General features: G+C 41.9%; 12 protein-coding genes across 12 annotated transcripts in view; 9 read left to right on the top strand and 3 right to left on the bottom strand.

Moving 5' to 3' along the window:
• K441DRAFT_602344 (uncharacterized protein) overlaps positions 1–767 on the top strand; it is an 805-nt gene extending 38 nt beyond the window's left edge. Inside the window, exons 1-3 of the mRNA XM_067645264.1 lie at positions 1–153; positions 213–284; positions 357–767. The exon at positions 1–153 is cut by the window's left edge and continues 38 nt beyond it. Coding sequence (XP_067508731.1) covers positions 103–153; positions 213–284; positions 357–569 — 336 coding nt within the window. The 5' untranslated portion in view covers positions 1–102 and the 3' untranslated portion in view covers positions 570–767. The remainder of the gene's footprint in view (positions 154–212; positions 285–356) is intronic.
• Positions 768–996: 229 nt separating this feature from the next.
• On the top strand, positions 997–2,561 carry K441DRAFT_729493 (uncharacterized protein; the record flags this gene model as incomplete). Its single annotated transcript, XM_067654195.1, has 6 exons — positions 997–1,204; positions 1,264–1,353; positions 1,403–1,687; positions 1,738–1,967; positions 2,021–2,053; positions 2,131–2,561. 6 exons carry the CDS (start codon positions 997–999, stop codon positions 2,464–2,466), a joined length of 1,182 nt encoding a protein of 393 aa, XP_067508730.1. The 3' UTR covers positions 2,467–2,561.
• A 95-nt stretch (positions 2,562–2,656) lies between these two features.
• K441DRAFT_673583 (nitroreductase) lies at positions 2,657–3,373 on the bottom strand (the record flags this gene model as incomplete). Its single annotated transcript, XM_067650663.1, has 1 exon — positions 2,657–3,373. The coding sequence occupies one exon, from the start codon at positions 3,371–3,373 to the stop codon at positions 2,657–2,659; it is 717 nt and encodes a 238-aa protein (XP_067508729.1).
• A 2,087-nt stretch (positions 3,374–5,460) lies between these two features.
• Positions 5,461–7,888, top strand: K441DRAFT_673582 (uncharacterized protein; the record flags this gene model as incomplete). Its single annotated transcript, XM_067650662.1, has 8 exons — positions 5,461–5,512; positions 5,542–5,730; positions 5,848–6,141; positions 6,205–6,239; positions 6,292–6,325; positions 6,373–6,507; positions 6,592–7,193; positions 7,283–7,888. 8 exons carry the CDS (start codon positions 5,461–5,463, stop codon positions 7,886–7,888), a joined length of 1,947 nt encoding a protein of 648 aa, XP_067508728.1.
• Positions 7,889–8,025: 137 nt separating this feature from the next.
• K441DRAFT_537981 (uncharacterized protein) lies at positions 8,026–8,569 on the top strand (the record flags this gene model as incomplete). The annotated part of the gene is made up of 2 exons (XM_067642509.1): positions 8,026–8,208; positions 8,321–8,569. Coding segments are annotated over 2 exons (432 nt in total), but the record flags the coding sequence as incomplete, so codon positions are not given.
• A 1,238-nt stretch (positions 8,570–9,807) lies between these two features.
• On the top strand, positions 9,808–10,059 carry K441DRAFT_539119 (uncharacterized protein; the record flags this gene model as incomplete). The annotated part of the gene is made up of 1 exon (XM_067642546.1): positions 9,808–10,059. A coding segment is annotated over one exon (252 nt), but the record flags the coding sequence as incomplete, so codon positions are not given.
• A 180-nt stretch (positions 10,060–10,239) lies between these two features.
• K441DRAFT_538719 (uncharacterized protein) lies at positions 10,240–10,431 on the top strand (the record flags this gene model as incomplete). The annotated part of the gene is made up of 1 exon (XM_067642534.1): positions 10,240–10,431. A coding segment is annotated over one exon (192 nt), but the record flags the coding sequence as incomplete, so codon positions are not given.
• Positions 10,432–31,419: 20,988 nt separating this feature from the next.
• K441DRAFT_692835 (MFS general substrate transporter) lies at positions 31,420–33,382 on the top strand. Its single transcript, XM_067652596.1, has 5 exons — positions 31,420–31,498; positions 31,548–31,694; positions 31,760–31,829; positions 31,886–32,201; positions 32,248–33,382. The coding sequence occupies exons 1-5, from the start codon at positions 31,481–31,483 to the stop codon at positions 33,212–33,214; spliced, it is 1,518 nt and encodes a 505-aa protein (XP_067508724.1). The 5' UTR covers positions 31,420–31,480; the 3' UTR covers positions 33,215–33,382.
• A 7,194-nt stretch (positions 33,383–40,576) lies between these two features.
• Positions 40,577–42,781, bottom strand: K441DRAFT_652575 (uncharacterized protein). Its single transcript, XM_067647391.1, has 4 exons — positions 42,390–42,781; positions 41,386–42,338; positions 41,181–41,332; positions 40,577–41,129 (listed from the first exon to the last, which is right to left on the bottom strand). Exons 1-4 carry the CDS (start codon positions 42,545–42,547, stop codon positions 40,827–40,829), a joined length of 1,566 nt encoding a protein of 521 aa, XP_067508723.1. The 5' UTR covers positions 42,548–42,781; the 3' UTR covers positions 40,577–40,826.
• Positions 42,782–43,061: 280 nt separating this feature from the next.
• On the bottom strand, positions 43,062–49,458 carry K441DRAFT_209736 (uncharacterized protein). The gene is made up of 3 exons (XM_067640535.1): positions 45,736–49,458; positions 43,788–45,660; positions 43,062–43,685 (listed from the first exon to the last, which is right to left on the bottom strand). The coding sequence occupies exons 1-3, from the start codon at positions 49,157–49,159 to the stop codon at positions 43,577–43,579; spliced, it is 5,406 nt and encodes a 1,801-aa protein (XP_067509072.1). The 5' UTR covers positions 49,160–49,458; the 3' UTR covers positions 43,062–43,576.
• A 1,336-nt stretch (positions 49,459–50,794) lies between these two features.
• On the top strand, positions 50,795–52,750 carry K441DRAFT_539536 (pyruvate decarboxylase; the record flags this gene model as incomplete). Its single annotated transcript, XM_067642561.1, has 4 exons — positions 50,795–50,848; positions 50,917–51,052; positions 51,157–51,671; positions 51,737–52,750. 4 exons carry the CDS (start codon positions 50,795–50,797, stop codon positions 52,748–52,750), a joined length of 1,719 nt encoding a protein of 572 aa, XP_067508722.1.
• A 1,505-nt stretch (positions 52,751–54,255) lies between these two features.
• Positions 54,256–55,927, top strand: K441DRAFT_209727 (uncharacterized protein). The gene has a single exon (XM_067640534.1). It carries the CDS (start codon positions 54,555–54,557, stop codon positions 55,638–55,640), a length of 1,086 nt encoding a protein of 361 aa, XP_067508721.1. The 5' UTR covers positions 54,256–54,554; the 3' UTR covers positions 55,641–55,927.
• Positions 55,928–69,083: the final 13,156 nt, after the last annotated feature.

Genomic DNA, 69,083 nt, shown 5'->3' with positions numbered 1-69,083 from the left:
TGCGAAGAACCTCCACAAGGCTGTCCAAAGAAAACACGATCCAAAGCCTCAGTAGCTTAGCGCCCCTTACCAACCTCAGGAGATATATCACAGGCACGCATAATGTCGACTCTGGAACAGGACGCCCAAGCCCACGCCGGTGAAACGCTTTCTGTAAGTAGTGAGGCGTCACCAGGCGCCACAGGTGGCTGACGAATGACTTTTGCCCATAGGCTCTCGCAGTCCCCGAGGCAGCTATCCCAGACGAGAAGTCGGACGTTGAACTTGACCCTGACGCCCCCGATGTGAGTCGTGGGCCTGTGGGCCCATTATTATTATTGAGTAACACATTTTGGAACCAGGCTGACTCTTTAAAGCAAAATCGCAGGTTCTCCAAGGGGGACACTGTCCATATGACCGTCATTGCGAATGGTGCAAAGACAAAAGGCACCTTCATCATCTCAAGCTGCCAAGTAAACCCTTCGAAGCAGTACTGGGAATACCAACTGAAAGACTCGCAAGAGTGTTTGTATAGTGATGGTGCATATGTGCGTGAGAAATACTTGAAATTGGAGAGGCGGCGTGGCTGAGCACTTGTGCCCCACACCTAGGCAGCCATATTTCATTGATTCGGGCGTTTTTCGAGCGGTCAGATATTGCATGCAGTACAGGGTATCCGACCTTCGGTGTCACATACAGCAATTTCGCTTCGTATGCACTAGAGAATTTCAAGTTTAACTCTTACAATTAAGCTTAAAAAATTGAAGGCTTTGCCGCTCTTTCGGGTGCACTGCTCTTTTTGGCAAATAGTATCTACGCTGGATGGTGTGATTACCGAAATTGTTGCGCGCGGCACACAGAGGGGACACCGACACCCTGTGCATGCATTAGACTAGAAACCATGACAGCTGAACCTTGCACGACGGGGCATTTTGCCAAAGGTATTAATGTATTAATGCGAACTTCGCTCGTCTTCTAAGCCTTTTACTTGCCATCCCTCAAGCGCTGGACGCGATTATGGCCCCTTCTCGCGCTATGACCGGCGAGACCTTCATTGAAGAGAAGCCCTGCCCTAACCCACAATCGCCAACATCCCCAACGAACACCGATATTTCTGGCGAGACTGTATTAGGCGATGCGATCATAGAGATCCCAGACGATGGCAGCTCTTCCAATACCACATCTGATGCTAATTCTTCAGCGATTGAAGCTCCTCCAGAGCCTCGTAAGCGCTTTCGCCTGCTCCCGCGATTATTCGAGCAATTTGACCTAATATCCTTATAGAAAAAGGCTCGAAGTTACTGAGACGTATAACTGGTTCCTTTAAATCAGAGCCCGAGCCCGAAAATGTTACGGAAACGAATACGCGCATATGTAAGGTGGACTCCGAACTCTGTCGGAGAAGTCAACTCAGCCCATATAGTAGAAAACTGCCCGAATGGATTTCCACGCCTTGCAGCCTTTCAATCTAGTGAAGCGAATTTTTCGCTTTACCGGAGCTTTAGCTACCTGCATAGTAGGCTACTACTGGACCTGCAGGACGAGATCACGTGCTTAGAGAAAGAACTGGATGACGTCGATTGGGATGATGAAGGAGACAACCGCTTACGATCTAGAGAGATTGACGTCCAAAAAGCTGAGGGAGAAGGTGATAGCCGAAATAGAAGGCAAATATTGGCGGAGATCAAAGCCAAATTAATGGAATATGGTACACAGCTAGCCTCAGCTAACCTGTTCGCAATACTGATGGTGGGATAGACGAGATCCTAATCAAAGCCCGGGAGCTTGAGTCATTTCAGCGTCCCTCTGACCGTAATTACCGCAGCTTAAGGAGATACCACCACAATACCAAACCTCTCATGGATGCCGAAATGGACTCCATCCGCAGCAAAGAAGACACCGTGAGCCTACGGAACGGTAGGGAGTGGGCCAGCTTTGATGGATTTGTTGAGTCAATGCTTCAGCATTTTGACAGTCGCTTTCTTCAGGTATGATGCTGGTCACACGAGCTTTGTCGACGGTGATTTCTCACATTGTCTAGTGGATCTTCCGCACCAATGAACCACCCCTCCAGGTAAATGATTAGCTCAATTCCTCTAAAAGCTACACACTACATTACCACTAGAAGCCTTGCTTACAAACTGGGTACAGAAATATTTCCGTACACCGGAACTCCGCAAAAAGACCACAAACAAGTACATCAACTTCTACTCTTCCTCACGCATTGATACTCTCGTCGGTGTGCTCATCACAGTCATTATCTTTGTCCTTCTAGTGCTCCCGGTCACCACAATGTATCGCCTAGCCAGCTTCGATACCCCCAGGTCCACCTTCGATGCCATAGGAGTTCTAATCATCTTTACCCTGCTGTTCTCCGCCGCAATGTCTTTACTTACAAGAGCAGCTCGGCATGAGCTATTCGCAGCTTCTGCAGCGTACTGCGCGATTCTAGTTGTTTTTATAGGAAATTTCGGTGGTCAAGGATGACTTTTTGTAGTTTTCTTCATTATTAATACATTATTTCCATCATTACTGTTAAGGCGAAAGCCTAAACACATCTATTCATCCAGTCGCCCACCCGCTATGGAATAACCACGCCAAACTCCGCTTTCCCTACCCGCTTAGATCTTGCTCAATGGACTAATGAGAATAATGTCTTTGGTGCCAGCCTCCAATCTCAGTCTTCAAGAAACACGACACTCTCCTCCACCGGCTGTCGCCCAATATGCAGCGTATTCGCCCTAAATTCCGGATCCTGGTACCCAATCGCCAGCCCGCACAGCACCGTCAACTCGTCCGGAATGCCCACCTCTTTCCTCAGCACCTCCGGATACCCCGCCACACTAACTTCCACACAAGTCCCCAGCCCCCGTTCCGTCAGCGACAGCAACAGAGTCTCCAGCCACAGACCCACGCCCAACGAGTCTACTATCCCGAGATCCCGATGCATGCACACTACCCCCACGAGCGGCGCGCCGAAGAACTCGAAGTTTCGTAGCACGGCCGCCGCGCGCCCTTCCTTGTCGTCCTTTGCGATACCCATGCCGTGCCCGTAGACTTCCCTGCCGAGCTCCGAGCGAAAGTGGCTGAAGGATTCAGGCAGCGGTGGGATGTTTGGCGCGCCGCTGGTGGCGGCAGCGCGGAGGGCTGCTGCGATGCGGTTGCGCGCAGCGCCGGAGGCGAGGAATAAGCGCCAGGGCTGGATGTTGGAATTCGAAGGAGCGAGTTGGGCCAGGGCGAGGGAGGAGTCTAGCAGAGAACGTGGGACTGGGGTTGGTAGGAACATGNGGGTCGAGTGGCGGGCGTGTACGATTTGGGAGAGCGTAGGGATTGGGTCATGAGTGTTGGAATCCAAATCGGAGTGAGGTACAGAGCTGAGTGTGGGTTTACTCATTTTGGAAAGAATAATAGGAGTTTGGTTCAAGAGATGATTGTGTGGGAAGTAATCACTGTCTGGATTCGATGTGATCCGAAGGATATGATGCGAATGGTCTGAGCAGTTTAATACCATTATTGCTTGATGCAACACTTCTAATTTTTATAGACCACTACTAGTTACACACCCCTAATTACTGCCCGCACCCCCACCCCACTAAACAGGCTTAGATTCTTCCTCTCCAGGTTAGAAAATCACGTGTGTTTAACTTATATGAATCTGCGCAACTGTCACGCGCCCATACCTAAATTAATATCTCATATTTGCATCCTTTTCCCTACATCTACCTAGCTCTCAACTCACCTCCGTTAAAGCTATATAATTGCGCAAACCTTACCCTTAATAATATTAACTAGTTCGCTAAAGGGCAGGGCTCATCGCGAGCCCTCAGCATTTAAGCGAAATACACTAACCGCGGGTGTGGCCGTGGCCGCGGGAGTAGCCGCAGAGGCAGTGCGCAGACCTTAAGCAGAGGCGATAGCAGCAAAATTAGTTTAAGTACTACCCCATAGATTACTACACGATCCGCTTAATTAACTTAGGAGTAGGTAGGTGGTATTATAGGTGGTATTACAGGTAGTAAGAATAGTAGTGGAAGTAAAGAATTCTGGATGTATGATGCGCATGGTTCTAATTTGCTAAGCAGCCACCGCGGCCTGCACTCGGCGGTTGATATATTAACCTTTGCCTTACTCAGCACCTCCGCGAAAATGCACGCACACTTCTAGTTTTCGCCCCACCTAAGCATCGACACCCTTGCCCCTCGCTTTACCGGATATAGTTAAGCGCGATCAAGATCCTCATAGGACGGGTTGGAGTTTATTCTATTATATACTCCGTACATCCTGTGCGAGCTCTGGCGTCCCCCCCCGTGTGCGCGCGCGCAGTACACACCTAATTCCGCTACGTCTGCAGCTAAATTAGTATGTAGAGCCAGCATGAAGGGGTGTGGTACGTGGTCAGGGCTCGAGCCACGGTCCACCTCGAGTTCGGAGCTCTGAGCTCGATTTTGAAGCTTTTCTGAACTCCTCTCCCATACCAAATTGTAACATCACCTCCAGATCTTAGTGTTCTACCCCGTTGTCTTTCTTAATATGGCTCCAAATATAGGTGACTGGCAGTACGCCTTTATTAAAATCCTTCTTATAGCCGGCGCCAGTAAACGAGCATACACCCGCGTTCGGAGCTTATATTGATAAGAGAAAGAAGCCTTACAACACCACGATCTAGAACAGATATCACCACTTTTGGTGAAGGAGAGGAGTTCAGAATAGCTTCAAAATCGAGCTCAGAGCTCCGAATTCGAGGTGGGCTGTGGCTCAAGCCCTGGCCATGTACTACACCCCCCTGCTAGCTCTACATACTAATTTAGCTGTAGACGTAGCGGACTTAGGTGTGTCGTACAGGCTGTAGTTACTTATAAATGGCACATTATGCAGCGCTAAGTACAGAGCCTACTGCAATCCACCACTCTTGCAACCTCAGTTATCAGCCACCATGGACCCAGCCTTCTACTCCTCCAACGCTCGCTCACCCCTTCTACCACTCCCAAAGGAACCATCTCCACCTAGACGGCGGCCACAACGATGGAACAAACGCTGGCGCAGAAGCAGGGCGGGGAGCCAAACCCCGTCGATAAGACTGGGCTCTGCTTGCTGTCCCTCGATGGCGGCAGTGCCCGAGGGCTTTCGACGCTCTATATCTTGAAAGGCCTTATGACGCGGCTGAATTACGAACGTCGAGCAGTCAACCATCTTCCCGTGAAGCCATGCGAGATCTTTGACCCCATCGGCGGGACCAGCACAGGAGGGTACGGATGGCACGCTTCTCCGCTAGCTTAACTGACATGAATAGGCTTATAGCTATCATGCTAGGCCGGCTAGTGATGGACGTGGATGAATGCATTTCGGCATATAGCGAGTTCATGAAGGCCATCTTCAAAGCGAAATCGAGTCGGTTCCCGATTAGCTTGAAGGGCAGAACCAAGGCACGGTTCGATTCAAATCTGCTAAGGAATGCGATCGAGCAGGCGATAGCTCACCACGATGCCTCTAAGACAGACCTCTTCAATGACGGGGGCCCGCGCGGGTGCAGAGTGTAAGTGCTTCTCTAATCGCACTATACAGACCGCTCACGCACATTTAGCTTCGTATGCACGACTGCCAAAGAAACCGCCGGTATTACGCGCCTCCGAAGTTGTGGATTGCCTGACGAGCTCAATATCCCTGCCACCATCCGTGACGCTGTCCTTGCGACTTCGGCGGCTACTGGATTCTTCGACCCTGTCTCTATCGGGGCACGCCAGTTCGTGGACGGTGCGCTAGGCGCAAATAATCCCGTAGACTAGGTCGAAGGAGAGGCGTCAAATATCTGGTGCTCAGAAACAGGAGATCTAAAACCCTTGGTGAAATGCTTTATTTCTATTGGGACAGGAAAGCCTGGGATAAAGGCGATTGAGGATAACATGCTAAAGTTCCTCTCGAGGACGCTGGTCGATTTCGCAACTGATACGGAGAGCACAGAAGGAAAGTTCATTGCCAAGTGGCGTCAACACTACGATGAGAAGCGTTACTTCCGCTTTAACGTTGAACAAGGACTTCAGGGACTTGGTTTGGCTGAGTATAAGGAGCAGGGCACTATTGAGTCAGCAACGGAGAGTTATCTCAGCCACCAAACGCAGAGATTCCAGGTGCGAGATTGTGTTTTAAATCTAAGACAGAAGCAAAGTGTGTATATCGAAAACTTCGCGTAGCAATATTAGCCGCTGTTCCCAAGCTAACGTCAAGTAGATGGAACTGACACTAGCTTTGCCGCTGTTGTGCACGTAAGAACCATGTTACTCGAGGTATCGTTTGCTCGAAGCTTACCTTATATAGGAATATAATATCCGCGCTATACGGCTTCAGTCAAGTACGGAGCTCTACCCTATAACCTTGCCCTTGCTAATGCGCATCCAGACCATAAGGCTTGCTGGACGGTTCCTTTTGCAAGAAATCAGCGATTCGTTGGCCGCAGCGCTCAGCTCCATACACTCGAAAAGATATGTTCCGCTGAAGACCTCCCCGCAAAGGTCGCAATTACCGGCCTTGGAGGTGTGGGCAAAACATAGGTTGTGCTTGAATTGGCCTACCGAATAAGAGAAAAATACCCAAAATGCTCGATCTTCTGGATACCAGCCACAAACTCCGGAAGTCTACTGCAAGCGTACCTGGAGGTTGGGCAGCAACTGGGGATATCTGGCCTAGATGAAGAACAAGCTGACATAAAGAAGCTGGTGCAATGTCACCTAAGTCAGGAGAGTGCAGGCCGGTGGTTATTGATATTCGATAATGCTGATGACATGGACATGTGGATCCAAAACGCTAGATACGGAAGCCAATCACCCGGTTTAATCGATTACCTTCCAAGGAGCAGCCAAGGACGTGTTGTGTTCACGACCCGCAGCAGGAAGGTCGCCGTCAGGCTCGCACAGCAAAATGTGATCAAAGTCTTAGAGATGGATGAAGAGGTAGCCATGCAGGTGCTGAGCAAATCCTTGATCGACCAAGGGCTGCTGCAGAATCACGAGGATATTATCAAGCTACTCCAAAAGCTTACTTTTCTACCGCTAGCAATCGTACAGGCAGCTGCGTATATTAATGAAAACGGAACAACGCTCGCAAATTATCTGTTGCTCCTAGAGGATCAAGAGCAGAATGTTATTGAACTCCCTAGTGAAGAATTTGAAGACGAAGGGAGATATCGGGATACTAAGAATCCGGTGGCGACGACGTGGCTGGTCTCATTTGAGCAAATCCGGCGGCGTGATCCCCTGGCGGCCGACTTTTTGCCGTTCACATCATGTATAGACCACGAGATATTCCGCAGTCGCTTCTTCCGCCGGCTGCGTCTCGGAAGAAGGAGATAGATGCGATTGGGACGCTAAGCGCGTATTCGTTCGTCAGCCAGCGGTCGGTGGATCAATCTCTCGATCTCCATCGACTGGTACATCTCGCCACACGGAACTGGTTGAGAATGGAGGGAAGGCTAGCAGAGTGGGCTACCAAGGCGGTTGGAAGATTAAATGAGGTGTTCCCAAATAACGACTACAAAAATAGGAGCATATGGAGAGCGTACTTGCCTCACGCGCGCTACGTCCTCGAATCCTGTCTTATTGAAGACGAAATTAGAGATAAAGGAGGATTGCTTTGGAAGTTTGGCATGTGCCTCCACAGCGACGGGAGGTATGGCGAAGCAGAAAAACCAATTTCCCAAGTGGTAGAGACGCAAAAGAGGGTACTAGACGCGGAGCACCCAGACATGCTGGCCAGCATAGTCAACCTAGCGTCGACGTACAGGAATCAGGGCCGGTGGAAGGAGGCCGAGGAGCTGGACGTGCAAGTAGTGGAGACTTGTAAGAGGGTACTTAGCGCGGAGCATCCAGACACGTTGGTCAGCATGACTAACCTAGCGTGGAGCATCCTTCCACGCTAACCAGCATAAACGACCTGGCGTTAACGTTTTGGAATCAAGGCCGGTCGGAGGGGGCGGGGGAGCTGGATGTGCAAGTGGTAGAGACGAATAAGAGGGTGCTTGGCGCGGAGCATCCTTCTACGTTCACTAGCATTGCTAACCTAGCGTCAACATTTTGGAATCAAGGCCGGCGGAAGGAGGCCGAGGAGCTAGAGGTGCAAGTAATGGAGACTCGTAAAAGGGTACTTGGCGCGGAGCATCCAGATACGCTAACCAGCATAAACAACCTGGCGTCGACGTACAGGAATCAGGGCCGGTGGAAGGAGGCCGAGGAGCTGGAGGTACAAGTGATAGAGACTCGTAAGGGAGTGCTTGATGCGGAGCATCCAGACACGCTGGCCAGCATGCTTAACCTAGCGTCAAAGCCGGTGGAAAGAGGCCGAGGAGCTGGAGGTGCAAGTGGTGGAGACGAATAAGAGGGTACTTGGCGCGGAGCATCCTTCTACGCTGACTTGCATGAACAACCTTGCGTTTACATGGAAACGTCAGGATTGGGATAAGGAGGTCATCGCGTTAATGAAAGAATGTGTGCGGCTGAGGGAACGGGTCTTAGGTCTAGATCATCCCTTTACGTCTCCTTCGCGCGTAGCTTTAGATCAGTGGGAAAGAGGGAATTTAGGGTTGGTATCCTCGGACGTCTAGTGTTTACATTAATGCCGGCTCTGGGCCAGCGCTTCGATATTCAATTAACACAGCCTTTTCTTTGTGCATCGGAAGCTTCTTACAGGCAAACGATAATTGTTTCTTTGACTTAAATGATTGATGTAATAAGAAGTCTAAAATATTAAGGCGATCACGTATCGGGGCTATCCCTTGCAACGTTGATTCGTGTCCTATGCTTATCGATAAGCTCCAGCCAATTAGATCGTTAGGATCTTAGAGCCGTGATGAGGAATATGAAGCCCTGACAAAGGGCTCGAATTTGGGCAGCTGCCAAGGCTCCGGAGGGAGTTCTTTTGCTACACGAGTTGGAGGAACGACGTATTTGGTAGGTTGGACGATATTAGGATTAAGAAAGGCACGATTAGAAGGCATAGTGGCTGATTTAATTGATGATCAAATTAATCTATATTATCTGCAAAGCTCTGAATTTGGTGTTGCGCACGGACCACCTACAGTAGAAGTAAGCCCTGTACTTGGCTCTGTACTTGGCGCTGCAGCAATACCATCCCTTCGTGTGGCAGAAGTGACTTTTCGTATTGGGCGCTTTGGGCGCTCTTGCCTGGGTTAGCATGCTGCAGGCACCCTAGCTAGCGTGATTTTATTAGCAAGCCTCACCAAAACGCGTCAATATTGCGATGCCGATGAAATACTGCAGAAGGCCATTACCTATATAATTTTTTTTGAGGAAGTTGGGCAAAAAGTCGTGATATATGACGTCATGACTGTAGGTTTCTGCCTTTCCTCCATCAACCAGCTGCAATTATATAGGAAAATTCTCCATTAGAGTCCCCCCGAATTACTGCCACCTATCCGCTTTGTACACGTTCTTAACATTAATAAAAATAAGCCGGTAAAGGACCAGCTTAAGGTTATACTCGGGCCCCGTCGGGTTCTTCGAATGCTGCGCAGCCCCCACCTAGTGGGGGCCTACACCCTCAACACAAAAACACCCTCAATACAAAATTAATCCTATATATACAATCCTACACGTATTTTTACAGCCACAACCTTCCTGCGCACCCAAAATGACGAAACGGAAGGTTAATGCATATACCATTGAAGCTCAGAGGATCGTAGAAATTGTGAAGGAGCTTAAGGCCCTGCCGCACAAGCCCAATTTAAAGCAAGTTTTAGACGATTGGAAATGCAACTACAATAAGCTCTGGAGGGCCTATTGAGGCTATAACAGCAAGTCTACGCGTCGTGCACCTAATAGGCGCTTAGATAATGTAGAGGAGCTTGCCTTAAAGCAATTTCTTAACCATATGGATAGTATTGGATTTGGAATTCGAAAGGAAATGGTGCGTAATGCGGCCAATTTAATTTTGGCCCAAAATTATACTACCCTATATAATAACGACGAACTTCCTCCACAGGTTGGAATACACTGGCCACAACGTTATCTGGATAAGTCCTTATATAAGCGTACGAAGGCTAAGCCTATAGAGACTGCCTGGAAAAAGGTATAGGAGCCTGCCTATATTAAAGGATGGTTTAATAACTTCTTAGTCTATTGCTAAGAATATGGAATTATACCAGCTAATTTCTGGAACTTTAATAAGTGCGGCGTATGTCTTAGTATTGTAAAGAATTAATTAGTTTGGACGAAGAAAGGACGAGAGGTATTTATTCCTTATTTAAATAGTTAAGAGCTTGTAACTCTAGTGGAAACTATACGCTTAATTAGTGATTATATTACTCTAATAATAATTATTTCTAGCCAGAATTTAATAGAGGAATGGTTTACGGACTTGCTAGCTGGCTATTTAGTAGCTAGATTGGAAACTGGTTATAGTAATAATAAATTGGCCCTTAATTATATACGCCATTTTTATTACTAAACTAAGGGCTTAATCTAAGGCAGAAATCGGCTTCTCTTAATAGACGGTTATGGCTCTTATAATACGTATAAAGTTGTAATATACGCTTAAGGCCATGGAATATACCTATATGGGTTACCCCCTTATATAACGCATTTTCTGCAGCTATTAGATGTAGGTTGTTTTTAGCCGCTTAAATATTATTATAGCTAGGCTCTTGATACGGCAGCTTAGTATACCGGAAGGGAATTTATAAAAACCGAGTTCCTAGCAGCTATAGGCTAGATCCGTTATAAGACCTTTACCTAGCGTACTATTATAGGCGCCTGGTAGAAGACTGGAATAGTTCTATTTAAACCTAAGGTAGTTCTTATATGGCTATGGCGCTAAGAAGTGCAAGTATATAAGGAAGCTGAGCACCTGTACGTTAACCCTTCTATCCTAGATGGACCCCTAGAGAGGGCCTTAGAGACCCTTAGAGGCCCTTCTACGGGGCAATTTAGCCTTAGAACGGATAATATATATTAGGTCCCCTAAGATATATAGGATTTTAACCGACGTATGGCTGTAGTAGGTAGAGGGCCTATACCTCCATTACCTGGCGGTCAAGATTGGCATACTCTGTTAACTGTTTATACGTTAAAGCGCCAATCTAATGCTCTTTTGGATGACTTTATGGATAACGAGGCTTGGCCTAAGTTGCCTTATTATTCGTTTAAAGCAATTAAGACGACTCTTAAGGGCGCCCGTGTATAAGCCTATGCTGGCGCCTTATTTAAAGGAGAGCTATTGAAGACGCAGGCTGCGCAGGCTGCGTATAATAGCCGTAAATTGGGCAGCCGGAAGATCCTCCTAGCTGGAGGGCCTGTATACGCTAAGGACGCTCGGCGTATAAAGAAACAACGCCAAGATAACGCTTAACAGGAAGAAGCTTTAGCTCTCGTAGCTAAGCTAAAACTCTAGAGAAAAAGGGCTGAGTAAAAGTTCTATACAGAGGTTCTTCCTGCGCTTATAAAGTTCACCCAGAAGAAACTCCAACCCGTATATATCTTTAAGGGCAATCACCGCCCTCTATCGCGCGTGTTTTAGGTGCATAACTATAGGCCTAAGGCCCTTCCTGTATGTACGAGGGGCTTTATACGTAAAGCTATGGGCCTAATAACCCAAGTAGGAAAGAAACGCGTGGCTAAGATGAAAGCGTACGCCGTGGCAAAACGGCCCCGAAGTGCAACACCAGAAGAAGATCAGATAGAAGGGGCCCTTCCAATAGATTCGCCACGCGAATAGCTTCAATTCTAGCCTGGTTTGGTGGCAATTGGCCTAATATATATAAAGTTACGAATTATTTTGTATTGAGGGTGTTTTTGTGTTGAGGGCGTAGGCCCCCACTAGGTGGGGGCTGCGCAGCATTCGAAGAACCCGACGGGGCCCGAGTAAGGGAGGACATGCTGTATATGTTAAATGAGGTGTACTAAGTGCTATAAGTGGTTGAACGGTTTGAGCTTCCTGGCCATGTCGCTGCTGTTCACCACAATATCCAAGCGTTAATGAGGCGCCAGCACCCTTGCTGTCAAGCAACCGTACTGACTCGAGGCTCCAACACCAAGCTCTATACGGTATAGAGCCTCTAGATTGGCTTATGAGGCGTGCATATACGAAAAGTCCTAGAAATCTTGCCACACAAAGGGATAATATACTGTATCATTCGCAAATAACTAAAGTGGAATAAGCTCAAAGCCTTCCGATAAGGACCTTAATCGCGCTTAACTATATCTGGTATAGCGAGGGGCAAGGGTGTTGATGCTTGGGTGGGGTGTGCTGGAGGGTGAAGCCGGTTTTACAAGCGACTGTAGCGTATTCTGCCGAAAGCGGACCCCCGGGGAGAAATCCCGCCACGGCCTGACGCCAAGGATCTAGTGCCACACTTGTGGACTCCTGAACCAATTAAATTACTATACCTTGGTCCTGTTAAGTCCTAAACCAATTATATTACACCAAGAGGCATTTCTCCCTAACAATCTAAGAGGTTATAGGCCCAGCTTTAGTAGTAACAGAGCGTTAAAATAAACCAAAATTACCTTTTTTACTACCGTATCTCGCCCTCTTATAAGTCCGGTTATTATAAAAATACCATAAGGTAGGAGCTTTTTAGCTTCTCTATCTATTATATTAAAAAAACGACCTTATAGCTATATTATATAAATATTTAATATAGGCAGTCGGTCGCATTTAGTTAAACTTGTTAGTATTATCGCAATTTTGCCGTAATCTTGTCTCACTACTATACCTTATGTACTTCTCTACGCTAATTATTACTAAAATACTACGAGCTATAAGCTCTTTATCTTCTCTACTGCCTCTACATTATAGCGATATTATAGCTGTATTTTACGAGAAGTTAGATATAGGTAGTCGGTGTCATAGAGTAAGTATAAGTGGTAATAATATATAACGAAGTAGATATTATTAAGCTATGTATATAAACTATATAATGAGGTTAAGGCGTTACGTAAGGAAAGAAGGTGTCACGGCACTGACCTGACGCGTTGTTATGGCTCGTGTACGCGTATGCATGAGCACGGACCTGACCCCTGAGCGACGTGTATATATACCACCTCACCTCCTACATAGATCCTCACACGACATCGTTTGTCAATTATATACAGTCACCTCGTACATCGTACCTTGACAGTCCGCACGTACTGTGACAGAAGGTAGGAAAATGGGAAGAAAGGGCATATATTATTAACTTAGTTACTTAATTAATACGTATATAGGGCAGAATAGGGTTCAGGTCGTGGTCCTAGCAGAACTTAGTAGAATTTAGTAGAACTTGGCAGAATATAGCAGAATGCCGTAGATTGCCGTTAGATTGCTATTAGATTGCCGTTAAATTGCCATTTTATGGTTAGTCTCTAATTGCTAAGTTAGTAGAAATAGGTAGATGTATATAAGGTGTTACGAGGGTGTCCTATAACAGTACCCCCCCTTTAAACTCGAGCTTCTGCGAGATAGGGCTATAGTAGTTTTAGGTAGAGTTTATAAAAGTCTTCTACGGCTTATATAAGTCCTATAGAGTTAACGGGTTCCTATAAGGACTTAGTAAAGCCTCTCTATTTTATAAAATATATATATTGGCGTTTCCGTTTATTATACTTAATATTATTAATTCTTTTAATAAAGTACTCGTTCTTACCATCCACTTTAACTAGTGGGGGAGGGTCCTATATCTATTTAGGCAGGGCGTCTAATATAGGGGTAGTAGGATGGAGAACTGACGTATAGAATACGGGTGGATTTTAACCGTATTAGGGAGCTTTAATTAGTAGGAGTAAGAGAAGACGACCTTCTCAACCTTATAAGGGCCAGTGTTCTTCTAATTAAGTTTCTTAGCAGGTTGTTTCGTATTTAGATTTCTTATATCTAGCTAGATAAAGTTACTAATTTAGTAGGCCGGTGCTAGGGTTTGTTTCTTATTCGCTGCAGCTTTATAAACAGATTGGGCCCATATTATTTCATTAGTAAGAAACTATTATAGTTCCTCTATCTTTTTTATAAATTTATTTGCTTCTATAACTTATAAGGCTTAATAAGCGGGGTAAGGAATATTGCTAAAGGGTTTAAAACCCATTTATAGATGCTAGCCGTAGTTAGCTAGGAACGGGGAGACCTTTATAGTTTCTAAAACGGAATTATTTACTATAAACTCGGCGAATGCAAGCTAGTTAATTTAGTTATTTTATAAGTACGACGTATATATCTAAATATACTACTCTATTATAGCATTTACACATTCCGTTTAACCATCCGTTTTTAAGTGATATACTATAGACAACAGTGCTTTAATGTGGAGTTGGGTAGTTAGTTCTTCCCAAAATATAGAGATAACCTGGCTGCCTCTATTAGAGATAATCGTTTTAGGGAGTTTATAGAGTTTCTATACGTAATCCAGGAACAGCCAGGCAACGGTAGGTGTTGATATATCGGGGCAGGCGATTAAGTGTCTTATTTTGGATAGTCGGTCTATAACTACTATAATATTTATGCAGCCTTTATTTACGGGGAGATTAATAACAAAGTTAATTAAGATATCCTTCTATCTTCGGTCCGGAGCAGGCAGTGGCTTTAGAAGGCCGTTATATGTCTTATATAAAGCTTTGGCTTATTAGCAGATATAGCAGCTAAAGACGTACCTTTGTATTATATTGTGCATATTCGGCTAATAGTATTCTTATTAGAGTAGTTTTAGGGTTTTTCCTTAGCCTAGGTAGCCGGCTACTAGTAGATCGTATACGTGTTTAAGGAGCTTAAGCTTAAGCTTATTATAATTAGGGATAACTAGACGGTTCTAGTAATACAGGCGGTTTCTATAGGCTTTATATTTACTTAAAGAAATCTTTTTAGAGCGTCTAATGCTATTTTGCATTAGTTTAAGCGTCTCTTAAATAAACTCGTCATTTGGGTATTTATTAACTATAATCTATTTAATTAATTAATCGGTTATTTTAAGGACGTGTACCGTAAGATCTTTAGTAGGAGGGTTGAATAGTTTAGGGCGAAGTAGGGTCTAATTTTGGTAAGAGCGCGCTTCTTCTAGGGCTAGCGCGTCTTGCGAGTATTGGGTTAGGGCATTAGGCTTCTAACCTTAGACGCCTAGGCGGTATATAATTAAGAATTGGAAGCGTAATAGATATTCTAACTAGCGAGCCTAGTAATAACTTAACTATTTTATAGTCGTGAAGTACTATAAGTTCTTATAGTCGCTAAGGACCTTAATTAGAAATCCGGCGCCTTCTAGTTCGGGTCACCATTGCTTAAAGCATCTAATAATGGCTAGCAATTCTTTATCGTAGATCTCGTAATTATATTTAGTAGGGCTTAGTCGCTTTAAGAAGTATGCTATGGGGTGTAATACTCCTTCTTCGTTATATTGAGACAGAATGCCTTTAGTAATATAATCGGATAAGTTGGCTTTTATAACACTTATTCGCTCTAGGTTAAAGTATTAGAGTATAGGTGCAGTAGTGAATATAACCTTTAGATAAGTAAAGGCCTTTTTATATTCTTTATTAAAGATAAAGGTTTTATCCTTTTAAGTTAGAGTAATAAGGGGTAAAACTAGGGCGGAGAAGTTATTAATAAACTGTTGGTAGAAATTGGTAAATTTTATAAAGGCTCTTACATCCTTAACGTTTTTAGGTTCCTACTAGTTTATAATTGCTTTAACTTTTTTTGGGTCTATTTGTATACCGTTTATAGAAATAAGGAGTTTAAGGTATAGGACTTCCGTTTTATAGAACTTATATTTATCTATATTTAATTATAGACTAGCTCTATATAGGGCTTATAGGATAAGGTTAACGTGTTTCCAATATTTGGTTAGGTTATTACTGTATATTAGGATGTCGTCGATATAAGCAATATAGAAGATGTCCAGGTAGGGATGTAGGGTATTATTTATGTAATGTTAGAACAAGCTCGGGGCATTTACGAGGCCGAATAGTATTACTAAATATTTAAATAATCTATACCGAGTACGGAATGTAGTAAGCTATTTATCTCCCTTTACTATATAGAGGCGGTTAAATGCAGAGATAATATTAAGCTTCGTATAGTAGTGAGCCTTACTTAGTTAGTTTAGTGTTTCTTATATTAACGGGATCGGATATCGGTTCTTAACGGTAACGGCGTTAAAAGCTTGGTAGTCTACGCAGAAGCGTAGACCGCCGCCGGGTTTCTTAATAAAGATCACTAGTGCGGCTATAGGCAACGAGCTTGCTCTAATAAATCCTTTGCTTAGGTTCTTATCTAGATACTTCCGTAGCACTTAGAGTTTGTTTTAGGACATCCTATATAGGGGTCCAAATCCAGGCTGCTTTCCGTCTTTAAGTACAATCTTATAATTATACGGTTGGTGTTTCGGTAGCTTATTGACTTCCTTCTATAAGAATGCCTCTAGGCGGTTATAGTACTCTACTAGTACCTTTATAGTAGGGTTGGTGTGCTTCTTTAGTGCTAAGGCCTTCTTAATATTAGCTATAGTAATAGTGAAGATCGTATATTTAGGTTTCTTAGCAAGTTATACTAACAGAGTAGCTCCAATTATACGGATATTTAGGGTGCTAAGCTCGCTTAGATTGTCTATAGTTTCTTATTTAGGTTTAGGTTTGGTATTAGGTACAGAGTTAGTATTAAATTTAGGTTCGGGTTCTTTAAGAATCCTTTTTATAGTAGAATACTAGTCCTTCTAGTATTTTCGCGTATTAAGCTTAAGCTTCTGCTTAGCTTGGGGCGGTATAGTGCTTAGTAATAGCTTATAGAATTTAGTGGAGTTTTCAGATCCTTAGTGGATATTAGTAAAATTCGGTGAAATTCTTATACTAGGGGAATCTGGTAGATTCCTTAGGTATAGAGTAAATATTAGTGGAAATCTTACGTTAGTGGAATTTAGTAGAATTCCTAAATTTTAGTTTAGGGTTAGGATGGTGCGTTATAAGGCACTTCTACTTATAATGGGAGGCGGTAAATAAAAGCTTAAGGTTGTCCTAATTAATGGTCACCTTATATAGCTTTATCTAGGGTTATCTAAGGATTACTGGGTGACCTAATATAGTAACAAAGAGCTTAATTAGTTCTTTGTGGTTCAGGTATTAAAGTCTTAGGTATACTACGTAAGTAATTCGGCCTAAGACCGTGCGTTTGCCATTAAATCCAAATATATTAATATGCTGGTTAAGGGGGGTTAAGGTAAAACCATTATCTTACGCGAAGATCTTATTAATAAATCCTATGCCACTAGCTCCTATATTAATTAGGACTTAAGCATTAGCCTATTAACCGTTCTGCTAAAGATAATAGTTAACGGTTATGCTATGATCCTAAGAGTTAGAGTTCGTGATATCTAAAGTATTTAATAAGATCCTAAGGCAGAGCCGTTTTAGAGAGCGACTTAACTCTAAGACGTGCCTTTTAGTAGCGAGCGGGAAGGGGTTCCTATAGAACGTTGGTTATAACTTCGCCCTCTTAAGTAGTGCTTACTAGATGCGGAGTTAGAGCTAGATAAAGATCAGGGTTAGTAGCTAGAAGATTAGTACGGTAAACGGCTGCTAGCGTTAACTGTTTATAGATCTTTTCGGAAGGGGGCGGAGTAGTTATTAGAGAGGTGGGAGCTACTTCTATATTTAAAGCAGAGGCCTAGCTTAGTGCGTTATTCTTATTTAGAGGACCCTAGTAGGGCGTATCCTAGGGTCCTAGTATTAATATCTATAGCGTTAGGGTGCTTAGGCTGGGATAATAACTTAGTGGACATTTATAGGGTTATTATATTATATTAAGGAGTGGGTTTCGGTGTTAGGTATAGTATATTATTATATCGTTTATTAATAACGTTTACGCAGGCGTTAAGGGCTCCTGGTAGGTCTATACCAATTAGGGAGGTTTTTAGTTTAGGGCTTAGAGATTTAATAAGGCTATTAATTAGTGCGGAGTTATTCCAGCCTGTTTCCTTTACGTAACGATTAAATTTAGAAAAGTATACTAGGAAACTTTTCTTTTCTTAAGTTATATAGTTTATCTTTCTTTAAGCGGTAGCTTAGCGGTTTGGGTTACCGTATATAGCTTTAAGAAGTATAACTAGGCTTTATACTAAGTTTAGCTAAAGAGGTTTAATAAGGTTAGCTGCGTCTCCTCCTAGGCGACTTAGGGCGTAGTAAAGTTGGTTAGCTTTAGTTAGGTAACGGTTAGCATTACTAGTTAGCTTATTCTTAAGTCGGCTTAAGAATAACTAAAGCTCTCGTCATTTGCTAGTAAATACTAGAGGGTCTAGTAGTTTTTTAGATCGTTATAATATAGTAGTCGGTTCTATCGGTGGGATAACTATTACTAGTTTAGGGCTTGCATTCCGCGTATTAGCTTCTAGTAATGGCAATTAGTCTTAGGGGCTTAGCATAGGCGTCTTAAGGGTGCGGATTTCTTCTTAGAGGGCCTTAATTGTTTTCTAGTATCGTGCTTCTTATTTAGCTTGCTGTTAAGCTATAGCAGCTTAGTTTTATATAAGGGCGTCTATAAAGGACTTTTGTATATCTACTAATTGTTTCTAAAGTGCGGATATAATATTAGCGGCCGTTATAGGGGCTTTAAGGTTGTTCTATATTTTAAATAGAGCGAGGCAGAGTATAGGTTTTAACGTAATGTAGTATTACGGAGTAAGTATAAGTGGTAATAATATATAACGAAGTAGATATTATTAAGCTATGTATATAAACTGTGTAATAAAGTTAAGACGTTACGTAAGGAAAGAAGGTAAGAAAACGGGAAGAAAGGGCATATATTATTAACTTGGTTACTTAGTTAATATATATATAGGGCAGAATAGGGTTTAGGTTGTGGTCCTAGTAGAACTTAGCAGAATTTAGTAGAACTTGGCAGAATATAGCAAAATGCCGTAGATTGCCGTTAGATTGCTATTAGATTGCCGTTAGATTGCCATTTCGCGGTTAGTCTTTAATTGCTAAGTCGGTGGAAACAGGTGGACGTGTGCAAGGTGTTACGAGGGTGTCCCGTGACAGTCGGTCGGTTTTAGTTTAAAATCTAACTTATATTCTACGATAGTATATCTCGCCCCTTAGTATTCTTAGTAGGGGGTTATAATCTATAAATACAACACTTACACGTACCATTTAAAGATGGTCTAACTTTTGGAAATGGGCTTGGTAAATCTTTACTAATTACTTTTGGTATTACACCATATAAGCCATAATAGATAGTGATACAGCACCTAAGGCAAGAAAAGGGAAAAAGGATCATCGTAGTCAAGGCGTTAAAACTCTAGTACTTTACTTGATATGACGATAACTCTGTTATAAAAATGCACAATTTAAACTGGCCGCTAAGGATTCTGTAGGAAGACGGGTAGGTAGAATATAGCAGAATGCGACAGGGTGGCAGAATACGGCAGAATGCGGCAGGGTGGCGGTGTAGAATTCTGCCGGCCCTATCGTTAAACGGACTAATTAGGATTTTCCATGCTGGGCATAGAAAATCGCTATTGGCTTAACTGAGGGCGGTAAGCGGAACTAATATCTTTGCAATAAAAATAGGGAGGCGTGTAAATAGAACCTAAAGAATCCAACTATATACCGCACTGCACGTATATTACATCTATTGCACTATGTTAAAGTATACTAATACTAATTAGTAAGCGCGCACAGATTAGGAAACACGTAGATAGCTTAGAAAACAGTTATACTATCCACCTTATAGTAGACTAGAAGATAGTTATACTTATCTACCTTTTATATTAGCCTATTTTAGTTAAAGAAAAGAAAAGAAACTACCTAGAAGTACTTATCTGGTATCTACGACAACTACTAGATATCTCGTTCTATCTATTCTAGAGGACCACTGCGTAAAACACCTTATCCTACTTAACCGCCTCCTCAACCGTTCCACTACCTTTACCCTATAAACACCCTCACCCTTACCCTTACCTACCTAAATAATATATAAAATACAAGATGTTAGGAATAGAGAAAGACTAGAAGGAAAAAGCAGCTAAATAGGAAGATAGAATTAACCTAATAAAAGTTACTAAGGATAAGCTAACCGACTATATATAATATAAGATATATATATACACGGAGATATATAACTAGCTAGACTTAACACTCTAGGAATCGTTCTAGGGAGATTTTAAGGACTTTATAGTCAATATCTTTACGCAAATCCCCTTATACTAGCTTTAGCAACTATATAACTGCCTAAATATTAGAGGAGTATAGGTTAATATTAACTATAAATAAGGCAAAATACTCCCTTAGTCTTTATATAAAATAGTATAAGAAGAAGACTAAACTAAATAGAGTAGAGAAATAATTAAATTAGCTAATAATAAGTACAGACCGACGCTATCTAGATTAATTAAGGTATATATAATAAAGGGCACTTTAGAGGAGTAATAATAAGCTAACGCTACCGCAACCTAACTAACTAGTATACTAACTACCTTAACTTACGACTACCTCCACCCTTATACTATTTATTACGCCTTAATCTATAATAATAATATAGTAACCCTACGTATAACCTATAGACGAGGAAAACCGCCCTATTACTGCGACCGGCTATAAAAAGGAGATTGCGAATGCAGCTAAAATATATATAGAGGAGTAGAAATACAGTAGTATAAACAAAAGCCTTAACTATAAATTAATAATATTTTATAATATCTATAATTAAGCGGACGTACCCTAAGAAGCCTACCTTAAGGCATTCCCTACTATATTAAAAGGACTAGCTTTAGACTACTTCTATATAAACTAACTATCCTATCTATTATTTACCAAAGCTTATAAGCACCTTTGGAATTTCTTTAAGAGACTAGGATTTTAATATAAGAACCTAGATAAGTAGAATACTATTATACTTATAATAGTAATAGTAGGAAATATAGATAAGTCTATAAGCAAATGCCTCTAATTGCTAATTTATAGACTTTGTTAACTATAGCACGGCCTTAAACCCACCTTATAAACTATAGACTTCCTTTATAATAAAATTGTTACTTCTTACTAGGGAATACTAGTATATAGATATATAGTCTCTAACCCACCAGATAACTTTAGAGCCCTTATTAATAAACTTTAATCATCTATTATAGTATACGAGAAAGAGTATATAGAGAAGATATAAACTTTTTTTACGGACCGATAATTCTATAGAAGAGATAATAACTATAACTATAACAACCGCAGCAACCGTAGTAACCCCCTATATAACCATAACTAACAAAAACTATATTGCTTTATATATAACAAAGAAGGATATCGCTTATAGAAATATACTAAAAAGGAGTAAGAAGAGTCTAAGACTAAGTTTAAAAATAAGTTTAAGGACCGCTTCTAGGAGCGAATAAAGTAATATATTATAGACTATAAAGGCAATAATAATAAGGACAATAATAAGGACAATAAGATCACCAACGTATTTAACGCTTTAGTAGTCGATATAGACCCTAGCACTTTATTAGACGAGGACAATTAGGCTATAGTATACTATACTTTATACGGTGAGATCGAACTAGATAATACAACCGCTATAGCATTAGAACTAGCCAATAGAGTATATAGCCACGTAGTTATAACTATTAATACTATAATAGATGCATTCCCTACTAACATAAACCCGTTTGCGTATAATACAACCTTATACTATACCTTTATAAAGTTTATAGGTATAATAATCAATATTAGAGCCTCTAAACGTTCTATAGCAGAATATAGTTGGTTTCTTACACTTTAAAAGATTAATAAAGTATAGTTAAATAAGTTTATAAGAGGTATAGTTAGCATACAGTTTAGAATAGGCTCTATATCTTCTATTAGTTCTATTAAGGTAGCTACACTAATAGGTATAGTAAAGTTTTACGTTGTTAAAGTTAATACCCCCTTTCTGCTTTGCCTAGCAGATATAAATAACTTATAAGTATACTTTAACAACCTAAAGAATGTCCTAGTAGCCCCCTTAAAGACTATACTAGTTATACGCCGATTTAGACACCTATTTCTACTATAGAATACTTTATTACACATGTTTATTATAGAGTCTTTTAACTAAAACCCATGCTACTTAACTAATGTAGAATTGCGACGCCTATACCAACGCTTTGGATATCTGTTAGTAGAGTGACTTAAAAGAATATTAGACCGCGCTGGCTATAAAAACAATGCCAATTGCAAGACTCTTAAGCATATTACCCGCTACTGCTTATACTGTTAAAAGTATAGAAAGTTACTAGGCAGATTTAGATTTACCTTAAAAAAAATAACGTTAATTTTAACTACTATATCATTGTTGATATTATATACATTAACGGCAAGCCTATACTTTATATTGTTAATAAAGACACCCGATTTTAAGTAGGTAGATAGCTATAGAATATTAGTGCTAAGTATATATAGGACATGTTATAAGCGTGCTAGATTAATATATACCTAGGCCCCCCGGATATAATTATACATAACGCTGGTAAGAACTTTATTAGTAGAGAGTTTAAGTAATACGCGACTAATATAGGTACTACTATAAAGAGCGTACCGGTCAAAGCTTATAACTTAATTAGTATAGTAGAGCGTTACTACGGCCCCTTACAACGTATATACTATATTATTACTTCTAAATTACTAGGAATTAATAAGAATATAGTACTATAAATAACCTTTAAAGTAATTAACAACTCTATAGGACTAGACGGCCTAATACCTACGCTATTAGTATTTAGAGCGTACCCCTAAATAATAAAGTTTAACGTACCTTCACCTATAGTAATATAGCGTGCGATTGTATTTAAGAAAGCTATAGAGGAAGTAAAGAAGATATAAACGGAGCGCTAGGTTATAGATGCACTTAATATATATAATAGCCCCAGCACTACCGCAATTTATAATCTACCCCTTAACTCTTTAGTACTAGTTTAGAGAGAAGGTAATATAGGACAACCTAAATACTGGGCAGGACTATATAACCTACTAAATATTAAAGGAGAAATGTGTACTATTAACCTACCTAACGGCCCTACGAAGTTCCGTAGTATTATTATTAAACTGTACTTAACAGACCTTAGATATATTTAAGTTAAAGACATTTAAGTTAACAATACCTAAGTTAATAATATCTAAGTTAACAAAACTGTCCTAAAAACTGCCTAAATATACAAACCGTCTATAGAAACCGTCTCTATATAGGAACCGTCCCTTACCAAAACTAGAAAAGCATAACCACCTCGCTAAGGAAGAGGAAGACCCCGTAAGTATCCCCCTTACGTTAATACTGCTAACATCACTGTATTCTTACAAGAGGATAGCAATTATAAGCAGTTTAAGACGTTTTGTTAAAAGGAAATTATAGGGCTAATTAAAAAGGGCGTATTTAAGATAATTAACCCTTAGAATATACCTGTAGGAGTTAGAATCTTTAACTTATAATTTATAGATAAGATTAAGAACCCTAGTACTAATAAAGCCTTTAAGAAATTAAGACTCGTTATCTAAGCGTATAATAATCTTAAAAAGGGTATTATACTAACCTAGTTACCTACTATTTAATAAGTTAGCTAACGCCTTATTCTATATATCGCAGCAATACTATAAGGCAACGGCATATAGTTATACCTATAAGATATCTCCTAGGCGTATGTCTAGTTTCTTATAAAGCTAAATCAAGACTTTTATATCCGACTACCTTATAAGTTAGGAAGCTAACTAGGTATTAGAAAGAACTTAATCCTAAAAGTAATTAAGCCTTTATACGGTGTTCCAGAAGTAGGCAATTACTAGTTTATAACCTACTATAATTATTATATTAAGGAGCTAAATATAAACTCATTAATATATAACCCTTGCCTCCTATAGGGCAATACTCCCAACTACTTTAGCATTGTTGGCCTTTAAACTAATGACACCCTATTCCTAGCTAATACCACCTTTATAAACGCGGAGTAATAACATCTAGAAAAGGCTTACTTTCTTATAAAAGAACGCGAGCAACTTACGGTTAAGCAATTACTTAAATTTAACGGATGTATTATTTAACTCTCTTGGGAAGGCAATATTATAATAACTTAGGAATACTAGTGTAAGAACCTAAATACGGTCCGCCTTAGTAAGATAGCTATAACTACAAGCTTAAGAGGCATTATTTATAATATACTAACTACGAAGGAATAATACGTTGCGTAACGCGTAAGAAGCGTATATATTGCCTCTATATATTAACTAGAAGCTTCCTTTAACCTCTCCTTCGCCGCCTAGGTAATTAACCCTAAGAAGGAAGATATTATAGCATTTAATAAACGACTATAATCGCAGATTAATAATCTAATAAGAGGCCTTATGTTTGTTAAATTAGACATTAATATATTACGCCTACTTGCCTTTATTAACGCCTTATTCGCTAATAATAAAGACCTCTTGTCACAAATAGGATATATACTAGTATTAGAGGACGCGTTATATAAGGCTAACATTATCTACTAGTTATTAATTAAGTGTAAGAGAGTTACTAGAAGCGTACTAGCCTTAGAACTCTACGTAATAGCCTATAGATTTAATATTAGCGCTATAGTTAAGTTAACCGTTAAATAACTCCTATAGATTGAACTCCTACTTATACTTTATACCGACTTAAAATTACTCTATAAATATCTCGTTAAGCTAGGCACTATATAAAAGAAACGCCTTATAATAGACGTTATATATCTTTATTAGTTATATAAACGTAAAGAGATTATAGAAGTTAAATAGATTGATGGTAATAGTAACCCTACTAACTTAATAACTAAGAGTAAGGTATCTATAGCCCTTAAGAAGTTAATTAATACTAATTACTTAGAACTATAGGCTATAGAGTAGGTAGAATAGAAGGACATTTAATATAAAAGGAGATTCGATATAAAGAAGTTAAAAGTAGTAATCTATCTATCGCAGTCACGTAAGGGGATATTAATTTTAACCGTATAATTGGGAGACGTAGGGCTATAAGGTCACTCTAGGGCTAGCTCTTAGCAGTTTTACTAGTACCTAGCACTTAAATCTACTAAGGATTTGCCCTAAAGTAACCAGATGTCCCTAACCGCAAGCCTATAGCTGCAAGACTATCTAACTATAGTAGTTGCACTAAGGCGGGTTCTTATCGGTTTTGCTAGTTCCTAGCACCTGCTAAAGAATTGCCTTAAAGCGCTATCTATATATAATGCATACTAAGTATAAGGGATAGCGGGTAGGAAAAGCGAATTAGCCACATAGTAACTGCGTTCAATATTCGCGAGTATTGCAGGAGGTCTTAGTATTATACGTTACTAAGATGGACACTGCTAAGCAACATATAGACGCTAGTATCTATCTATCGCAGTCATATAAGGGGATATTAATTTTAACCATATAATTAGGAGACGTAGGGCTATAAGGTCACTCTAGGGCTAGTTCTTAATAGTTTTGCTAGTACCTAGCACTTAAATCTGCTAAGGATTTGCCCTAAAGTAACCAGATATCCCTAAGCGAAGCTCCTGCGCCCAATAAGATATTACCGCATTCTGCTGTATTCTGCCATATTCTGCCACATTGCCGCATTCTACTATATTCTGCCACATTACCGCATTCTGCCATATTCTGCTATATTGTCGCATTCTACCATATTCTGTTAACCCTAACTTATAAGCTAACCAATTAGGATTTTCTATACCCGGTATAGAAAATCGCTATTAGCTTACTTACTACTAGCGCCTTAGCGGTAATCTTAATATCTAGCTAGCAATCCTTACGCTAAGAGCGGTATACTACGCTAGAAGTAAGAGTTAAGGCAACGGAGGTTAGTGGTTTTAGTCCTAATATATAGGCGAAAGGCTTCTAATAACCACTAACCTAGTTACTAAATTTACTAATATAAATACCCTAAATCTTTAGCAAACTAGGTAGCGCCCTAGCGGAAGGAGTAGTTTAAGTAGCTACTTAGGTTAATTCTAGCGGTTACTAGGTAGGAGAAAAGGATCTTATAAACCCCTAAAGAGGTAAAGGGTTTTCTATTAAGACTAAATAAGGGGGAGTTAAGGGGTTAGGGGTCCCTATTAAACAGCTTTATTATAGTAGCGACTAGGCATAATAGGCCGCCTACCACCGCAATAGCGATATTAACGCCCTAGTGTTACTTATCGGCTTTGCTCTATTTAAGGCGGAATATTATTCTACTAGGCGTAAAGGTAATATTACGTCGGGTAGCCTTTTTTGCTAGAAAAGTTGTTTAGTTTTTAAGTTCCGCCATAATATACGTAATCTCGCCTATCTATAGAAATCTAGTAAATGCAAGGGTAAATACGGCATTAGTGTTAATATCTAGTAGTAATAGGCCGTGTGTTATTACCTGGGCTAGAATATCCCTAGTAATAGGCTACTTATCCTTTTTTACTAAGGGAGAAATAGCGGCTGCTTTAGCGAGTAATCGGTATACTATAGGATCCTTAAATGCCGTAATTAAGATGCTATAATCCACGTAACGTAAGCAAATTACGGAGATATAGGCTTATAAGGTTTCGGCCTTAAGCCTACCTATCTATAGCTAGGAGGTACTAAACGTGTAGTAGGTAATCCATTCGCCTAGTTCACGTGGCTTAGCTAGGTAGGGAGAGACTCCTTTAAGTGCATAGTATAACTCCCAGCTATTAACTACTAAGGAATAGTTCCTATGGGTTACTAGCGTAAGGCCGTGCTAAAGAAGGAGCGCGTAGAGGTCGGATAGCGCGTTAACGTTATCTTTAAAGTTTATAGGCGGTTATAAGTAGTCTATTAGGTTTCCGGCACCTAGTTAAAAACTTATTAGCTTTAGTAGTAGTAAATTAAGGGCCTAGTATAGGCAGAACTAATAGATAGCCGCGGCCTAGAATTAAGATAGTGTATTAGCTAAGCTATTCAAACCACCTAGGATCTACTTTATAGATAGTGTAATATTATAAGCTATAGTAGCTAGCAAGATCTTATAGAGCGATTTGTTTACTACGCCGCGGACAACAGTCTTTTTAATACTATAGTAAACTACTATGCTATTAGTGTAAATAAATAGCGCGCTATACTGCCAGTTAGTAGACTATAGATTAAATACGTAAGTAATAGCATGCATCTCCTTCAGATTAATATAGTCTACTTATTAACTGGGCTTAGGTAATATGCTAAACGCCTAAGATTAAGGGAGGTTGGCGGTATACTACTACTAATTATCCTTATATTTAAGTTCCTTAAAGAAGTAAAAGCCGCTATACCTAAACCGGGTAGAGGCGTTAGTAAAGAGATAAATATAGGCATACTTAACGTTATTAAAGAACAATACCCTATTACTTATAGTAAGTAGGTTAAGCCAGATATATAAGTTACTTTATAACTTAGTGCTAAATCGCCTAGGTTTATACTTATTTATTAAAGTCTCTAGCTAAGTAGTAATAAAGATTTAAAGGGATTTAGAGTAAGATTAACTAAGCCTAATTATATAGGCATACTATATAAGGTAGCCTATAAGCTACTAGGCTTAAAGGAATAACAGTAAGCCGTATTAGAGTGCGGTAGTAACCTCCTTAATAGCGCGTAATTATTTCTATGGTAATAATTAAGTTTGCATTTATATAGTGTTAATAGTGTATCCTAGAACCTTAATAATAGTTCCTGCTATATCCTTAAAGTCATTTTAAGGGATACCCAGGGAGTTAGTAATAGAGATGTAGGTTTAGGTAATAGCCGCTAAGTCGTTTAGGTTAGTAAGGATAAAGATAAAGTTATCTAGGTAGTATTTTACCTTATAAGGTAATTATAAATAGAGTATCCAGTATAGGCCTTCCGCGAAGAGGTTAAATATAAGTGGCGTAGTTTAAAGACTAAAGGATAGGCAGCATTTTTAGTAGGTAACACCTTCCTAGGAGAAGCCTATTAATGTTCTTGCCCTATAGGATAAGGGGACCATACAGAACGCATCTTTAATATCTTTCTTAAGTAGCAGATATCTACGGCCTATAGAAATAACGTAGGCCTAAATAGCGGTAACTATAGTATATACTAGTGCTCCATATTCTTCTAGAATTGCGTTATTAACTAAAGATGCTAATAGAAAGGAGAGATTATAAATTCAGCAGTATCCTCCGTCCGATTTTGGCACTAGGCTAAGAGGTAAGACTATAATAGGTTCTATCGCGATTCTAATATATCCTTTTACAAGGTTTAATGCTATTTTCTTAGAGATAAGGTCGGCGTTATCCTAAGAGGAGTTGTAGTTCCTATAAGATCTTATAGTAGAAATAGATTCGGCTCCTATCTTATAGCCATAGGTTAGGATACCTACTAAGATAGCTAGTAGATTACCCGGGTAGTTAGATAAAAGGGAGTGCTACGCTAAGATCCTTAGGGGTAATAGAGAGTAGTGGAGAGCCTTTACCTTTATAAAGGTAGGGAATAATAGTAACGTATTAGGCCTAGGTCCTAGGCGTGTAATTAAAGTTAATATTATAGTTAGGCTAGACCCTACTTTATAAGGTTCGCCTTACTATTCCTAGGCGTAAGATTTAGATAATATAGCGTAATCTTTACTACACTTTAAGTACTTATACAGGTATCTATAAGGTATATTATCGCAGCCTTTAGTGTTAAACCTATAGTAGGTATTAGAGGTATAGAAGGTATCTAACCTAGGTCTCTTTAAGGCGGCGAAGCCGATAGTACTAGACATTATAAGGTATAGCGCTATATACTAGGCTAGCATTTACTAATTAGCGGGCTCTAATTGGCTATTAGTTATTATAAAGGTATAATAGTTAAGTGCTAGATTAAGTATACAACTTACCCAGATATACTAGGTTAATAAAGTACGAATTATATTTATCTAAAGAAGTATACTAGCGATAAGGTCTAGCGGGCATGTATAAAGGGTGCTAGCGATAACTATATAGTTTATAAAGCCTTTAAACTAGACGCCTTTCTCTATAAATAGCTTCCTATCTACCTTTGCCTTCCTTATAACTAGAGTGCCGTTCTTAATCCGTATCTTATTAGCGATCTTAATCTAAGTAGTATAGACTTAAAGACGGGCGAGGTTTACTAGATTAAAGGTGCCCTTAAAAATATCTAGGTAATCCCTTTTTATAACGCTAAGAAGGCGGAGTTTAAGCAACTTTACGCCAGGAGGGAGAGGCTTACTAAGGTTATTAGCTATAGCAGCTGTTGCGGTAGCTTATAAGGCTAAAGCGGCTAAGCCTAACTATAATTAAGCCATTTAAGCCTAGTGGTATTTATACTGGTAAGCCTTCTCCACTTAGCGGGCTTTACGCTCTTCCTTATACTTCTAAATCTCCCTTTTATCTCGGGCTTATTCCCTTTGCTCTTTAGCAATTTTACGCTCTTTTGCGGCAGTGGCGTGTATATTAGCTTCGGACGGCATTATAGGACTAATAGAGGAGGGTGTAACGGTTGTAGACAATAGTGTAGTTGAGGTAGGTCGTCCGGATAGGTTTACTCGTTAGGATTATACACGCGTATAGATATCTCAGTTAGTCATAAGCGGTTATAAAATAATTCTTAAACGAATAAATAATAAATATTAATAAGTTTAATGATATTGAAAAGCGAATTAGCCACGTAGTGACTGCGTTTGATATTCGCGAATATTGCAGGAGGTCTTAGCATTGTGCGTTGCTGAGATGGACACTGCCAAGCAATATATAGACGCTAGTATATATTAAAATATACTTACTATTATAAGAGAGGTTCTATTAGTTTTCTAGCATTTAAAAGAGTTGCTAGTGTAGGAAGACGGGTAGGCAGAATATGGCAGAATGCGATAGGGTGGCAGAATACGGCAGAATGCGGTAGGGTGGCGGTGTAGAATTCTGCCGGCCCTATCGTTGAACGGACCAATCAGGATTTTCCATGCCGGGCATGGAAAATTGCTATTGGCTCGACTAAGGGCGGTGAGCGGAACTAACATCTTTGCAATAAAAATAGGGAGGCGTGTAAATAGAACCTAAAGAATCCAACTACACACCGCACTGCACGTATATTACGTCTATTGCACTGTGTTAAAGCATACCAACAGATTCCAAAGGCTTCAAAAGAGCTTATATGCTTAGGCATGCCATATTCTAGCTCGTGCCGTCATGAAAACAACTTTCGCCAAGGGAAAAAGCCCGGTGTTGTCGCCGGCAATCCAATCGGTTAGTAGAATGAGCATTCATTCTCTCTTCCCACAAAGACTCCAGGGATTTATGATCTGCTTAAACACCTATGGCAGTGCGTTTTTGGATTCCGTTCAACGTACAATAAGATCACAGGCGTTCGCATCAGATTCTGCTGGCGATTCTTCAGTCGGCAACGCGCGGTTACTTACACGTACCTTTAGGCGAATAGCTCACACTCACGAGCGCTCTGGTCATTCGAGATTGTGATTCATGGTTACAGCGGCATGTTCCGATAAATCACGAGTACTGATAAACGACAGCGGGACGTCCCGCAGAAAGTTGTAGATTCGACAGGCCAGCCCACAGGCCAACGCATTGGGGTGTCAGCGTCCGAGCTTCAAGATCTACATTATTGACAGAAAAAAATTGAGGGCTGTAGCCAATAAACGGCCCGCGCTATAGTTGTGGAGGTGCGGAATGATCAGAGGCCCGGCCATCACCGAATTGTTTCACAAGGACTCTCGAGATTTTCGTAGTAGGGTGATACATCGGGTGGCCTATTTAGGTGGGTTTCGCAAATTTCCTTACAACTGGTTAGGGCTAATTTAGGCTGCAGGGAGTTCGGATATGACTTAATAGAGGATGCTGATTTGGGCGAGAGACTCTGCAAGGGAGCCATGCTTAGCTTCCTGCACGAGCTGGCGCCGAGCCTTGTGTTTTTTGAGGTTTCAAAATCGTATAATAAGCGTATCTTACGTCGAACTTCTTGTGGTAACAAAACGACGATCGTGACGTCGTGAGGAAAATGAGGGCACAAGGGCAGTGAGGAGCGTCCACAGCTACATCAATTGCAACGATCACTAAGTAACTTTACCTGATATGGGTATGTAAGCGAGGTAACGCAGGCTTAGGGTACTGCCTTATTTTACGAAGTATTCTAAGCCTGCGTTATGCATGTGTAGGGGTCCCCTGTAGAAAGGCTTTTTATGACCGATTTTATGCGGATCTATAAGCCAGGGTGTATGCGACGGCGCCAAGCCACTTGGTGTTGATCAGGGCTCAATCGACGGCTTCATCTAGATTGAGCGATTTTACGAAGTTACGGGGATTGCGAAATCCATGTATTGGTAGACAATATATCATGCTTTCACACTCCATCTTGCAGTATTTGCCAAGATCTGCAGCAATGAGTTGACCTGCTGGCTTATATGTGCGACGATCTTTGATCGATTTGGCGGTCGGTGCAGTCATTTGTACGCATCTGGCCAATCCACCTGTTTAAATGGATTCTCAAGCCCCCGAAAAACCGACTTGAAAGAAGTTTTCCAAGTTGAGTAGAACCTTCGTCAGCGTTCTCATTTTCTTTAGCCCATCATGGCTTTCACTCGAGAGGTTCGTAACGGGTATCCTGATCTGTCCTGCGAAATCTTACAAGGAGTAGATCGATATGAAAACTGTGCAGCCAGGCACTGACGCAACTTATGAGCGAAAGGTCGCCGTAATTAACCAAGCAATACTAGATATAGGAATGGGCCGATACCAGTGGTCGGTTTTTGTTCTAGCGGCATTTGGATGGTTTAGTGATGTGGTACGCTTTCATTCCACTGATTAGTTTTGAAGTGTTGTCAGACTTGTCTAACAAAGGCTTTGTAGTTCTGGAAACAAGCAGTCAACATGATCGGACCCTTTGTCAAACCGGAATTTCACGTCCACCAAATTGCCTGTGAGGCCTGACATCCCAGCTGGGACTTCCAGAATATGCTAGGCTAACTCGTGAAGTTCTCAACGTTGCGAAACAGACTGGATCCGTGCTAGGTGGACTTCTTTGGCCATTAACGGCTGACTACATTGGCAGAAGACCAGCATTCAACATCACACTTGGTCTAGCCGCCATTGCAGGCTTGATAGGCGCTGGTTCTCCGAATTTCGCCGCTCTCGCCATCATGAGTGGAGTCATCGGCTTTGCTATCGGTGGCAACCAATACATTGATAGCACAATATTCATCGAGTTCGTCCCGGCATCGCATCAATATCTTCTTGCTATTGCAACATTGTTTCCGAATATTGGGACCGCCTCAGCTGTCCTAATTGCTTGGTAAGATGACTTCGGCGAACACTAGGAAACTACTCACAACATATAGGCCGTTTGTTACAAAATATTCTTGCTCTCGAAGCGATGTTCTCGCAGGAAGCTGCGTCTATCAGAACAATCTTGGTTGGCGTTACAGCCTTTGGACATACGGAGCTTTCAACCTACCAATGGTCGTGGCCCGGTTCCTATTCCACCTTAAGGAGACACCCAAGTATTTACTTGGTCGAGAGAGGGATGAAGATGCGGTAGAAGTGATACAAAAGGTAGCCTCAAGAAACGGAAAGGAAACCTGGTTGAAAGTCGAAGACCTCCAAAGAATCGACACCGAACTAACACAATCGACACCACCGGTTCTCAACAGCCCGGCCAAGACCATTCTCAAACGGAAGCTTGCAAAGTTTGAGCCTAGCAAGGTAAAAGCGCTGTTTTGCACACCTAAAATGGCTATCTCAACAACCTTGATACTTATCGTCTGGTCAATGGTTGGCATGTCCTACGTACTATTCAACTCCTTTCTCCCATTCTACTTGCAAATGAAGGGCTCTCAAACAGGGTCATCGTCAACCGATACCCTCTTCCGGACTTTGGTTATCCAATCCGTCTGCGGCATACCAGGGGCGATTCTATCTGGCGTAGCATCTGAGATTAAGATCCTAGGTCGTAAGGGAACTGGCGCCATCGCAAGCTTAGCAACAGGCGTCTTCGTATTCCTCTTCACGCAAGCCGACACGAACGAAGCCGTCCTGGGCTTCGCCTGCGCCATTTCATTCTCATTCGCCGTCGTTCACGGGATCCTGTACGGCTATACTCCAGAACTCTTTCCAGCGCCGATCCGAGGAACCGGGCAGGGGTTAGTTGGGTTCTTGCACGAACTTTCGAGCATGGCGGCGACGCTGATCGCCGTCTATGTTGGCCTGGACAATAAGTCGATTTGGATATCGGCGGGGTTGATAGCCGGTGCCGGGTTCATCTTTCCGTTTATGCCGTATGAGACCAGGGGGCGTGCTGCGTCATGAATTTCTGGTTTGGATATTTTTCCTCACGGATGGAGAGCTCTTTAATTAATAGAGAGGTATGAATGAACTCTAGTCTATCACCCGCCCCAAGTCTACCACCCCCTCAAAACTGCAAACCCGCTCCCAACAACCCCCCTCACCCCCCAACCACAAACCACTCCACTCGCCTCCACTCGCGGCCACCCCCCCCCTCCCCAGAAATCCACCCCCAATACTCCCGCCCAATCCCCAGATCCTGCGCCGCATACCCTCGTATTTCCGCCCCATTCCCATCTCCGTCCCCATCCCTAGCGCCAAGCCCGGCACCGCCTCGCGCACCCACCCCCGCCTTAGTAGCCCATTGCGGTAGAAAGCGCGGCGCGGTGGGTGGAGTAGGGTCCGGATGGTGGGGAGGAGGGAGAGGGTCGTGATGGTGGCGGTGGTTAGAAGGGGAATGGTTGGGGGGATGGGAGCGAAGGGTAGGGGATGGAAGGGTACGGGGGCGGGGATGGCGGCTGGAGCGGGTTGCTTAGGGACGGTGGCGCGGGTGTAGGGTTTTTCCATCGGCTGAGGGGGGGGGAAGGAGGAAGATGGGGGCCTTCGTCGGGCTCGAGGCGCTGCTTGTCGCACGCGTGTTTCTCGTGGATGGCAGGTGGGAGGATGACGAAGGAGTGGACTTTCGGGGGGATGAAAGCGGAGGCATGTGTAGGGCCTGTTCTGGAGAACCCGATTGGCTGTGCTGAGCATCCTGTCCACGGCGGCGTGGTTCGCTGGTGGTTGGGGCTGGGGTTGGGCGGTATCTGGGAGGGTCTCTGGCTCGGTTGCTGCGTCCATTTCGTTTGGGTGGGGAATCAGGGGTAAGCTTGAGAAAACTATGATTCTGGTGGAAGACCGGGTATTTATGTTCCTTTTATGGCCTCCTTGATTTGATCTGAGATGGTTCTCACTTAGAGGATGTGAAGTTAAGTATTTGAGAGTAGGGAGATCACTTGTTTATAGCTAACACGCACTCATGATCTATTGAGATGAGGGAATTGTTTAGTCTGTGACCTTAGTAGAACTGTATTCTAGGCTTACTGGATGATATTTTCTGTGGAATAGAGGACTGAGAAATTTGAAGTCATCGTAGGTGAAGGCCCTGTAAAGTCGATGGAGTAAATTTGATGAAATCGGAAAATAAATTCTGATAAATAAATTCAACTGCGTTGGTGGAATCTGTTGAACGGAGCAGTCAAGAAGTAGAACTCTGTCAAATTAATGTAGGCTGTTGAGCCTCAATATATACAGTCAAGTCAAATGGCCAAGACACCCCTGGTCTATACCTACAAAGGAAACAAGACGACGATCGCAATTAGCGCGTCGGTCGACACACCCCCCCAGCTTTAAGCTTTCAGAGGTCGAAGCTGCATCACGAGTCTTGGCATGGTGTTGAGTTAAATATACCCCGTGTCTTCCTCCTAGCTTACCTTTATCAATTTAGATTCTTTCCTTAATATTAACTAAATTTAATTAATAAACAAAGGCCTTGTGCTTCTGCCTTGGTAGAGCTTTGTTAAGCCGTCTGCGACTATAGCAGCGGTAGGTGTCTAGTTAATTAATTCGATCGTTGCCCAGTGAGTACAGGGCGAGCCAATTCGGATCGATATTGGTATAGGGATCTTGCGAAACGTTTTGGATTTTGAGAGAATGTCCCGAAGTGTCCTCCTGCTCTGCGCGGCGGCCTTCTTTCTGTCCGGCTCCTTCCGTCCAGGAGACGCTTGTCGTTGCTTATCCATATGGAATAATACAGGATCTAGCCAGTGGGGACATCGTTCTTCGGAGTCCGGACTGGCATCGGGGTACGCCATCGGTCTATGCCCTTGGCGCTGGCTCATGGCTTCGTCGGCTTGACCTTTCAACGGAGACAGAGTAGAGTCTCTCCGCGTTGTTTGCTGAGGTAACGAGTGAAGGCTGCTGTTGTCTTCTGAGCTGGGAATTGTTGGTCTCCAATGTTACTGTCGCAGGTTGCAGATCACAAAATTCATTGCAGGTGTTCACAACAATGTTTAGTTTATCTCATAAATCAGACCCTCTTGCGAGGAGGCCCGGGCGCTGCTCCTAATCACGAAGTGAATTCCTCACCGAGGGTCTGACAGCGAAATGAGGGCGGTTTTGGTGGTAATCCCCACCAAAAGTCACCAAAAGTCACCTTTTTTAGTGCTATATCTCACCCCTTATTTTACATCTAAATATCTTAAAAATATCATGAGGTGATAGCGCTTTAGTATCTCTTTCTATTGCAACTACCATCTATGTTATAGCAGTATAATAGAAAAAAGTTGATATGGGTAACCGTTAGAATACGCTGATTTTTGCGGATTTTCGCGACAGAGTTACTGTTTTACACCTTATATCTCGCCCCTTCTTTGTTCTTATATACAATTATAGTACTAATTAATATAGAAACAAATACCTAAAATATCGCATACAACTGCATTAAATATAGTAGATATTGTGGTTAAGAAGATATTAGAATTTTAAGTCAAAGTTGGTGGTTGAAAACATTCGATTACCACCAAAGCTGCGTCTCAGACCCTCGGTGAGGAATTCACTTCGTGATTGGGAGCAGCGCCCGGGCCTCCTCGCAAGAGGGTCTGATTTATGAGATAATGTTTAGTATAATATATTTAAATAAAAATCTAATTTATAGAATAAGGCTACCTAGGAGAATAGTCTAATATGATTTCCGCGATTTTGAAAATTTCGCCCCTAAAAGTAACCATCATGGCCTGCGAAGTTGTTGTCTTCGTCGATCTCTCGACATCTGTCGACCAACTGTGCTCGCCCCGAGTGCGTTATTTGATTTGTACTTTAACTGATAACCCTTACTGGATAAGACTATTGTCCCTGTAGTAATTTAAAAACGATAGGCAAACACCGAAAGCAGTCAAACAGCGCCGTGGAAAGTACAAGATGATGTCGCCGAGAGAAGGAGGATGGAATAAGAAGGCTTTAGGGATGGTAAAGCGGTTAGGTGTCGTCACTGCATCAGTCAGAGCGAACGGGATTCATTTAATAATTAATTGTACTCCGTAGTTCTCTTAGCGTCTGGTGCTTGTACCTTTTCTATAGACCTCCGATGTTTTCTACACCTGCATTCTAAAATTAATTGGCGCAGAGTGCCGACTGTTGGCTAAGGTAAGGGGAGCCAAAAGGACTTTCGCACCGGCGTCTGAGCTTTGCGGGCGGAATTTTACCGCCGAAGACATAACGTGAGCAATCGAACAGTTCCAAATATTATTTATTATATATAAAAATTAAAAAAATTGAACGTTAAAATCAAGCCTATGGCTTAGCCGTAGTTTCCTCCGCTTGGTGTAGTGTATGTTAACCCCTCCAATCTCCTGGAAGTGTCATTAACCTCCCCTAGTGGTTCATCACGTTCGGCTGTAATAGGCAACTGTAACCGAAAGGTCCCTAGTTCGATTCGTACGTCCAGAAATATCTTCTCGTCAGATCTTAACTGACCATTGCTTAGTGGGAGCGGAGAGTTGACAATCTTTTTTCCTATTTTTACTTCTCATATTTTTACTTCTCATTACTTCTCCTTTACTTGAAACTCCAGTATAAATTCATAAGTAAAGGTGCCCGCAGGCTCCAAAAGCGGGTGCGGAGCCCGAAACGGCCCAAAGTGCGGAGTCCGAAAAGGTCTAAAGAAGCGGGCACAGGATAACTTACGTAAGGGCCTTTCAAAGCCTATCAAGCTCAACGAAAGGTTGGGATGAGAAGCTAGGTGGCAGCTGATTGGCTTACATGGCACACCAATACGCGCCACTTGCTTGGCATTAATGGTGCAGCTACTCCTAAAAGCGGCGGTTAAAAAGTCCCGAAACGGAGGTGAATGTCCTAGGATATAGAGTTACTGTAGTAGACCCATACAAGGTCAAAATGCACAAGCATTGAACCTGATTTTACAGAATATCGAATACCACATTTTCAGTTTTTACGCGCCCTATATACGCTCAGTCTTCAGCCACCTTATCCTTAACCAACGCCATGCCTTCCTTATTAATATACATCTTGACGATGGTACTGGAGGAGTCCTCCACATGCGTTTCCTGCTTACATAAGCAGACTCCCTTTCCCGTTCGGTATCCGCGGCAACCACTTCGGTATCCGTAGTAGTCACCCCGAACCCCGTAGATATAGGCCTATATCAAGGCCTATATTCCTCGTAGTTAGATTCTATAGATTCATTCATTCTTTTATCCTCAGATCCAGTTCATTAGGTTATGAGCACTCATTACTACCAAGCTGCGACATTAGAAGATTGACACCTTACCACAGGTTGCATCAAGGGTTACCACACCCGTGCTAGGTTATTCCTTACTACTCTGCATTATTTCTTATTATCAAATCTACGCGTCAAGTTCGTATATTTACGCGTCAAATCCTTTTATTTACGCGTCGCCATGGGTAAAGATTATCCAGGCATTCAACGCCTCAAGAAAGACGGCTCAAATTAGCCCCAATATTAGACGCAGCTCAGCACGTACCTACGTGGTGAGGGCCTTTTGCATATTATTCAGGAAGATGCGGGCCCACCCCTCTACCCAAAGCTCTAAGAAGAGAAGCCTATGATATCTATTGATTGAGTACCAAAGGACGCCAACAAGGAGGAGCGAGATGAGATCCTTAAGAGGTCTCAAATTATTGCAGATACCAATGATTTAATTTGCTCAGCCAATAAGGCACTCTCCTACGAGTACGATAAGGAGTTTAAATAGTATAGTAAGGAAGACGGCAAAGTCTGTTTAGTCATCCTTGGTATAATCAATAATAAGATCCTTACTGCCTTGGAATATAAGCAGACGGCAAAGGACTATATTGATCACCTCAAGCAGACGTTCAAGGCCTGTGGCTTAATCCATAAGGCTAACGTATAGGAGACTTTTGTTAAGCTTCGTTTTCAATCAGACTAAGCGGTCACTACTTTCTTAAGCCGTTACCAAGAAGCGGTTCAAGGAGTTAAGTAGGTAAAGCTTGCCCTAGATAACAAGATCATTAACTATTAATTTATCAACGCCGTTGACGAACACTTCCCTATATAGGCTTAAATCCAACGTAATAAGATTCGCGACGGCTACACAATTTCACTGCTCCAATTAATCGCTAACCTCACTAACAAGGCTTAGCAGAAGGACCCAGCCAATAGCTTCGCCTTATTTAATCAGGAGCAGCCTAGTCAAGGACGCGGCAATAGTCGCGGCAGAGGTTAAGGAGCCGGCCGCCCTAACAACCACAGTGCCTTATTAGGCAATCGGAGCCCTGCCGAGAATGCCCCAGACAGGTGCGGATGGTGCAAGAAAAGACATTAAGGTGGCAAAAACTACTGCTAGATAAAGCACACCCACCTAAGGCCCAACTGGTGGAGGCCTAGCAAACACTCTAGTAGCGGAGGTAATTAAAACGGAGCAGCCTTAAATACAAATAAGGCCTCTAGGGGGACATCCAATTAATCCTCTTAAGCTACTAATTTAGCAATTAGCTTAATCTTTGCCACACAGGCCATTAGGCCAGCAGCTATAGCTTTAGGAACGAATATCAAGGACTCCTAGATGGCCGATAGTTGCTCGAATATTCACATATACAACAACATTAGGAGGTTCGTGCAGTACAAGGAAATTAAACCTCTCTAAATCCAGACGGGAGGAGGCCTAATAAAGGCCATTGGCGTTGGATTAGTTAAGCTTACAGTCGCCTAAACTAACCACTCAGCCCATACAATCATACTTACCAAAGTATATCACTGTCCTAACTTCTTTACAAATATCGTCTCGCTCAGTATTCTACGGGGGAAGGGAGCCTTTTTTAACGGTTTCCACAATACAATTAACCTCGTTAAAGATCAGGCAGAAGTAGCCTACATCCCATGCATCAACGGTCTCAATTCGTTCATCCTATTGGACAACCCCGAACAACCGCGCCTCTATCAGGAACTTCCTACCAAGGACACTACACCAGAGGTCTCTCGGTCACTGCAGGAGGCAGACGAGGTCTCTAGAGCCTCGCAGTCGGGGGGTGACTCCCAGTCGGGGGGTAACTCTAGCGATCACGATATCGCACCGCAGCCCGATCGACCTTCACTTACTGACGACGAACTGAGCAGTAAGCCAGTCATGGACATTATCAAAAGATTTCAAGAGGCAGATGAGGTCTCTAGGGCCTCGCTGTCGGAGGGTGATTCCCAGTCAGGGGGTGCTGCAGGCAATCACGATATCGCATCGCAGTCCGATTAACCTCCCCTCACCAACAACGAACTGAGCTGTAAGCCAGTCATAGGCAACATCAGAAGATTTCAAGAGGCAGATGAGGTCTCTAGGGCCTCGCTGCCGGGGGGTGACTCACAGTCGGGGGGTGCTTCTGGCGATCACGATATCGCACCGCAGCCCAATCGACCTCCCCTTACAGATGAAGAACAGGCAGGTCTTGACCAGCAAGACCTTCCTAATCTAGGAGACTACCTCCGCCAGGAAGAGACTCCCTCAAGGGACAGAATCAATACACGTGACATGGCGAACACGCGTACGCGATCAAAGCCACGGCTTAATTATACCATACTCCATAGGACAGGAAGGAAGGAGCTGGCCGCAAAAGCTATCTACCTTACCCTTGCGTTCGCCCACGCATTCGCGAATGCTTTATTACAGCATCAGTGGATAAGAACGATTAAGGGACTACCTCCGGAGCCACGCAGATGGAACGACAGAGAGCTCATGACGAGCAATCGATTACAGCTCAGGGAGAGGTCAAATAGGACCCACAATACACTCGGAGGATTACGAGGTGTTTCTTTTATATATTAACAAGTTCAGCACCAGTTTAGGAAGGATCTGCTTCTGTTTTGGTGGAGTACTGGGGGGTGTGACAATGGTACTGGAGGAGTCCTCCACATGCGTTTCCTGCTTACATAAGCAGACTCCCTTTCCCGTTCGGTATCCGCGGCAACCACTTCGGTATCCGTAGTAGTCACCCCGAACCCCGTAGATATAGGCCTATATCAAGGCCTATATTCCTCGTAGTTAGATTCCATAGATTCATTCATTCTTTTATCCTCAGATCCAGTTCATCACATCTATTTCGTCTATGTTGGGAGAGGCTGAGCGAGTATTTTTAGGTGCACGGCGAACGGTCTCATGGAACCGTATTTTACTCAGAAGTACGAATATTGAGCGTATGGAGTGCTTGAAGAGTTGGTTGCTTAGTAATATTGCGGATTAGGGGGGCTTGTAGCGACGAGCGTAGTAGAAGAAGCTCTTGACGTCTTAGCAAATTAAGAAGAGCTTAAGGAGCCACTACCAACTACACCAAGCCAAGGATCGTGAAGTTAACGATAGTGGTAAGAGCAGAGGTGAGAGGGCTGCTATATTCTAGAGCTCTACCAAGGCCTAGAGCCATACGGAGCTTGACTACAACTACATTACTGTGCCAAGACTTTATATATGAGTAATTCAGATCCAATATTCAGTAAACTTCCAATACTAAATTCGGCTTCAATATCAATTCCAATACGGCCTTGTATTGATATTGAATACTGATAAAAGGCCTGCCTGGAACCCATTTATACAATTTGATTCTGCTCCACGACAACCTTTTATATCCTAGCACTAACAGGCTGGAGCCTAATCTTCCCCTTCATAATCCTCCAAACCCACAACACAACCACCAACCCAACATTGAAAAAGTCAAAGACCAGCGCCCCGCCGAAGATGATGGAATAAAACGTCCAAGCGTCCGCTTCCGCCATCTTCACTTTTGTCACCACGATCGCCCAGGGCAGCATCCACAGGAAATTCGACCCCAAGGCCTGGTAGAGATACCAGCGCGGAACGGTAGCGAGGAGGATGGCGCCGAGCTGGTAGTTCACGGCGTAGAATATATAGCACCAGTCGATGTTCTGCAATCGCGGTTAGCGGGGGAAAGGCGCAGAAGCATGGCAGAGACTCACCCGCCACATTTTCCTGGTGATCGCTGCTACGTCGGTGGAGTTGGAAATGTAGTAGGCGAATTCCTGCATGCCCCAGAGGGAAAGGAAAATGCAAACGGGCACTTCGACGACGAGGGCGATGATGGACGAGACGATTGCTGGGCGAATGATGGCTGGGAGACGGGTCAGCAATGGGGACATGGTCTTGTCTGAACAGAAGACGAACTCTTTACGTCCTTCCAGGTTGCGGCAGGCCTGCGGATGGTGACTCCAACCTGTGCTCGCCATTGACCCCAGTGATGACCGACAAAAGTGAGGGTGGATGCCTCGAGAGCTTGCACGGGCACCATGATGAGTCCCCACCGAATTGTATTGAAGACGCCCCATGCAGTGGCGTAGTCCCGCCCAAGTGAGATGATCCTACTGACTATCCATAGATAGATGGAGTTTCGTATCACTGACTCGGCGAACGTGTAAATCGCGGGACGAGCCAAGATTCCTAGGGCTTTGATTTGCGGACTGATCCGTTCTTCTGGGGAACCGAACCTGCGATGCAGTTTCGTTGCAACGTAGATGAAATAAAAAAGACCAGCGAAAGCGGAGGCCATATCGCAGGCTAGGCGGATACCAGCTTGGGTGAGGATTGTGGGCTTGAATGAGCCGACGTGAAATTTGGATATGATCAACAAGTCTAAGACAATATTGACAATGAAGCCAGTTGAGCTTATTAGAAGTGGCACGTCCGGTTGATCCAAAGCCCTCGTGCAAGAGGATACTGCTACCTGTATAGCAGATGATAAAGTTACAGGAGCGCAAATGCGGACGTAATTCAAAGACGATTGCCTAACATCTGGTGGCACGAAGGAGGCAGCAAATGATTCAGCTGCAGCAACAAAGATTACTGCCATAATAAACCCCATCAGGGTTTGAAACACCAGAAGTGTATAGGATAGGCCGATCCGTGAGGAAAGAGTGCGAGTTGTCCTGTCGCCGATGATAAGCCATGCAGTTCGTGGAAGACCATCGTTTAGAACCTGGGCGACCACGGAGATGTATGTATAAACATCTGTCGTAACAACATGACTGGCGTCAATGTTCGCAACCCAAAGCTTGCTGAGCGTCGAGTATAAGGCGGGCAGCAGGAATGCGAGAAAATTGAACGCAAGAGATCCCCAATACCTAACGAAAAAGTGAGCAGCTTCTGGTTTATGACGAGAGAGCCAGCTTTACGTTTTTCGACTTATATCCCACCATCTATGGCGCCTGCTCTGATTAATATCTGATTCGTCATTGTCGTCGCCAATCTCCTGGGCAGCTGAGATGACGGTCTCGGAATCTTTTGAGGACAACATGGTGTAAAAGTAACGGGAGCGCTGTAGTCTCCTCATATTGCTTTAGTGGGAACTAAAATTTATAAACGTGAACAGATGCGGGGTTCGATACGCCCTCTGAAAGGTGGCTGGTGGTGTAACGGTGATGGCGATTTTGGTTGGCCCGTCATCTCGAACGCCCCATATGCACAGGCAGAAGTGACAAAATGGATCGGTCTCGATCGATTGTTCGTCTATCAAGTTTCGATGATCGGGGTTTTAGGCCATTTTAATTCAAAGGGAAAGTGGGGGATAGGTGCAAGGCTGCCGAACCGGAGAGGTGAGGTTGACAGTGTCTTCGGCAATGGATATATTACGCTTTTATAACCGACTGTAATTTTTTGCCGCTCTCAGTAACTCTTAACACTCTGCTACAGCTTCATGGGCTCCAAACTGGCTTTTGCGGCTCCAGGACGATTTATCTAAATTTCTTGGACGCTTGCCCCGGCAGTAACTAACTAAAATGACGTTCTAGAATCACAGAGAGCAGAGCAAAAGACACCATGCGGCTGGGGGAACAACTCCTCTAATTTCTCTTCTTTATCCAAGACAGCTATCCTACCACTGTCCCGCAGCCAAAGTCTCTTTCAACCACACATACATACACTCCATACAGGCCCATCGCTCTCTGAACTCCTTGCGCTAGCCTCACTCGGCGCCAGAAACGCAAACCAAAAAGTTCCAGTTCAGCTCGTTAAAAACCAAGACACAAAGGATTGGACATATGCTATCGTGACAGTCGTGCGTAAACTCCACGCAAACGCCACGCCGGACAAGGCCGTCATTAAGCCGGGAAATGAAAATAGAAGGAGAAATAGAACGTCGTGCGAAATCTTGTAAAAGCGCCAAGGGCGCTGCGCTGGGTATCTGCATTGGGCTCTGCCGGACTCTGGATAAAGCGGCCGGAGAGAAAGAAGGAAAATCCAATAAAGAGCACAAGAAGGTCATGTGGGCGGAAAAGAGTCAGGGGTTGGAGGTGTTGCATTACACCCTCTCGTTAAAAATGTGTCGGCCGTTCGTGAAGCTCTACGAATGTGTTGATTGGATTCAGCAAATCTTGGCATACAGCTCCGTATCCAAGAAGTTGTAATGCGGATCCAAGAAGCAAAACGGCGCTCTCAGCAGCGTCTCCGCCGTCGGACGTTCAACGGGATCACTTGATGAAGTTAGCATAGCTCTTCCTACGACATGCCTTTGCGTCTTGATGACGGGCTATTTACTGGTCAAGTGGAAAGGGAAAAAGAGAGGAAACACCGACATTGTAAAACAATCATACATGAAACTTAACGCTTGTGGTGTAATGTTCGCGCTGACATAGTCCGGAATCGGCGGGGCCTGGTTCAAGCTTCCTAGCTTATAAATTGCGCCGATGGCTTCCTCCTTGCTCCATGGTCTCCTACCGGCAAACATCTCAAGCACCACACACCCGAGACTCCATATGTCCACTTTGGCAGAGTAACCCTGGCCTTGGGAGCGAATGACTTCCGGAGCCATCCAGAAAACGGAGCCTTGCATGCTGTTGGTGATATCATTGCCGTAAATATTATCGGTTTTCTTGGAGATACCGAAATCGGAGATTTTACAGGTGCCGTCAAGATCCAGAAGAATATTGTCGGCTTTGAGATCACGGTGGAGAATGCCTTCGCGGTGTAGGTAGGACAGACCGTCTAGTGTCTGGCGTGTCAAACTTGAAACCACGCTTTCCTCGAATTTGCCGTGTTTCCTCAAGCAACTGCCCACCGAGCCACCAGAGATATACTCCAGGAAGATAGAGATAGAATACTCTTTTCTCTCGCAACCTAGATATTGCACGATATTGGGATTGTCAAGATGCTGCATGGTATCGATCTCCTGGTCCAAGCTCTTCACCAATTCCTTAATCTTGTCTTTGTCTTGCCCTGCGGCTTTCGCATTGACTTCAACTTGCTTGACAGCGATGAGCTCACCAGTGGTGATGTTCATACCCAAATACACACGTCCAAACGTACCCTTGCCAATTAGTTGACCCTTCATCCATTTGAATGTTGGCTGCCGCTGCGGCACGGGTAAACGATCTTGCGGGATTGTTTCTAACTGGATAAGGCGTGATCCACGAGGCGGTTTGACTTGCTCAATCTTTGCATGGAACATCTTTGTTGACTTGCGACGGACGATATCGCCGCCGGTGCGGAGAGTGTTGACGCGCGCAGGACCTGGGAGAGAGCGCTTTTCCATGGACCGATATTGGCTCTTGACAACATCACGGATAGACTTGGTCCGTCCAAGTCCTCCAGATTTACGCATATTTCGTTGTGCTATCGACTGTAGTCCGTCTCCTCTCTTCAGCCCAGTTGGTGGTGGGCCGATAGTGTCGCCGTCATCGAATGACGACATCGGCGTGATAGAGCGGCTTCCTTTGCCTGAGTAGTCGCTTGGGCCAGTTGTCGGAGAAGTGGGTGGGGATGCAAATTCGCCCTCGATCATCGGTTGGTCGAGGTTAACGTTAGGGAAGAATTCGTCAAGGTGCTCCACAAGTGCTTCGGCTGGAGGACGATTCGCCCAGACATCGCTGGCGAAGGACTCGCGGCGAATAAATTTGTTGTTCTCGTCGGGTGAATCAGCCGACCAAGTAGCTGAAGCAGCGGATTCGGGGAGGCGATCACCACGCTGGGAGTTCACAGCGTCGCCCTCCGCTTCGGTTGAAGCGCTGTGGTCGGCTCCTGATTTGTCCGGGGGCTCGAAGGCCACTTTAGATCGTGACGTTTTCAATGTGAGGGAAGGTCTTTGACTTCTGCTGGCACTGTCGACAGGCGTGGCTTTACCGCTCATGGTTGGTGCAGTGCTTGACTTCGCGAGTGGCTTAGCGAAGAGTCCTTCATCAGAATCGTCATCAGAATCGACTGGGCCAGCCGTTGACGACTTTGAAAAAGGCACATGGGATTCTTGGAAATCCACCGTCGGCCCATACACAGACAGCCTCGAAGGTTCGCGAGACAGGGAATTCTCCGGCGGATGTGCTGTGGAGGGACTAATGTCTGGGGATTTCCCTCTAGGAATGTGTTCGTCTCTGAGCTTAGAAATAGAGGGATTCGTTGGCGCAGGCATCTGAAGCGACAGCGCCGGTTTTTCGAGGACAAGATCCTCTGGGACATCTTCCTCATAGTCAGGTATTTTGAATGAAATATTGCCTTTGCTCATGGTAAAGCCTGGACTGCGAGGAGACCCACCTGGACTACTCCTACCTGAGCCGGGCGCCTGCCCAAATCCTTGCTCTTGCAATACCCTTTGCGATGGTCGAGTGCTTTCGGTAGGTTGGGATTGTGGGGAACTCTGCTGCAATGATCTCGGCGGAGCAGCATTCGGCGCGCCAACCAACCCGCTCATCTTGCCAGCACCAATAATCGCTTGCCCAATGCTTGACAGCCCAGGCGGGCAATTCGGAATGGCTTTTCGTTTCCCTCGTTCTATCTCCGAAGAGCTTCGTTCGCCGGATCTTCTCTTTGCTTGCACCTCATCCCCATCGGGCCATGACTGGCGCTCTCGTGCTTTCTTTGTTAATGAGTTGGCCTTTATTAGAGTGTTGGAATCAGGCGGAACGGGAGGTGGTTCTCGGAGTGGCACCAAAGGCTTGCTCCTCCTGTGCTCTTCAAATGGTCTCTGCTTATCTTCATAAGGCGAGTCGCGGCGGTCGTCGAAATCGATGACACCGTCTCTCTTAATTCCCAAGATTCCAGGAGACTCGGGGGATTCCCTCTTTAGTCTCTGCTGCCGTGACACAAGATAAGCTTCTTGCTTCCGCCTGGTCTCGCGACGATGTTCTTCAGCAGCAGCCTCAAGCATTTCCCGTCGTTCCGATTCAGATAGATCACCTTCAGCATCCCAGGTGTGCTCGATTTTACCAAGCCGCTGCGATACAGCTTCAAGAGTTATTTCCTCTTTCTTTCCAAGATTTCGGAGTGATGCGCCCTTATCTGGAACTAGAGTTGATTCGCTTGACTTAGCACCTGGGGATTCTGCTTGTGAGTCCGCATTGAGGCGGGCATATGTTGCCTCATCAATGGGTTTTCGAGATGGACTCAAGACAGTTGCTGGGAATGTGACACCTAAGCCGGCTGAAGGGGGCACCGAGGCGGGCATAGTCACGAAGATCTTCAAGCTACCAAAGCGGTCTCCCCATTTCTGGCGGGCTTTAATAAGATGTGAATCGGAAAGGGGTTCGTCGTGATCGATCTGAGCTGGAGATGTGAGATGAAGGGTGATGCCGGGTGTATTTGCTAGTCCGAGACCGTCACAGATCGTCTCTCGCAGTGTAGTTGCGGAGCTGGCGCTAGTCAGGTCAACAAGGCGGTAATTCCATCCATCGGGAGTGACAAAAGCGTATCTCCTGGGTTCTCCATCCCTTGTCGACGCACGTCCACGTCCGGTCGGTTTTTCATTATCAGCTTGAGCAGATCGCCCTGATGGAGGTCGCTCATTGATAGAAACATCACTGGAATTCATGGCTGACTTCGCAAACGGTGCGTTGGGTGGCATGTGGCGATAACCCACAGGACTTGTAGGAGAATCAACACTTGACTCGTCAGGGGATGCGTGGTTCTCGTCCCTCTTCTTATCTCGCCGCATAAATTTAGGTAAGAAGCCCTTGTGCTCTTTGGCGCTCGTAGGTATTTCCGCACTACTATGCTTTCCGGTTATGTCCACCGGAGGGGGGCGAGAGCCATCATAGCCATTTCTTCTGATCTCGTTTCGACTCTCGTTTCGGTTATCAAAAGATCTTCCTGAAGGTGGACCTGAACCGATGACGGAGCCGGCTGTTGCAATATTAGAGAGGTTTGATTCCGAGCTGTTCGCTCGGTGATGGTTATAATAACGAGCCCCAGATGAGCCTAGCGATGAGCTCAATCCATTTCCATTAGTAGCCAGCCGGGCTGATGGCAGACCAGGGCTGTGCTGTGGGCTTGCCTGCCTCATAGCATCCCGATGATTCATGCCAAAAGCTCCGCCAGCGCTGAACTCGCCGGACGTGCTTGGACTGTGTTTCTTGGATGAACTGCCGTCTAGGTTTCTCAACACTTTCTCAGAGTAAGCGCTACGATTAGAGGTTTCGTTGAGGTAGTCAGGAGGTTGACCAATAGCTGGGACGGTAAAGTTCCTCTGAGTTGAAATTCGTCGGGGTGCTGCTGATGCCGATGCTGGTGAATTCAATGTCATAGCCATGGGCATCTGCCTTCCGGGGCTATCTTCACCCGCACCGGCTGTGCTAGGAGTTGAGCCCCAATCCGGACGACCAAGATAAGGCGAATTTTCCACGGTGCTTTCTGTTCCAGCGCTTGCGAGGCTTAAAGAGAGGCGTCGTTGCGGCGGCATTCTAGCATTATTGGAGCTTCCGGTTTCCACGATGGCGCGAACTAGCCGTCGGAGCTTTCTCCCTTCGTCTCGTTCGCGAGTTTGATCCCATCCAGTGCCGCTTGCAGTGCATTGCTTCGCCAGATGTGGGAATATAACTTGATGCATCATCGCGACGTTCCCTTTGCTGCCATGGCCCCGACCAATCTCCAGAAAGTTTGCGCCGTACAGATTGAGAATTTTAAATGTCTCTTGCCAATCCTTGGAGAACCCATTGCTCGAAAGCCAGATTAGGACACGGTCAAGCGGCCACTGTAAAGCAGCACCGGAGGGTGAGATAGGGGTTGGTCCTGCGCTGTCTTGAGGGTGATAAACGCTGCTGTGAGTTTGTGGGTTTTGTAATGTAGCAGTTGGAGGTCCTGGGGTATTATACTCCTGAGCTTCTCGAGTAGGTATACTGAGGTGTGAACGGCTGTTGGTAGTAGGTGTTGGTGGGACATGAGGATACCCACGGTTCTCAGTATACTGCCCATTCTCCCCAGGCGAAGCGACACCAAAATTGGGTGCGGACTGGGAGGTATCTGTAGCGGCAGAATATGGTTGGCCGTCGTCCCGGTAGTACGACTGCTCCTGATACCTGGATGGTGTATGCAAGGGTGGAATTCCTACGCCTGGACCAAAGGACTCCCCGAAAGGAATGTAGGTCGCAGAAGTAAGGGGTTGATCGGTAGGCGGCGGAGGAGGGATCTGGGATTGCTGGTAATTTTGATACGCATTTGGGTTGTACACAGCATGGGCGCTGTTAGGCTGAGACATATACTGTCGAGGAGCACCCCAGCCGTAGTTCTGGCTGGGAGGTGGGGGAGGTATTGTTACACCATGTACTTGGAGCGGCCTCGGCGGCGGTGGGGGTAATGTCATTCCATGGGTAGCTGAGGTTGCCGGCTGAGGAGGTGGAGGGGGAATATACTGTGGATGCATGATTGATGTCGGCTCTCGACGATAGGTTTGCTGCCGGTGCAGAATGTTCGCGTCTGCGAAAGTATGCGCTCTAGGCCGTGGACTTGATGGGTGTGGTGTATTTCCTGCAGAGGGTGGTGAATAAGGCGAGCCAGACCCGTGCGAAGGTATTAACAGAGATGATGATGATGCGGCATTAATGCCAGACACGTCGTTCAAAACTAGGTCTGAAGGTACGGCAAGCTGAGCTCTGCATGTGGAGAGAGGAGTAGGAGGACCGCGGCGGCCACGGTCAGAGGTATTAGATCTATTGGACGAAGAACGTTGTCGGGGCCCAATTGTCATGATAGGAACTAAGGATGTAATGCAAAGGACTACTCCTCAGAGTGATGAGGCGCTAATGGCCTTGGTCACCGCATGATGAAGATGCGCCGCGGTTCGGAATTGTCAAAAACCTTTTCTCTGTCGGTGTTGTGCGCAACGGCGGTGTGTTATAAGGTTGGATGACGGGAGAAGAAGCTGTGTGGAGCTGAGTGAGGCGCGGAGGTTTTGTGGCGTCTTGCGCTGAGCGACAGAAATCGACGGCGGGCTCTAGTCCAATGGCGATGATACGAATGGCGGCTTTGGCGGTGTAACGGTATGTGGACGACCGTTGGAACTAAGATTTGGAAAGAAGGTCAGCAATAAGGCTCGACGAGGTGAAGCAAGGCTTGTGTCGGCGGCTACAGTTGGTGGAAGTCAAGGCGGTGCGGAGGTGTTGGCAGTAGACGCGGTGAAGTGATGGGGAGGGTTTGTGGAAGGCTTGAGGAAGTGCAGAAAGACTCACGATATGGTTTGGCGGTAATAGTGAGATGTAACGAGTAGATTCGCAAGCCTGTTAAGATACAGGGCCTGGTGATGGTAGCGATTGAAAACCCTGGAGTGCTCAGCTGCAAGGTCGAACGATGAAGGCTGCTAGTTTCCCAGCAGTCCGTGCTCCGAGGCGGGACACGCCTACTTTGCCACGTCTGCACCTCTCAAAGGTTCTCAATCTGGTATATCTATTTCTCTTTTAAGAACATGCCTCTAACATTTCGATTGTTACTACCGGGTTCCATATCACCGCTGATAGATGTCCGATCTGAGAAGGATCCCTCAAACAAATGGCTTAATCAGTGGTGCTCTCCTTGCTTTGCGATTACAGCGCCGCACTCTCGCAGGAAGCCATAAGACAGCTATGCACGGCGAGGCCGGGGCAAGTTTGGTAGTAATTGCTTGTGAAACCTTTCATTTTGGGTGTTTATGGGCGTGGGTGCTTCAAAATAGCTGGCTTCGTTGCGTGTGGTGTTGTGTAATTTAGGTGGTTGGGTGCTGCTCTGCTACTCGACTCAATTTCAGTCCCTGTTCTGGTCTTTCGATATCCACCAATGCGGGCCAGGGGAGGCCAGCTCCCGGATTTCAGTTGGTGGAGCGGTAGAAAGTAACGTTATCATCCTATCTGACGTTATATCTGTATGCACGGCTCGAGATGTGGAGGGAGCCGCACGCGTTGTACTGTCCATTCCTCATTCACTCATTCTGACGGGCGCACGGAATAGGCTGGCCAGCTTAGCCACTCTCGCTCGTCGCATCAATCGCTGGCTGCCGGGATCGCTGATGGCTCGCAGCCGTCCCTTGTCGGGTGGCTGCGACTGGCGACTTGGCTCCTTAGTCATGCCGTCTGTGGACCTGACAGACAGCGTGCTGCATGCGTTAAGCCTTTTACTCAGAGCTGGTACATCAACCGACAGATGCTTGATTGCGACTAACGTGCGTTGGTAATTGGAGTCAGGCCACATAGGGTGATAACTAATGCACTGTCATGCTCCGACTAATAGTCCCACCAAAATCGTCATAGATAGGTCATTCGTGTAAGAATAAAGTAAGAATAAAAGTTGACTGCCTGCCCAATTCACGCTTTCATCCTCTTATCCTGCTTGCAATTCTCAGACCTCGCTCATCATGGCTACTGACATTAGGACTCAAGCTCTTAAGAATCCAATTGACGTTGCAGAGGTGAGTAACCACATCCTGCCTCATCCGCGACTGCAACTGCAACTGCTCCAGACTCACCCTCTTTTTAGTATCTCTTCAGGCGTCTCCATGAAGTAGGTGTCCGGTCAGTGCATGGCGTGCCCGGTGACTATAACCTCGTCGCTTTGGATTATATTCCAAAGGCTGGCCTTCACTGGGTTGGCAATGTCAACGAGCTCAATGCTGGTAAGCACATGCCCCGCCTTCCCTCAACTGAACCAACCTTCCACCGGCGGATATGCCGGAAACATGCACGGTCCCGGCTGATGCGCTCTTCTTCCCTCTCTCAGGCTACGCAGCAGATGGCTATGCTCGCGTCAAAGGCATCTCTGCCATCGTCACCACCTTCGGTGTGGGTGAGCTCTCCGCCGTCAACGCCATCGCCGGTGCCTACTCCGAATACGTTCCTATCGTCCACATAGTCGGCTGTCCTTCCACTGTAGCTCGGAAAGATGGCATGCTCCTTCATCATACTCTTGGAAATGGCGATTTCCACGTCTTCTCGAGGATATTTAGACAAGTTTCATGCGCCACCTCACTTCTCAACGACCCACACGAAGCTGCCACGCTGATTGACAATGCAATTCGGGAGTGCTGGTTGAAGTCTCGCCCCGTATACATATCTCTACCCACGGATATTGTGCAGGAGAAGATCGAGGGTGACAGACTAAATACACCGTTGGATCTGAGCTACCCACCCAATGAGGAAGAAAAAGAGGCCTATGTGGTGGAAGTTGTTCTAAAGTATCTACACGCAGCCAAAAACCCCGTAATCCTAGTCGATGCCTGCGCAATCCGACACAGAGTATGTTCTTTGCTCTCCATTCTTCACTCTCCAGCCTCAGCTTCGGACCTAACTAAACCTGCCAGGTCCTCGACGAAGTCCACGAACTAGTCGAGAAATCAGGCATTCCCACCTTCGTAGCGCCGATGGGCAAAGGCGCTGTGGACGAGACGCTCCCCAACTACGGCGGCGTGTACGCGGGCAGCGGCTCCAACGCTGGCGTGCGCGAGCGCGTCGAGTCTGCCGACCTCATCCTCAGCATCGGCGCCATCAAATCCGACTTCAACACCGCCGGCTTCACCTACCGCATCAGCCAGCTCTCGACCATCGATTTCCACTCCAACTACGTCCGCGTGCGCTACTCGGAATACCCGGGGGTCAGGATGAACGGCGTGCTGCAGAAAGTGTGCCAGCGCATGGGCAGCCTGAACATCGAATCCGGGCCCATCCCCAACAACAACATCCCCGCCGACGAGCTGCTCTCGCTCGAGCCGACCATCACACAGGCTTGGTTCTGGCCGCGGCTCGGCCAGTGGCTGCGGCCCAACGACATCGTCATCACCGAGACCGGCACCTCCAACTTCGGCATCTGGGAAACCCGCTTCCCGAAAGACGTGACCGCCATCAGCCAAGTCCTCTGGGGCAGCATCGGCTACGCCACCGGCGCGTGCCAGGGCGCCGCGCTCGCGGCCGCCGAGGCCGGCATCAAACGCACCATCCTCTTCACCGGCGACGGCTCCTTCCAGCTCACCGCGCAGGAGGTTAGCACCATGATCCGCAACCGCCTGACCCCCATCATCTTTGTCCTCTGCAACGACGGCTACACCATCGAGCGCTACATCCACGGCTGGCAGGAGCCCTACAACGACATCCAGCCCTGGGACTACAAGGCCCTGCCCGCGGCGTTCGGCGCGCCCCCGGACCGCGTCAGGACGTACCGCGTCACGTCGAAGCAGCAGGTCGAGGAGCTGTTTGCGGACGCGGAGTTCGCGGATGCGGATCGCTTGCGCTTTGTCGAGCTGGTCATGCCGTGGGATGATGCGCCGGCGGCGCTGAAGATGACGGCGCAGGCGACGGCGAAGCGGAATGCGGAGGCGTAGCGGGATCCCGGGGGGATGTGAGTGTTGCCTTTTTCTTGTGATGTTAGGGTGGCTAGGGATAGGGTTAGGACGGTAGATTGAAAGAAAAAATGGGTGGTGAACCGTTATCTCATAAAGTTAAATAAGTAATATTCTCTAGCTCTAATAAAAATGCCCTAGGGCTAGATAGGCTATCCTTTACAATTCTATAAAAAGCCTACCCTATTATAGCAGATCCTCTATATAGAACCTATAGGATTCTATTTACCTTAGGCTATTAACTAAAAGTCTAGAGAGAAGCTCGGGAAGTTACTCTCCCTAAAGTAAATAAGGAGGACTATTCTCTACTAAAGTCCTATAGGATTATTTCCTTATTAAACTGCCTAGAAAAGACTCTAGAGAAGATCTTTACTACTAGCTTACTTTAAGACTTATAACTAGGAGGAAGAAGATAGCGGTCCGTAATTAATATAGTCCTACTACTTTTAAATAACACCCAATCTAAAAATAATAGGAAAAAAGCTAAGCTACTATTACTAGTTTAAGGTTCGCGTTTAGCGGGCTAGGCTTAGATATAGTTATTTTAATCTTGTTTATAGGCGGCATTAATATTAGGGTTTTTAACGTAAGTACTTTAATATTACGGAGTTCTTTATAGATTGCTTCGATTAATTACTAATCCTAAGCCTCTAGTGTAGCCCGCTACTGGGCTAAAATATCTGTAAAGGACTATTATGTAAGGGTTAATTATTCCCCAACTAGGGCTATAATACCTTCAAACGGCGTTGGGCGGCTTCGAAGTATTACACTAGAAGGTCTCTGAACACGTGCTCGAAAAGCCAGAGCTATACCAAGACGAGATGGCGGTCTTTTTTATGGGACGAATTCCAAGTCCTTGTGACTTTCGGTAGAAGCAAGGCCCTGGTTTCCGTCGGTTAATCAAAGAAAGCAGCTCGCCGGGTAGCGAAGGCGCAAAATGCGGACCTGCGAAACCTGTACCTCTACTACTGTAAGGTGCACTTGTTGTATCGCAGGAGCGAAATAACTATTGGAAAAGGCTAATACGTCCAGAAGATCACGCAGAATTTTAAAACCGCCGCGTCGCCCGGGAGAGGCTTGGCCATAGTTAGCTTTAGTGGGAGGTTGGGATTAATTTGAAGATATTTTGTCGAAAGGGGCAACCCATGGGGAAGAGCCAGATCCCCGCTAATTTCAATGCTTGGCATTCAGCACTACATGTGCCGAGCTTACATCGTCAAACCTTAGCAGTTGGGAATCTTCTTTTGAGAGAATCAAATCTTCTGACGGTCAGCTCTCCAAGAAAAACGCCTTTGATGAATGACATTAACTCCGTGAGGGCCCTCTACAGGTTTAGCGTTGCAGCTAACTAACCTTGGAGACCGCATCCGCTTCAACTCTGTAGGCGCCTGCTAGGCAGACAACCAGCAGCAACTTGGGCTCATCAAACCTGGAGCGTTTCTCTTTCACTTCGCACTCTCTTCGACCAGCGAAATCCTTCAATTCAAACCCTGCTATCTTCGTTAGTCCTCATTCTCTATTAGAATATTTAAGCTGCTCTTTCATTTCGAGATTTATCCCTATGGCACGTTACTTTGGTCCTAGCAACCGTCAGGAAATTACCTCTATTTAGAAAGGCTCTAACGAACTTAACTAATACTTAACTAGAGGGCGTCAACCTCTTAGTTTAAACCTCACACACTCTCCAGGCGCCCTAATATATGGTGGTGCGAGCCGTTATATATATCACCAACCCCTAGTCCAGTATCGCACCAAACATCGTAGGAACTACTTACTTCATCTTCCGATGGCAGTCTTCCGCAAACCTAGACGAGTCGGCAAGGCCGGCGACCCTACTAAGACACCAACCAAGAAACAGAATCTAGCATCAAAACAAAAATCCAGCATAAAGAAAACCATGGGGTTATCTCAACAAGACCAGGAGGAGAAATCCAACCAACAACGGACCAAAAAAGCTCAGCCTAAAAAAATTCCGGACCGGGATAGGAGTAAAGTACCTACGCTCACCACCACACCTAGGGTCGGCTTCATGGATCTTTCCGGCGAATTGCGTAATCAAATCTATAGAGAGGTTCTTCACTTTGAAGGTGAAATTATAATTAGCGAAAGGGGTCGGAGTGGCGACCGAGGTGTTTGGCTGGACAGTAAGCCTCGGGCCAAGACGCTGTCACTCTTGCAAATATCTAGTCAAATTCGCAAAGAAGCTATATCCATCTACTACGGCGAGAATACTTTTTTCTACGCAGGCGAAATACTCGACCGCCAAGGCCACCTAGCCAAACCTATCTGCATGGCTGCCCGCTTTCGAAAATGGTGTGAGGATATGGGTGCTGAAAACATCAAGTGGATTAAAAAACTGGAGATTGGGCTTAAATACTGTTGGACTTGCAACTGCCCACTCCCCCCGTGTTGGCCCAGGACTATATATGATATGTATCCCTATGTTGAATTTGCCGTAAAGCACCCGAATTGTGAACTGAAACTGACGGAACTTTGGCCACCACACTCCCGATGCTATACCAACTGCGGCTGCTGCAGCTGTCCCTGGACAAGGACTGCGGTAGATCCAGTTTTATTCGGTGAGAGAACGCCAATCATCAAAGAGTCTGCCTGGGTTGAAGAGATTGCGGCGGGTAACATCGTCAAAATCCAGGCACACATCGGCAGGGACATCTGCGTCGACAAGGTGATATATGCTCGTGAGGCATCAAACCACACAAATCGCGAGGACAGATGGCAGGAGTTGTGTGACAAACTTAGCCTGAACTACGCCTTCGATTTGATACCAGAGTCAGTCCAAGGAGGAACGAGATTCATTATGCAAGTCCAGAAGAGGGAGATGCCTGATGCGGATATGGTTGATAGTGTGTAGTAAGGTGTGATCCTGAGGCGGATACATGTGGATGAGAGGGGAGATACTTTAAGAAACACTATAGCTTGGAGATGAACGATTGAAGCAGTTTTGATAGCTAAGTCTGGCTGTGTATTCTTTTCAGAGTAGAGACTGTTAGCGCCTTAACCGTATTATAAGGACGATTCATTATATTGCTCGATTCGCGTTGGCGGACTAGGGGTACAACTATCTTTGACATTTAGATAGGCTATAATAAAACTACCTAGGAGCTACTACAGAACTTAAAGAATACTATAAAAAAGGTGTAGGAGTATCGGAAGAAATTACCTAAGGGGGACCTAAGAGGATTAGCTACCGAAGTACTCGGAGCTATTTCCCTCTCTATTAGATATAAATCCCCTTTAGCCTCTTCCTTCTTAAGACTTTATTTAGCTAGTTTCAACTTCTTTAAATAGACCTTCTTATAGACCTTTTTAAGATAGGCAAGTTAAACGAAAGCGGCTAGTTTAGTATTAAACACTCGCCGTTCTTTAAGATAAGTATACTCCCTATTATTATAAGGCTTTTATACTTTAGTAAAAGCTAGAGCAAGTTTACCTTTAAGGTAAAACGCCTTAGATTAAATATAAGACCCTATAATAAATTAGATAATATAGTAAATGCCTATAAAGAATAATAAGACGCGTATGCTTCGCGTTAGAGATGGATTAAATATTATAGGATAATTATATATACTTAGTATAGGAGGAAGGTTAGTAACTAAATAAAGTCGTAGTTATAATATAAATTAACCCCTTCCGCATAATAAGAATAAAATAGTATAATTTTACTAAGTAGAGAGATAACAGAAATAAGCTAGTTATAATAGTTGAAGTATAAGGATTTAATAGAAGGTATTAGGAATAATATAAGTTATTAAATGAAAGATAGGAATACTACACCTCTAATTAACGACTTAGAGGTACGAGATATCTTTAAAGACGAAGATAGAGAAGAGGATAGTATTATAGACCTTATATTAGTAGTAGTATAACTACTATAAGAGGATATAAATAGACTAGTAGTAGAAGCGCGGAAAGTGCTAAAACTAGTTAAACTATAGGATAAGGAGTATCTAAGTTATATAATAAGTTACGGAGCGAGTTTAAAACGTAAGAATATAGGAATATAAGAACGTAGGACATACTAACGTACGGACGTACTAATATACTAATATACTTTTCTTAGGAGCTAGGTTATATATTTAAAGGACTACAGTCTCTACCTTAGACAGCTCTCTTTTTGTAGTAAATCTTAGAATATAATCAGAGTTAATCTATTAGGCACTTGCTCCGTGGTTAGATCTTATTTTTTATATTTACCTATATACCCAGCCTATTAATAAGTCTACCGTAGTATTTCCTATAAGGCTTTATTATATCTAACGCAATTTTAAATTAGCTTAAGCGTCTCTTAGATAAACTTATTATTTAGGTATTTATTAACTATAATCTATTTCGTTAATTAATTGGTTATTTTAAGAACTTATACTATAAGATTTTTAGTAAGAGGATCAAATAGTTTAGGGCAAAGTAGGATCTAATTTTAGTAGAAACGTACTTGTTTTAGTACTAGCGCGTTTTACGAGCGTTAGGTTATGGAATTAGGCTTTTAGCCTTAAACGCCTAAGCGGTATTCTAACTAGTAAGCCTAATAATAGCTTAGCTATTTTATAGTTATAAAGTACTATAGGTTCTTATAATCGCTAAGGACCTTAATTAGAAATCTAGCGCCTTTTGTTTAAGTCGCTATTATTTAAAACATTTGATAATAGCTAATAATTCCTTATTGTACTGTAGGTCTCGTAGTTATATTTAGCTAGGCTTAGTTATTTTAAAAAGTATACTATAGGGTGTAATACTCTGTCCTTATTATATTAGGATAAAATACCTTAAGTAACGTAATTAGATAAATTAGCTTTTATAACACTTATTTGGTTTAAGTTTAAGTATTAGAGTATAGGTATAACGTGTTTTACCACCAAGCGAAATCGGAACGTCAGCGACACGACACCTTAATAACAACACGTAATGCCTCTACAACGCAACACCCAATTTATATATACTAAAGGCTTATTACAGCTTACTATTACTACTTTAAGCTTATTTAAAATTAGTACCCAAAAATACGCTATAGCGGTCTATAATGTACCTAAATTAACGCTATCTTACTAACGCGCTAGATAACGCTCTTAACGTAACTATAACCCAAACTTAAAATAACTAACTCCCTTAAAAGAGCAGATAATTATATAGCGTATACTTAATAATAGTCTATATGGTATACCGCCCTTAAAGAATAATATATAAAATATAGCTAATAAACTACTAGAGGAGTGAGGCTGTTAATGTAACGGAACCTTGTAGCAGGTACTACGGTAGGCTCGTTAATAGGCTAGGTGTGTAGGTAATGCAAATTAAAGTTAATAACGTAATAACAACTGGTGGAGTGGTTGCCTAATAGATTAACTTTAATTGTATTCTAAGAATTACTATAAGGAAGGAACTATCTAGGTAGGGACTAAGGGTCCTTAAATACACAACCATACTTCTATAAAATCCTCCTTATATATAATATACGTGTACTTTATCTACTCTGTTACGGATTATATAAATTATATAGATTATACAGATTATATTATATAACCTTAGCTACTATTCCTTATTATATAGTTCTATCGGCTCTATTCTAGACCGTGCCTAAATTAACTAACTAGCTTCTTCTAACTCTTCTCTAAATAGTCGTAATATTATACTTAAAGCGTCCGTAACACTATCTCCCTCCTCTTTATCTTTGTCCTTAAAGATTNNAAANATCTCTANGTNNTTTACTAGAGGTATAATATCTATCTAATTAATTTAGTTAATATTATTGCTTATTATACCTAAAGCAATTTCTTCTTCTTTAACTGCTCGTTATACTCGCACTATTACTGCGATATTATCTCTTAGTGAGATTATACCGTCTCTATATTCTTGCTATTTAAAAGAGGGATTAGTTTATATTGCTTTAGTAAACCTATCTTTATAATAACCGTCCTCTTACTTAAAGTGCACTAAAGTGAATATTTATTTATCCTATGACGTTTGCTTTATTTTTAATACTAAATATATATAACCTATTGCTCTTAATAGTTGTCTAGTTCCCTAATTAATTTGTCTTAGGGTCTTGTGTTTAATCTACTGCTACGCGGCTAGATAATAAACTGTCTATTGCTTTAGCGGAGTTATACCGCTCCTAGGACGCTAAACAGGAGGCTGCCGATACTTAGCAATAGGCCCTTAAGTCTTGTCTGGTGGCGTCCGCTTAGTTAATCCGTCTTAAGAAGGTTTATAAGAAGGTTTATTTTAAGGAGTAGAAACTTATAAAATAAGGTTTATAGGAACTTAGTAATAAAAGAATGGACTCTTTTTTAACTGAGAAGGAAATAGATCTAAGTAGTTTAGCAATTGCTCTTCTTAGGTCCCCCTTAGGTGACTTATTTTTTAGCGATCCTTCTTTATTAATACTGCCTGACCTAATTTCTTCTAATACTCCTATGCCTTTTCTATAGCGTTTTTTAGATTCTCTAGTAGTTTCTAGGTAGTCTTAGTGTAGCCTATCTACTTTACCTTATATTATATTTTATTGTTAATATCCTTATAACTAATAATCTTTAAAACTTACTATTTATCTTCTTCCTATCCTTTATATATGTCTGCTTTATAAACTAGTGGCTTAATATTCCCGTATACTGGCTCTAGCATTGCGATATACTGTATAGGGTAGATCTTTATTTTAGCTAGTAGGTTTAACTTAAATATAACTAGTAAAATCCTTTACTTAATTTTAAAAGGTCCTAGTCTAACGTGGTCTAACTTCTTACTTAGTTATTAACTCTTAAAATTTTTATATAGTAGCTATACTTTATCTCCCTCCTTAAGATCTAGTCCCTTAGATCTCTTAGTATTATAGTACTTCTTTATTCTTTCTTATACCTTCTTTACTAATTCCATAAGGTCTATATAAAGATTTATTAGTATCTTTATTCTTTCTTTAGCTGTACTACTTATTTTCTTTACTTATTGTAGTGATAACGATATTCTTAGCTTATATCTATAATTTGCCTTAAATAGTAATATACCTATTCCTTCTTATGGTGTTATATTGTATATAAACTATATAACTGGTAATAATAATACCTAATTATTTTATGCGTAATTAATATAATGTCTTAGATACTACTCTAGTGTCTAATTTAATCTTTCCATTTAACCGTCTGTCTGCGGATAATATGTAGTAGAAATTGCTACTCTAATTCCTTGTTCCGCTAAGAATACCTCCTAGAATACTGCTATAAATCTTAAATCTCTATCTAATATAATTTTACTTAGTACTCTATATCTTATAAATACTTCTTTAATATAGATTCTAGCGACATCTTCTACTAATATCTCTTCTGTGCACGCTATAAAGTATCCCTACTTTATAAGCTTGTCTACTATTACTAAAATCACGTTATAATCTTGTCCAGTAATAGGGTTTTTTAATTTTAGCAACTTGATAATAAAGTCTTATAATATAACCTCCTATAGCCTCTCTGGTATTTTAATAGGTTATAGCCCTCTATATAGCTTATACCTTATTAGTTTATTCCTCTAACAATCTAGACATTTCTTTATAACTTTTCGCGCTAAGCCCTAGATTCCGTTAATAATATACTCCTCTTAGAGTCTTAACACTAAGCCTATAGCTCTATTATGTCCTTAAGTTATTCCCTTATGGAAATCTTCTACAAAATACTCTACTATGCTTCTTAGGATATACTTTACCTCTCTATGCTTATACAGTATTTCTTCCTCTGGATGTTCTAACTGTTCTTCTAGCTATGCTTTAAAGATCCTCTATGCCTAAAAGCTTTCTAGTATTTCGTAAATTCTTCCTAGTTTGTTATCCTCTTAAGTTGCTGCTAGTTTAGGGTAATTATATCTAATTAACCCGTTACTATCTTTGCGTAGCATTGCTCCTAATAGCTTTTTATCGTTTTATAGTTTAGCTTTTCTGCTAAGTGCATCTGCTCTTATATTCTTAGTTCCTTTAGTATACTAAATCTTAAAATGGTATTTTATAAGTATCTTTGCCTATTTAACCTGTCTCTGATTAAGTTCTTTTATTATTAAAAACCCCGTTAGGTTTTTATAATCCGTCTTAACTATAAATGGTTTTTTTACGCCTTATAAGAATGCTCTCTATTCCTTAAGTGCTATAACTATCCCTAGTAACTCTTTATTGTATATATTATAGTTTAACTCTAGTAATATTATTTTCTAACTGTAATATGCCACTAGGTGCTATTTATCTTAATATTTTTATATAAAAGTACGCCCCTAGTGTAAAGTCTAATACATTTGTTTTTATAACCGTTTCTAGTCCTAATTAATAGATTTTAAGAATTGGCTCCTAGGTAAACAATTCCTTAAGTTCCTTAAACAATTTCTTTTATTTATCTTCCTATGCCTATAGTTCCTTCTTCTTTATAAGCCTTATAAATGGTTTAATATTCTTTAACTACTATGCTATAAACCTCCTGTAGTAGTTGCAAAACCCTAAGAATAACCTTAACTATATTACATTCTCTAGTTCTTATATAGCTTTAATTTTCTTTAGGTTTATACTAATATAACCTAGTTTAATAATAAATCTAATAAAATTAGTCTTCCTAGTAAAGAACTCGCATTTCTTAATTGCTACTAGCTGTAACGGAACCTTGTAGCAAGAACTACGATAGGCTCGTTATTAGGCTAGGTGTGTAGGAAATGCAAGTATAAAAGTTAACAACGTAATAACAACTGGTGGAGTAGTTGCCCAACAGATTAACTCTAATTATATTCTGAGAATTACTATAAAGAAGGAACTATCTAGGTAGGGACTAAGGGTCCTTAAATACACAACCGTACTCCTATGAAATCCTTCTTATATATAATGTACGTCTTATTTATATTAAACGTGACGTTCCTTATGTTTAACGCAGCTAATACGTTTAACTATTATATGACTCGCTTACCATTCCTCGTCATATAGTTCCACGGGTTCTATTCTGGTCCGTGCCTATATTAACTAACTAGCTTCCTCTAACTCCTCTCCAAATAGTCGTAATATTATACTTAAAGCATCCGTAACACCATCTCCCTTCTCTTTATCTTTGTCCTTAAAGATACCTAGCATCTCTAGGTTGTTTACTAGAGGTATAATATCTATCTAATTAATTTGGTTAATATTATTGCTTATTATACCTAAAGCAATTTCTTCTCTCTCTTGGGTTAAGCGTTGCCTTCGTACCGTCTCCTTAATACTATTACTAGGTGAAGTAATAGCGATCTCTTGCTCTTATTATACGAAAGAGGGGTTAAGTTGCGTTATAATCGCGAGTCCTTTTAGTCGCTAATTCTCCTCTTGTTCTAAATATACTTGCGCCAACATACGTTTATTATATGACGTTTATTTTACGTCCGATGCTAAATATACGCGTTTTATTACTCTTAATAGTTTTTAAGTTCCCTAAGTAATTTATTATAGGGTCTTGTGTTTAATCTGCCGCTGCGAAGCTTAATAGTAAGCTGGCCTCTATGCTGCTTAAGGTTTAGTGTACCTTAGAAAAGTCCATATATATCCTTAAAGTTTAGCGTCTGGCTTATGCTTATCTTTAGCGTTTAGAATATATCCGTAAGAAAGTTCGTTTAAAGGAGTAGAAGCTTATTTAACAAGGTCTTTAGGAACTAGGTAATAAAAGAATGGGTTCTCTTCTAATAGAGAAGGAAATAGATCTAAGTAGTTCAGTAACTGCTCTTCTTAGGTTCCCCTTAGGTGATTTATTCTTTGGTAATCCTTCTTTATTAATGCTGCCTAACCTAATTTCTTTTAATACTCCTGTACCTTTCCTATAGCGTTCTTTAAATTTTCTAGTGGCTTCTAGGTAGTCTTAGTGTAGCCTATCTACTTAACCTCGTACTATATTTTGTCCTTAATGTCCTTATAATTAACAATCTTCGAAACTTGCTATTTGTCTTCTTCTTATCCTCTATACGTGTTTGCTTTATAGACTAGTGGCTTAATATTCCTATATGCTGGCTCTAGTATTGCGATATGCTGTATAGGGTAGATCTTTATTTTGGCTAGTAGGTTTAGCTTAAACGTAACCAGTAAAATTCTTTATATAATTTTAAAAGGTCCTAGTCTGATATAGTTTAATTTCTTACTTAGTTGTCGACTCTTGAAATTTTTGTATAGTAGCTATACTTTATCTCCCTCCTTAAGATCTGGTCCCTTAGATCTCTTAGTATTATAGTACTTTTTTATTCTTTTTTATACTCCCCTTGCTAATTCCATAAGGTCTACATAAAGATTCATTAACGTCTTTATTCTTTCTTTGGCTGTACTACTCGTTTTCTTTACTTGCTGTAGTGATAACGATATTCTCGGCTTGTATCTATAATTTGCCTTAAATGGTAATATGCCTATTCCTTCTTGAGGTGTTATATTGTATATAAACTGTGTAACTGGTAATAGTAATACCTAATTATTCTGTGCATGATTGATATAATACCTTAAATACTACTTTAGCGTTTAATTTAGTTTTTCCGTTTAACCGTCTGTCTGCGGATAATATATAATAGAAGTTGCTGCTTAAACTCCTTGCTCTGCTAAGAACACTTCCTAGAATGCTATTATAAATCTTAGATCTCTATCCGATATGATTTTGCTTAATACTCTATGTTTTATAAATACTTCTTTAATATAGATTCTAGCGATATCTTTTACTAAGATTTCTTCTATGTATGCTATAAAGTATCCCTACTTTATAAGCTTATCTACTATTACTAAGATCGCATTATGGTCTTGTCTAGTGATAGGATTTTTTAATTTTAGTAACTTAATAATAAAGTCCTATAATATAACCTCCTATGGTCTCTCTAGTATTTTAATAGGTTATAGCCCTCTATATAGCTTATACCTTATTAGTTTGTTTTTTTAGTAATCTAGATATTCTCTTATAACCTTTTTAGCTATCCTCTAGATTCTATTAATAATATACTCCTTCTAAAGTTTTAATACTAAGCTTGTAGCTCTATTATATCCTTAAGTTAGTCCCTTATAGAAGTCCTTTATAAATTTCTCTGCTATACTTCTTAGGATATACCTTACTTCTTAATTTTTGTATATATCCGTCTATAAATCTTCTAGCTGTGCTTTTAGAATTCTTTGTGCCTAAAAGCTTTCTGGTGTCTTGTAGACTTTCTCTAGTTTATTGTTCTCTTAAGTTACTATAATTTTTAGATAATTGTACCTAATTAATCCGTCTATATCTTTTTGTAATAAAGCCCCTGATGGCTTTTCCTTGTTTTATAGTTTAGCTTTACGGCTTAGAGTATCTGCCCGTATATTGTCTGTACCTTTAGTATATTAAATCTTAAAATAGTATTCCGTAAGCATCTCTACCTATCTAACCTATCTTTAGTTAAGTTCCTTTGTTGTTAGGAATCCTGTTAGGTTCTTATAATCCGTCTTAACTATAAATGGTTCTTCTATACCTTATAAGAATGCTCTCTATTCCTTTAATACTGTAACTATACCTAATAACTCCTTATTATAGATGTTATAGTTTAACTCTAATAGTGTTATCTTCCGACTATAATATATTACTAAGTGCTATTTATCTTAATGCCTTTATATAAAGTACGCCCCTAGTATATAGTCTAATACATCTATTTCTATAACCGTCTCTAGCCCTAGTTAATAGATCTTAAGAACTGGCTCCTAGGTAAACAACTTTTTAACTTTCTTAAAGAGTTTTCTTTACTCCTCTCCCTATGCCTATAGTTCTTCTTTCTTTATTAACTGCGTAAATAGCTTAATATTCTTTAACTACTACGCTATAAACCTTCTATAGTAATTGTAAAACCCTAGAAACGATCTTAATTATATAATATTCTCTAGTTCTTACTAATTCACTATAGCTTTAATCTTCTTTAGATCTATGCTAAGTTGGCCTAGTTTAATAATAAATTTAATAAAATTGGTCTTTCTAGTAAAGAACTCGTATTTCTTAATTACTACTAGCATCTGTTCTTCTTGTAGTCTCTTTAAGACCTATTTAATGTATTCCCTATATTCTTCCTTAGTTATTAAGTAGATAATAATATTATTAAGATATACTATAATAAATTCATCTAAGTGTTCTCCTAATATATTGTTAATATACTTTTAAAATATTGCTAGTGCGTTTATAAGCCTAAATTGCATAACTAATGGTTTATATAGTCCCTTCTTTAACCTAAAGGCTGCCTTTTATTTGTCGCCTTCCTTAATCCTAATCTAATAGTACGCCTATCTTAGATCTATCTTTATAAAGATTTGCGTATTGCCTATTCTGTTTTAGATTTCGCTAATTAAGGGTAAAGGATACTTATCCTTTCTAGTAATACTGTTTAACTGTCTGTAGTTAATATACAGCCTTAGTTTACTATTTTTCTTTAGTATGAATAGTACTAGATAACCCGCTAATAACTGCAATAGTCTAATATATCCCTTTTATAGATTTTCCTGGATAAACTCTTTTAATGCTCTACCTTTTTCTTTAGTAAGCTTATAGATTAGAAAAAACCTTAAACTTGTTTCTAGTTCTAACTCTATCTTATAGTCCTATACTGCACATTTTAATAGCTTTTTACTTTTTAGTAACTATAGTTTTTTGCTATACTTGTGGTATCTCTTTAGTATATAACTTAGTCCTTTTTTTATTTCTTTGTAGGTTGCTCCTACTTAGTACTATACTAACTTAGCTTATTATTATATCTTATGGCGTTAAGTATCTTTAATATTAACCTGACCTATAATCTAATTAATCCTTAAATTGTATTTTTGTAACTAAGGCATGCCTAATACTGCCTTATCCTGTCCTAATAGTAGGATATTGAAAGATATCTTAATTTATCTTCCTTTAATAGTTATCTAAATAGGTCCTGTTTTAAGATTAATAATCCCTCCTTTATAGGTTATTAGATCTCCTGAAATTGTAACTAATAGGTAAGGTTACTCCTTTTATTTATAAGGTAGTCCTATTCTCTTAACTATTGTTAGTGAGATATAGTTTTGTGTTACTCTACTATCTATTAATACTTTAAACTGCTAATCTTACTAATTAATTTATAGGTTTAGGTATTATTCTTGAATTCCTTTAAGGGTCTAAGGCTCTATTACTGGCTCCCTTTAGTTTTATAGGCCTTTACTTTTCCTAACTATTAGCTGCTTAATCCTGGTGTACTTAGCTTACTCTTTAGCTAATATCTAGTTTGCTTTTTATCTTTAATATACTATAGATACGTATTTTCTAGGTATTCCTATTACTATCATCTATTTAAGTATTCTTTTATAAGGAATCTTCCTAGTTAAAGTACTAGACTTTCTTCCTCTTAGACCTCTACTAGATGCTATCTATATATATATTTAGCATTCCTATACTATTACTTATCTGTTATCTAGTATATCCTTATAGGGTATTTTTAATTCTTTTCCTTTAGATTCTTATATATCTCATATATATTGTCTACGCACGCAATCTATAATAATGTGTAGTGTGCTAGGTGCTTTGGGTTAACTCTTAGCTTATCTTTATCCCTAAGTTTAAACCTATGTCGTGCTGATCTAAATGTTGTGACTTTATTTATAGGTACTAAGATGCGCCTCTTACTTCTCTAGTCCTCTAAATATTCCTCTAGATCCTTTAATATTATAATTAAGGCTCCTTTAATATGCGTTATAGCCTTTTTTATAATTAGGTGGTCCTAAATAACTTTTTTATCTAACTATATATAGAATTCTTCCTATTTATTATTATACCTTTGCCTATACTACTTTTAGTATAGTTGCTAGAGTATATACGGTCTATCCGTAAGAAAGTATCTTTTTATTACTGCGTTATAATAGCCCTTTATATATTATTTTTTGAACCTAATAGGGATCCCTAGATCCTCTTTATCTTTTAGTTTAGTAAGCTACTTAGCTCTTAGTGTGCCTGCTCTTAGCCTATTAGTAATTCTTTATACTAGTGCTCTATCCTTTATACGTCCTAGTGTGCTAGATCTTTTGTTTAGTTTCTGTTCTTACTATATAATAATTCTTTTCCTAAATTCTTTTATGGTTTCTTTTAGTTTATACCTTACGCTCTAATTCTTAAAGTCGTCTTACTTCTTGATCCTAATATTAACTTTTTAATCTTTAGTTTGAATACTTTATTTAACTAATAAATCCTCTAGGTTTATATATTTGTCTCCTAGTCTAATTACTATTTATACCGCAGATTCTCTAATCTATAAAGAAGCTCCTTACCTCTTATCTATAGGTGTCTTAATTTATACCCCAAATTCTTAACCCCTTAGGTTCTTTAATCCTAAGCTTACTTCTAACTTAAGCTTAGCCCCTACCTTAGTCTAACTAGGCTTAGCTAGTGTCCTCGTCTTATCTTAAGAGTCCTAGATCTTATTTATCTCGTCTTAAGAATCTTATACTGTTAGGAATTCTTGTCCTAAGCTTATTCATATATCTTTAAACTAAGCCACTGCTCTGCTCTATTAGTTTCTATCTATTATAGGTCCTTAAGCTTACCTTATTTTATCTTAAGAATCTTAGTTATCTCTTATCTTGCTATAAGAATCTTAAGCCTTTAGCCTTTTGCCTTTATTAAGTGCTAAAATAGTTTACTGTCCTACTTCTCTTATATCTTATAAAGCAATAGACATTATATCTAGTAGGGTTTTAATCCCTACTAATATTCCCTATTCTATAGTGGAATTATCCTCTGCCTTTAGTATAATATTTCTAAGGTCTACTTACTTTTAGTAAGCGGCCCTTATTACCTTATCGTTACGGAATATTTCGCCTAGGTTGAATTTATTATCCTTAATATCCGATCTATAAACTAGTTCGTTAGTTCCTCTATATCCTATAAGTACTAGCTCTTATAGCTAATAGCTTATGCTATACTTAGCGTCCTTATGAATTTAGTATACGTTGTTGTAATAAAACGCAAAACTTCTAATTAAATATTCTTTTATTCCTTGTAGTATATTATCGTCCCTCTATATATATATATTGTCTACTAGTCTTATACCCTTTACTATATAGTGACTCTGCCTACTTCTATAGTCTCTAATATAATAACCCTGTTTTCTGTAATTTATATAAGCTCCTTTTTTAAACTATTTCTCTTACTATAGAGTTCGCCTGAATGTCTTCTGCTGTTAAGATCCCTGATTTAGCCTTTACTTCTTAGACCTTTAATTACTTAATCCTTGTCCTCTAGGTTTTTATAGTTTACTCTATCTCTTATAGGCTTCTTTAATACCGCTTAGGTCTATTAACTTTACGCCGTACTATAATTTCTAACTTAGCTTTTATTATTGCGTACTCTATACCTTATATAACTATAGAACTTTATCCTAGCCCTTTTTAGCCTATTCCCTTTGGTAGATCTAATTATTAATCTTAATTACCTAATTTATTAGTTCCCTTAAGGTATCCGTATCTTTTATTAGAATAATCACATTTTAGACTTTAGCCTTAAGTCCCTGTTTATACTGTGCTATAAGCGCCCTATTATTCTACTTTACTTATATTACTAGTGTCTAGAACTATGTCGTATACTTAATTGCTAAAGTTTATTATATAAGGTTCTAGAGTTTTCTTTCCGCTATAGTTGTTTCTTCTAGGTCTCTAAATATTTACGTAAGTTGTTCTGTAAATCCTTCCTAACTTAAGAATATAAACCGCACGTCTTGGTTAGTGGTTATTATCCCATTTACCTATATCTCTATAAGGTAAGGTTTAAACCACTTAAGTGCTTTTCCTAACAAGAATAGTCCTACGTAGGCTATCCGATTTATAGGTATAGGTAACTTTACTCCTTCTTATAAGACCTTAAAGTGTATCTGCGTAAGGAATCCTTTAAGCTTTAACCTCTCTCCTGTAAATCTCTTAATTAATAGTAGCTTAATCTTTACTACTCCTATCCCATTAAGTCTTTTTTTTAATACTGTATTGTTAGCTATTAGCTAGTTAACTATTTCCTATAGTTATCTAACCGTTATAGGTTACTGTGAGTTAGTATCTACTATACTGGTATTACCTCCTGTTCCTAAAGTAGTTGCTGCCGTTAATAGCATTGTGGTAGCTGCTTTTGGTGGCATATTGTTTAACTTCTTATATTAATACCGTAACTAGGTAATAATTGTGTAACGGAACCTTGTAGTAAGAACTACGATAGGCTTGTTATTGGGCTAGGTATATAGGAAATGCAAGTATAAAAGTTAATAACGTAATAATAACTAGTGGAGTGGTTGCCTAATAGATTAACTCTAATTATATTCTAAGAATTACTATAAAGAAGGA

This window comes from Cenococcum geophilum (genome assembly GCF_001692895.1).
Source record: "Cenococcum geophilum 1.58 unplaced genomic scaffold K441scaffold_4, whole genome shotgun sequence".
Lineage (NCBI taxonomy): Eukaryota > Fungi > Ascomycota > Dothideomycetes > Gloniales > Gloniaceae > Cenococcum > Cenococcum geophilum.
The sequence above is the reverse complement of the archived record's forward strand: the minus strand, read 5'-3'. Positions and strand labels throughout refer to the sequence as shown.

Bases quoted from the DNA above. Each gene is read 5' to 3' on its own strand.
- K441DRAFT_692835 (XM_067652596.1), top strand. The intron at 31,830-31,885 runs GTGAGGCCTGAC...TAACTCGTGAAG, and splicing joins TCACGTCCACCAAATTGCCT to TTCTCAACGTTGCGAAACAG. The intron at 32,202-32,247 runs GTAAGATGACTT...CACAACATATAG, and splicing joins TCAGCTGTCCTAATTGCTTG to GCCGTTTGTTACAAAATATT.
- K441DRAFT_652575 (XM_067647391.1), bottom strand. From the start codon at position 42,547: ATGAGGAGACTACAGCGCTCCCGTTACTTTTACACCATGTTGTCCTCA. The intron at 42,339-42,389 runs GTAAAGCTGGCT...CTTTTTCGTTAG, and splicing joins TGGGATATAAGTCGAAAAAC to GTATTGGGGATCTCTTGCGT. The intron at 41,130-41,180 runs GTGAGTCTCTGC...CCGCGATTGCAG, and splicing joins TCACCAGGAAAATGTGGCGG to AACATCGACTGGTGCTATAT.
- K441DRAFT_209736 (XM_067640535.1), bottom strand. From the start codon at position 49,159: ATGACAATTGGGCCCCGACAACGTTCTTCGTCCAATAGATCTAATACC. The intron at 45,661-45,735 runs GTGGGTCTCCTC...ACTATGAGGAAG, and splicing joins CTCAGGTAGGAGTAGTCCAG to ATGTCCCAGAGGATCTTGTC. The intron at 43,686-43,787 runs GTCGGTGTTTCC...AACTTCATCAAG, and splicing joins ATGTATGATTGTTTTACAAT to TGATCCCGTTGAACGTCCGA.
- K441DRAFT_209727 (XM_067640534.1), top strand. From the start codon at position 54,555: ATGGCAGTCTTCCGCAAACCTAGACGAGTCGGCAAGGCCGGCGACCCT.